Consider the following 72,089-nt stretch of genomic DNA (forward strand, 5'->3'; position numbering starts at 1 on the left):
CGCAGTTCGGCGCGAGACGACCGTTAGGCGTTGCGTGTTTCTACGCGGTCATAGTTTCCCACCGCTTCGCCGCCACGCCATCGCCTACAAGTAGCGGTCAGGGTTCAGTTTTAGCCTATCTTCATACTGTGCTGTCTTGGTGTTTCCCCATTATGGAGCAGGATATCTTTGAGGCCGGGATCTGATCGCTCCCTGGCAATGGAGGAGGAAGCTTGGGAAGTAACTCGGCGAAATCGATCTTCTCCAGCAGGAGGCGTTTTTCGTTGTTTAGCCACCAATGAGAGTGTCGGATTTGGTCAACAAAATAATTAATGGATTAGTGGCTGCTTGGTTTATTTGATCGGTGGGGTTTTCAATGCTTAAGTTTGTTGCCCAGTAATGCCTGACTCTAAGAAAGTAGGACCACATGACATCCCAGCTGGTGAAGGCTTGCTTATATGGGAGTTGCCTCCAGGATGGCTATGCATATTCATGACATATGACAGTCAGTTTATGCGGCATTCTGCAATAACGGAAAATACGGTCAAATCAACGTGATTTCAGGTCGGAGCTCTAGAAAGAGGTTCCCGGGTCAAGATTGGATGACCATTCCAAATCGATTTTCTGATCGGAGCTCGTTTTCCCGGGTGCGGTCTTTTTGAACGCTTTTCGTCGGAGTTTACGAGTTCCCAGTTGTTTCTCGTTACGTAAATTTATATCTCTCATTGTCACCGTTTGACGTCAGCTACCAGAAGTCATCAAATATTAAAGTGATTACAGTCATTAGTTGTGTCCATCAGTCCAAATAAAATAGTCCGCTGGGAGCGGAGAGACATGTTATCTTGTCCAATATATCCTAAATCTTAATGTGAAGCTCTGTGGCAGTCAGAGTTAAAATTAACGTCAAATAAACTGACCTACTGATGCTGAATTAAAGTCATAAGCCCCTTAAGTGTTATTTAAAAACTGTGATTTAACATATTTACAATGTTAACCTCAATTAGGACAAAAACATTTGTTTCATTAATTTTAACGATATACTTCATTATAAATTCAGTTACAAACAGCCATTTATTTATCAGGAAGCCAACGAGACAGGAGGGACTCTACTTAATTTGTACAATAGAAGCTCTTGTTTTGCAACTGTTTGGCTATTGATTACACCTAGTGTGCACACAGTCATTAGGTGTGCATGCAAGATGAAAAGAATGCAAATATAAAGTTATTGGCAAAGAACCATAATTATTTAACATGATTGCTTCTGAATCGCATTGACATATTCATTCTGCTATCCGTTGGCTTGACATTTGGTACTAGCTAGCTAACAACTTTTTCTGGTTTAATTACACACTGAAAAGTTCACTGAAACGCAGGTGCGTATTTATTTACATCTTACTTTGACTTTGTTAATGTTTCTTCCCAAATGCTTCGAAAACAATGTTTAGAGATAAACTTAGCTAGATAACCAAGCTCAACCCAACTCATTACTAAATCTAACTTCTAATGCACGTTCTCTATTTCCACAGTAACGTTAACGTAACACACTCGAGAATTTGTCTAGAACCAGACCCAATAGCTACTTACTGCTGTAGCTCAGTTAGGGCTGGTTGTTTAGCTAGCTAACATGGCATTAGCTAACCGCTGCTAGCGTATTTAACGTTATCTAGAGTGAAAGGTAAATTGATGCCACATAGCAGCAGATATAATGGCCTTAGCCAACTACTTAAAGACAATGCATCACTAGTAGTGGAGTGGCATGGAAGAGTTATCCCAGTGCCAGCTAGCTAGCTAACTATCTGCTTTCTCACAAGGTGTTCTTGCAGTCACCTAGATTTGTATAAAAGTGGAATTCATATGAAAGTGAAACATTGTGATTGGTGTAGGACACAGTTTTGTGAACAACTTCATTTAGGATGAGCCATTACTGTATCTTCCAGGTTGTGATCTCCAGTATTGGTAGTAACCATCATGGCAGGAGGCATCACAGAGACAGGGGAGCCTCTACTCCCCATATGTGAGTATCTGTTCAGACTGCGCAGTGACATGTCATTCTCTACTGTTTTCAAGGTCAGAGTTTCTGGTGTGCTTAATTTTTTTTATTTTACAATATTTCCCTCAAAATGTCACTCCATACTACAAATTTATACATACAAATAACAACTTCCCAAGGGACACACACACAAACATTGACTAATCTAATCTGTCCAGACCACGCGCTCAAGCACCCTCTACATCCCTAGTGCCTGTATTGTGTTGTTTGCCAAAGGCCTGAAATTGTATCAATTTGTTTTTCTCGGTTGCCCATGCTATTTCAATATTTCTAAGAATAAATCATTGGATTTTTCATTGTGTTACGATATGCGGATTGATTTGGATTTCATTTAGAGAAAGTTTCATTGAGTGAGAGAAGAGAATTGTCAGCCCATTGGGTATCTTACCCCCATATACGCATGTCTTGGTAGTAAGTTTACTTGTAATACTTTTGACAGTCAACTTTTCTATCTCCTCCCACAACTTCGAGACTTTATATAATTCCCAGAAAGCATGGATTAATGAGTCTATTAGTTTTACACTTAAGAACATGACTCTGCCAATGTGCTATTAGAATTTGTGAATTTAGTCTCTTGTATAATACATTCTTACATTAGTTTATATTGGATTAAGCGTAAATGTCCGTTAACTGTAATGTCATTGTTATGTCCAACCTTCTCTCCATCTTGTACCAACATCAGTTATTTTTTATATGTCTAAGTTCCAGTAGTTTTTTTCCAAGAGACTGTCAGTTAGATATGGTCAATGCCAGGTTTTATATCTTCCCTATCATATCAACATCCTTTTCTTACTCAAATAAGATTCCCTCAAGGTTGCTCTGATGTCCAAAAAATTTCAAATCGAAATTTCGGGAGTGTAACTTTTTAAAGTGTGCTGTACATTCTGGAAAGAGAGGTTGACCAAAGAATGGATAGCAACTACAAATGATCTAGGCTAAATTAGTTCAAGTAACCTGCATGAGTCCAAAGTCCACACACTATGTGACAAACTATTTAAAAATAGTGTTGGTGCACCTCACTCTCGTATAGATTACATTTTTTATCCGTTAAATGTTCATACATTTTGCCACTTGTACAATCGGACCCATAGCACTTTTCTAGATCACGCCTTTGTCCGCCTCCGCTTGACCTCTGTAAAAACATCCCAGGTCAAAGGAGCTGTAAATTCAACACCTCCATGCTATCAAATGAGGCATTCCCATACATTGGTCACATGGATAGACAACTACACACAGACAACAGACTCTCCTGTTTCTCTCACAATGGAGACGGTGCCAAAGCCACCCTAAGAGGTCATCTGATTGCATATGTTTCCTCTAAGAAAAAAGCAATGGAAGCACACAGGTTAGAGCTTGATGAAGGAGCTGGAAGTACATAAACAATCCCCAGACAGCGCCTCCTGGAGTCAACTTAGCAAGCAGTCAAAGCCAAACTAAACTTGGGACTATACTGAGAGAGAAAGAAAAAAATTAGTTTTCTTTACCTAACAGAAATATCATGAGTATAGCAATAGGCCTAGCAGATAGCTTGCATACCAATTTAAAAAGAGCAGTCAGAGCACAATCATGGCCATCCGAACAGAAGATGACGAGGTCACATATGATCCAAATAAGATAAATGTAACTTTTCATCATTTTGATTGCAAATTATATGCTTCTGAGAGAGAACATGCAGATGCAGAACTCCATTACTTCCTAGACTATCAGAGACCGACCAAGAAGACTTTCATCCCGAGGAGGTCTTAGAGGCAATTATCTCCATGCCACCTAACAAATCCCACAGGCCCAGACGGATTTCCCAGAGTTCTACAGGCTTTTGGCCACAGCTTAACTCTATTTTCATGCCAATGCTGGATAATTTTTCTGAAAACTGAGCTCTCCCAGACTATGTACACAGCCCGCATTACAGTGTTGCTCAAAGAAGACAAAGATCTTATCTCCTGCCTCGTCTTCCGGCCCATAAGCTTGTTGGACTTCACTACAAAATAATTACCAAATTGCTTGACGAGACTGAACACTCTTCTTCCCAAATAATAAAAGCGGACCAAACTGGATTTATTACGAGACGGGTACTCTTCTGATAACATTCGCTGTCTTTTTGATATTATAGATCAAGTAAATGCGACAGAAGACCCGTCCTGCTGGCTTCACTGGATGCTGAGAGCGTTCGACAGGATGGAGTGGAGCTTTCTGTTCTCAGTCTTAGAAAAGTTCAATATGGGCCTAAACTTTATTAAATGGATTGAAGTCCCTATATTCTCATCCAAATGCCATGGTGTCTACTATTGGTCTGAACTCTAAGAGATTCTCTTTGGGATGTGGTACAAGACAAGGATGCTCACTGTCCCTTCTGCTCTACTTGTTGGGCGGAGCCTTTGGCGGAGTTGATAAGAGCAATCAAGTATTATGGGTGTTTCGCAAGGTGGCCTTCAGCACAAGATTTCGCTCTATGCGGATGATGTCTTGCTCTACATATCCAACCCTGAGAAATCCCTCCCTTCCATTTAGACACCTTCAATTGCTCAGTACGACAAGTTTTCGGGATATAAAATCAATTTTGATAAACCCATTGTTTGCCCTCTCGCCAATCTTACACTCATGAAGACACTATGCCCGTTCCAATGGAAGACACAGAGTTTCAATACCTGGGATCTTTGTAACACCAGACTCTGAATTGCTCTTTTCAAGGAAAACTATCTCCCACTCCTGGATCGAATCAAGAATGACCTCCAACCTGATCTCCCCTCCCAATTAGCTTAGTCAGAAGAATCAATGTTATCCGTGATGAACATCCTCCTAGATTGAACTATTTATTTCAGATGCTTCCATGCTCCCAGTTTATTTTTTTCAAAACAACCAACCAAAGCATCACCAAATTTATATGTGGCAATAACAAACCTAAGATCAAGTTCTCCACTCTATGCCCTTCCCTGCCTTCAATTGTACTACTGGTCTGCCCAAATCAGCAACATGCCTAACATGGATCACAAACAGACAAGACTCAACGTGGATTCAGATAGAGGCCCAATCCGTGGTTCATTGCCCCCTAAGCGCAGTTCTATTCATTAATGACTTTAGTGAAGTGGGCAACATACCAAAACCTTTGATTTACAACACCCTACTAGAATGGAAGGACTGCAAGAAGTACTTGGCATTTCCTCCCAGATATGCCTCACTCGCCTATAGTATGCAACCCAGACTTGCCAAAGGCCCCGAGTGATGCCAACTTTCATCTTTGGCATACTCTAGATCAGGACCTTTTCATACCTGTTTCATGAGAACGCAACTACACTTGCGAAATCCTTTCAAGAGCTCTGCAGTCAATTCAATGTGCTAACTCCTTTTTTTTTTTAATCTTGAAATTAGACTGTAATTTCCTCATTCACTTCAAGGGGAGGTTTAGAGCTCAGCTCAATGAAGTTGAGATCCTTCTTGCTACAGCACAATTAATCAAAAGCGAAATCTCCAATATCTATAGACTCCTATCTGAGAATGTGGGTTCCTCCCTTTATTCCTTAGAAAATAATCTAGGAAAAGGACCTCTGATTATCAGTGATGAGTTATTTGTGGAGATCTTCGACAGGGTATGCTGCTCCTCTACTAATATAAAATGAAAAGAATTACAAATGTTTGTACAAATTGTATTACACCCCAGTGAGACTCCATAGAATCAATACAGACATTTCTCCAGATTGTAAAAGATGTACTCTGAAAGTGGAATTTATATGCATGTATTTTGGAGTTGTAGAGAGATCGCCAAAATCAGGTAATCTATACATACTGCTGCACAGAATAATATTAGATGTCCAGTTTGATATGACCCCTGTGTCTTCTTAATGTTCAGCAGGACTTTGTTCTTGATCCAGACAGAAAATGTGTTTAAGACTCTCACATACTTTGCTAGACAATGTATTCTCCTTCTGTGGGTTTCTAATTCCTCCCTACATTTTAAAATGTGGATTGACCAGATTGTTGATTTCTTCCTCTTGAAAAGCTCACTTATGACCTCCGCAAGAGACATCCCAGGTTCGATAGACTCTGGTCTCCACTACTCAACTGTATTTCAAATGGACAGAGTGAATGGGGTGATTTAAGGAAGGTGTGTGTGTGTATACAGTGAAAGGTGTGAAGCTAATTCTTTGCATGTTGTCTCAGCTAATGCTTGAAATAGCTAACACGATCACAGATAGTACTTGCAAATTTGTTTCTTTTATATTTTATTCTATAATTTATGTCTGCCACATCTGTGAATGTAGAATGTGTTTTGTTTGTTGATTTTGAAAAACAAGAACTTAATAAAACTTTAAATGATAAAATAGTGATGTGATGTAGAACAGACATTTTACGGGGAGCACGTACGCTGGTTACTCATCTAGTCAGGACACTGAAAGAGGAAGTAGGAATGCTTAGGCACTCAAAAAGGCTACCGCTATGGTGAACGTTGATGACAACCCAAGCAATAAATTCTGCTTAGCAAAGCTATTGTGAGGGCCTGTCTAGGTATGTCACAAGTTTCTGGGACTGATATCAGCATGGCTGTGTCAGCCTTCTGCTGGTTTAGGCTAGTTGTCTTGTGGTTAAAGTGCCCTTTCTAGATGGGAAAATATTAATGCTCTGAAGGAATGGATAGGGATAAGGGCTTTTTAGTGAGCGGACCTTCTGTTCACTGGTCTATCTGTATGTCACAGTGTCCACGTACGCTTTACTGCTACATGGGCCAGGGACTGTAATAGTCCACAGCTGAGGACAGGTGTTTGAATAAGATAAAGATCATGTCTTCAGTTGAGCAGTGCGTTGCAACTTGGCAATGTTAGGTCAGCATGTTTTTCATTACACCCGTGTAAACTGTCCCATGATTTCCAGGGTTCAAACTTCACTCCCTTGACCAGAGTGTGGTGTTATGTTAAGTGAAGGGGAGGAACAGGAGCTTCAGACGTACTGGCCTCTTGTAGACCCCCAAGACAACGACACCCTCTAATCGAGCACTCCCTTGGTCTTACTTCTTGTTCTGTGTCTTTGCGGTGGGCTTGGTGTACATGTTTAATCTGATCGTGGGCACGGGGGCACTGACGATGCCCAAGGCCTTTGCCCAAGCAGGTTGGGCGGTCAGCCTGGTGCTCATCTCCTTCCTGGGCGTTTATGAGGCGAGTTCTCATTGGCTCACTGCCTTTCCATTCATTTCCACAACTGTTGCCTTACGTCCACTTCCCCAGCTCTCACTTTAGTTTAAGCACACCGTAGCGCCAAGAGTAATTTACCATGTTTAATCCTTATCGTCCCACACCCTAAGGTCCTCCCAGCCACCTAAGTGGAGAGTTATTGCCCTCCCTATCAAATGGGATGCCACCGCTGAGGCGTGTCAGTAATCTAGCAGGGAACAATCGGGAGCAGGATGAGTTGCAGATGAGTTGATGCAGTGTGTCAGGCAGCAGGAGGCAGTTTATGATGCAGGATGTGTTTCATTCAGGTAGTGTATGGTGAGAGATGGAGTCAGTGGACACATGGAGGGATGCAGATCAGTGGCTAGTACAAGAGCTTTTGTGATGGGATTTAAACATGCTCTGTGCCTTTAACAGTTTCATGTTTTTTAATTGCTTTGTTTTTAGATGGTTGAGATCCTATTTTATCACCAGGATAGTGTGCAGTTAGGCAAGGTCACAGACTACTAACAAATGCAACACAGTGATATTCTAAGACAGTTGTTGAAAATAAAATAAAATAGCCATTTAGCAGACGCTTTTATCCAAAGCGACTTACAGTCATTGTGCATACATTTTTACGTATGGGTGGTCCCGGGATCAAACCCACTACCCTGGCGTTACAAGCGCCATGCTCTACCAAGTGAGCTGCAGAGGACCATACACTTGTACATTTTCCAAAAATTGTTATGCTCAGTATGGAATATGTTTAGACTCTACAGGGCTAGTTTCTGTCATCATATCTGTGATCTGAATATATTTTTCTGTCTGATTTTCATCAGTTACATGACCACTACGTTTGTGATCGAGGCCATGGCAGCGGCCAACGCTCAGCTGCGCTGGAAGAGGGAGGGAGCAGGAAGAGGTGAGTTAGCAGATATAAAGAACCAACAGGAGGAAGAGTGATAGGGGTCGACACTCATACATACTGCTCTTTTCCAGTGATCCCCACCCATCAAGTGAAGGCAGATTCTTTAGAGGACACTACCCTTCAACCTCAACACCTTACAGGAAGAATAACCTCAAGGCGCTCAATAGAGCATTAAAAGAATAATATGGGGAAAGGAGCGCTTGCCACTACCACAAATGTGTCCTCTACTAACTCACTTAGTGTCCTCTACTAACTCACTGGGGGACAATTTAGTTTTTAATCATTGTTACTCTAGTCATTTTAAATACTAAGTGAAACGTCATCTCGTGCAGAGATTGATGCAACTGGTGGAGTTCATTTTCTTTTTTTGCAGAAAAGTGGCAAGTCATTTTGCCTAATGCCCAAGGTTTCCACTGGAGGAGTTATGAGTGTAGGGACAATGAGTCTGGCTTTGACAGAGCCCCCAAACCCCATGGCCTTGATTCATAGCTCACTTAGCCTTCCTCCAACATTTCCTCCCACATAATGGGAAGAAGGAGGTACATAGTGGGAATGTTTACCCTTGAACATTCTTTATTTCTCTCCGCTCTAACAAAGCACATATTCAGCCGTTTCTTTACTGGGCAATATTTTCTGAGAAAGTCCCATAAAAGTGTATTAGTTTGAAATGGGGTGGATTGTGCATCTCTCGGATGTGTCAGGGAGAAATAGGATAGATCTGCTCTTTTGACTCAGCCATGGCCACATCTGTCACTTTGATGTTAGATGCTTTGTTTCTGTTGCTGGCATATCCTCTTCCAGTGAGCCACCCACTAGTCTCCCAGAGCAGCTGTAGCTGCTCTTGTTAATTCAACTGATAATGACATCCTCAATGTCGGTTGTAATTTAGCATTAATTAATATAAATCTGTAGTGAATTTGGTAGATGAAGAGTGATGGGAGGGCGTCAGATAGGCGCTCAGTATCTATTGTATATGAGAGGGAAAGCCCTCATCCTCCCCAGCATATCCCAGCTGTTCCAGACAATTTCCAGATGCTGCTCCCTCCACTTCGCATGTACAGCAAATAAAACACGGTGTTAATAGGTTGCAAACTGACTTGTTGGCACTGACAATAGGACTTGTAGATTAGGAGTGAAGTCAGTGTTGGGTGGAGGCAGGCTGCTTATCCTCTTTCGATCATCTTCAGGTCCAAGACAGCACTCCACCTCTGATTATTCGGATGATGATGTTCTCGTCCGGGGACGATCAGAGCCAGAGACGAGGCCCATTTTGTCAGTCCGTGAGTATAGTGTTTCACTCATCCCTCCTAAAGACAGATGCACCCTACTAAGGACGTGTTAAAAATGTGTTGAAAATAAGGTACACTACGTGGTCAAAAGTATGTGGACACCTGCTCGTCGAACATCTCATTCCAAAATCATGGGCATTAATATGGAGTTGGGTCCCTCCTTTACTGCTATAACAGCCTCCACTCTTCTGGGAAGGTTTTGCACTAGATCAGGGTTCTTCAATTCCGGTCCTGGAGGGCCAAACACCTCTGTTTTTCATCCTCTCCTTCTAATCAGGGGCTAATTAACTAATAGAAATAAAAAACAGAAGTGTTTCGGCCCTCCAGGACCGGAATTGAAGAACCCTGCACTAGATGTTGGAACATTGCTGCGGGGACTTGCTGCCATTCAGCCACAAGCATTAGTGAGGTCGGGCACGGATGTTGGGCGATTAGGCCTGACTCGCAGTCATTCCAATTAATCTCAAAGGTGTTCGATGGTGGTGAGGTCAGGGCTCTGTGCAGGCCAGTCAAGTTCTTCCACACCGATCTCGACAAACCATTTCTGTTTGGACCTCGCTTTGTGTACGGGGCATTGTCATGCTGAAACAGGAAAGGGCCTTCCCAAACTGTTGCCACAAAGTTGGAAGCGCAGAATCGTCTAGAATTTCATTGTATGCTGTAGTGTCAATATATGCCTTCACTGGAACTAAGGGGCCTAGCCCAAATCATGAAAAACAGCCCCAGACCATTATTTCTCCTGGCACTATGCATTTGAGCAGGTAGCATTCTCCTGGCATCCGCCAAACCCAGATTCGTCCGTCGGACTGCCAGATGGTGAAGCGTGATTCATCACTCCAGAGAATGCGTTTCTACTGCTCCAGAGTCCAATGTCGGCGAGCTTTACACCACTCCAGCCGGTGCATGGTGATGTTTGGCTGCTCGACCATGGAAACCCATTTCATGAAGCTCCCGACGAATAGTTATTGTGCTGACGTTGCTTCCAGAGGCAGTTTGTAACTCGGTAGTGAGTGTTACAACCGAGGACAGACGATTTTTACACGCTACATGCTTCAGCACTCGGCGGTCCCGTTCTGTGATCTTGTTTGACCTACCACTCCACGGCTGAGTCGTTGTTGCTCCTAGACGTTTCCACTTCACAATTACAGCACTTACAGTTGACCGGGCAGCTCTAGAAGGGCAGAAATTTGACGAACTGACTTGTTGGAAAGGTGGCATCCTATGACAGTGCCACGTTGAGAATGGCCCGTACTGAGCTCTTCAGTACGGGCCGTTCTACTGCCAATGTTTGTCAATGATGATTGCATGGCTGTGTGCTCCGATTCTATACACCTGTTAGCAACGAGTGTGGCTGAAATAGCAGAATCCACTCATTTGAAGGGGTGTCCACATACTTCTGGCCATGTCGTGTATCTGTGAAAACATTGAGTCTTGTGGAGGATTCGTGAATTCTACCTTTCGTGTCCCTGCTTTTTGAAGGTCTCAATTCTTAAACATATGCTGATGATGACATGATCAGATCAATCATAAATTGTATGTATCCTCCATATGTCATTGGTTAATGGCAATGTTTTATAGAAGGAATGACATCAGAATCACTCCGATTGGAATGACTCACCACTGCGTTCTCATGTCTATGCATTATCACAGAGCGAACAGGAGGACACGTTGATCACTTCGACATTGTGGAGAGGGTTGAGATGGGTCAAATGGCCTCCATGTTCTTCAACAAAGGTAAAAGCCCATCCTCATTCAGTACTTTGAGTGAGAGGATATGATGAACCCACACTCCATTATTGAATTAAGTGCTGCTGATACCACTGTGTGCAGGGTATGGTAAAACCTGTCCCCCTTGTGTAACAACTATGGAGGAGTCTTGAAGGTTGTGTGGGAGAATTTGGGGACAGTTTCTCAACCTTTAAATGGGAATCTTTTTTTGTTTATTTTAAATTGTATTAACCCATTCATTGTTAGATTCCAAAAGTGAGGCTGTTAGCTCTCTAATGGGGTGTAATTGTATGCTGAGTGTACAAAACAATAGAAACACCTTCCTAATAATGAGTTGCACCCACTTTTGCTCTACAAGGTGCCGAAAGCGTTCCACAGGGATGCTGGCCCATGTTGACTCCAATGTCTCATTCCATCTCATCCCACAGATGCTCAATTGGATTGAGATCTGGTGACTGGGTAGGCCACTGCAGTAAGCTGAATTCACTGTCATGTTCGTGGAACCATTCCTGGACAATCCTAGTCTTGTGCCATTGGGTATTATCCTGATCAATTTGCAGCTGGATACACTGCTGCCATGAAGGTATGCACCTGATTGGCAATAATGTTCAGATATCCTGTGTCATTCAAATGTTGCTTCATTTTTATCAAGGGGCCCAATGTGTGCCATGAAAACACAACCCACACCATTACACTACCACCACCAGCCTGCAATGTTGACACGCGGCATGATGGATGCATGTACTCGTGTTTTTCTCCATTCCCTAGTCCTCCCATCAGCAAGAACCGGGTCCCTCAGACCAGACAATGTTTTTGCAGTATCCAGTGTTTTTGTTCCTTAGCCCAATGCAACCGCAGTTTCTAGTTTTTTGCTGAAAGAAGTGGAACTCTGTAAGGTTGTCGGCTGCCATACCCCATTCGTGTCAAAGGTACGACGAGTTGTGCATTCTTTTATGGGTCTTTGGGCACCAATGTTGTACTGGACTGTCAGTTGACTAGCTTGTAGCCCATCTGTTGCTCTGCACAATTTGTGTCAGCCTCCCTCTGTCCTCTTTCATCAATGACCACGTTCGACCACTTGCCTGTTGTTGGCTGGATGTCCTTTGGGTGGTGGACCGTGCTTGATACACACGGGCAACTGTTGAGCGTGAAAAACCCAGAAGCATTGCAGTTCTTGATACAAACCGGTGCGCCTGGCACCTACTACCATACCCCCGTTCAAAGGCACTTAAATATTTTGTCTTGCCCATTCACCTCTGAATGGCACATATACACAATCCATGTCTCAATTGTCTCAAGGCTTAAAAATCCTTCTTTAACTTTAACATCTACACTGGTTGAAGTGGATTGAACAGGTGACATCAATAAGGGATCATGAGCTTTCACCTGGTCAGTCTATGTCATGGAAACAGCAGGTGTTCCTAATATTTGGTACACTCAGTGTATATGGCTAAATTGCCTTTGGTTGAATTTCCCAGGCCATCACACTGCTGCTGTTTTAATCTCCCAGCTGTGTGTGTGTGTGGGCCTCTAGCAAGCTGCACCATGTTAAAGCCTCAGCAGCCTGGAGTGATGAGCTAATTGAAAGCAGAATCATGTTCACCTTGAACCAGAAACAGAACAACCTTGCTGCTTTACATTTCTCACCTACGTCAGAGTAGAGACTCTGGCTGTGCTGGGCCCGCTCACTGCCCCCCCTCCACCTCCCCACCCTCTCCTCCTCTGCTGGCAGGCCAGCCTGTTTCTCAAGTAGTATTAACCAGGGAGGTGACTCAACAATCTGCAGCATACGTACCTGCAGCGCCAATACTTCAACAGCACGCTTTTTGTCATCTGAGGAAAAAAGACCAGAAAAAGGTCAAACCGTTCTGCTCCGCTCCATTGTGTGCAGATCTCTTCCTGTGTTGTGATCCGGCTCTGGCCACTAGGTGGTGCACTTGGCACACTCACACACACAAAATGATGCATTGACTCACACAAAGCCAGGCAGGCATGCAACATGCTGTTAGAGAAGCAGCGTGTTGTTCCCTTGTGGAACACTCCGGCTGCAGTCTCTCTTCTTCCCTGTGTCTCTCGGCTCCGTTGCTCAATTAAAGTTGATGTGTTAAAATACTCTTTGGTGATGACCTCGCCCGTGTGTGTGGTGTGTTGTCCTCGACTGCAGGTGAGGGTGAGGCGCCACGGAAGTATCGATCGTTGGCAGAGATAAGAGTCCCCCTATCTCTCTGTGTGATGTGGGAGTGCTGCCCAGTGACTGTAATCAGAAATGAATTAGATGGGTACTGGGCCCAGCGCGCATGAGAGAGGAGTGAGAGATGCAGCTCTTTGTCTCAGCTTAATGGCGCTCCAGCATAATGGAAGTCTTGTTTGTCTCTTTTCCCAGATCAGTTTATATGAACTCTTCTTTGTGTAATTACTGCTGGAGGTAATATAAGGTTAGTGGTGTGACTGATCAGGGAGTTTTACTGGTGAGGTAAAGCTGTCAGATATTAAAACAAAATCTATTTTGATGTTTTTTTCTTCAGGGATTGGATAGTGGAGTCCAACAGTGATGAATGTGTTGTTGGGGTTAATGGGCCAGTGTGGTGGTGTGAGTGCAGGTCAGGGTTGAGGCCAGTTTGGTTGTGTGAGTCAAGGGCTGAGGCCTGCGGTGGGGAAGGGCAGCTCACAGAGCCAATCAGCTGGCCACTTGAATCCTGACTGCCTCGGGATGGTTCTGGTTAATGATGGGACTGTTCGACCGCGCTGGGCATCACTGGCGGAAGGCACTTTTTCACATGCTGCACAGATGCACACAGCCTCTCCACAACACTATGGAGAGCTGTGTTCACAGTTTAAGATTCCCCTCAGACACACCAGGGCTGTAATTTTCTTTATTTTCCCTGAGACACACCAGGGCTGTAATTTTCTTTATTTTGGTGATGCCAGTTGATTTTTGCAAACGTGTTAGCTCTACTCCTACAATAAGTGGCTCAGTCCATTCAGCGTGGATGTGTGGGGAATACTTTTTCAATGTTTTTTTCTTCTCCTTCCCCACTTCATGTAATTAAAAAGCGTCTCTCCTGGCGGTTCAAGAAGCACTATGAAAGGGCATTCGACTTCCTCCTGAGCTAAAATGATCATCGCAGCAGCAGCGGCAGCAGAGTAAGCGGAATAAGGCCATGGGTATCGGCCCTGCTGGAACTGACAGGAATTTTGATGGGGGCTGGTTTATCAGCGCCGCAGCGAGGAGAGAGAGTGCAGTGTTACTGTAACCTTCCCCGTCCACGATTTGCAAGTTGATTAGAAGACCCGACTTTGGCTAATATCAAGGGGGACGAACAACAGAGGCTGGTCCGTGTGCTCCTGCACCCATCTCAGCCCATCGTCCCTCTAGGTATGGATGATGTGCAAACAGAGGGGAGAAGGTACAGGCTCTTTAACATGCACCACCCTATACCCTTGACTTATAGAGACCATGGAGAGGAATACTAATCCAGTCTCCTTTATTACAGACCCCAGCTTTAATGAGTACCAAACACAGATGCATACATTTTTAATACTTGAATTACTTTTCTTAAATGTCATACTTGTACGCTATACAAGGGGCACTGACAAAAGGAAAATGGGGAGCAGCGCTGCCACTAAGAAGATAAATGGACATGTTTATGTCAGCCCCCACCACCCCAATTACATAAGCATTACTAAAATAGTTTTCATGTCTCTTTTGTATATGAACATAAAGGATGTACTTTCCTTTTCAGAGGGCGCTGCTATTACTGCTCAACTCTATGATTACCCAGATCCAGATCAATATCCCAAGTTTTAGCCCAAAGAGTACATCTCACTCAATAAAAGCCCAATTTGGGTTTCAGAATCACACCTAAGGAAAGTAATTTCTGTTGCATCCAACAAACCGCCTTTAGCTCTCTGCTTCTAGCAGTCACATTCCTGCCTGATTAAGCTCCATGATAGCAGAGCGGAGCCCAATACAGCTGTGGCTTCCAGCATGGTTGGCATTCAACAAAATAGCTGTGGATGTTGGAAGGAAGCAACTTCCTAACATCCCTCCTTCCGCCAGCTAGAGAGGCTATCAGGGCATCTGTCAGTCTGCAACAGTGGGGTGATGGATAGTGACATGTCCGCTGGGGACTGACTGGAGCTTCTGGGTGAAGAGCCATTTGCAGCAGCAGTGTGTGAGCCTGTGGCCGTGGGTAATGGGGAGGTATTAGTGACAGAGCCTGGCAGGGCAGCATCCTCTTGGTCATGCTGGGTCCTCAACCAGCTATCGCTCACTGACGGGCAGCACAGGCAGCCCTGATTCCCCCTATCTGAGGCAAAAGCTCTAACAGGCTTGCTTTGCTTTCCATAGGGCCAGATGGAGACATGCAGGAATGGTAGAGAGTAGTGTACAGTGCGCTAACCTCTGTGAAAGTGGGGTTGCGTGGGGAGAGGAGGTGGAAATGTTTGAAGTGAAAATGGAATGTGTTGAATTGATGCAGAGAGAATGTGTTGAATTGATGCAGAGAGAATCAAGCACCCCCCCACACACACACTCAGACAACTTTCTGTTAAATTAGAGGCTATGATATTACTTACCAACCTGTGAGTTATACTTTCATACTGTAATCAGTGTGCAGATCAACACAGATAGGTCTCAGTATAGTGTAATCACACACACACACTGGCGTCTTCTTGAGTTATCAGTGTTTATTTTCCCCAGCCTGTGTTTTATGACCTGCATCAGATGGCCATGATGGCCCCTGGAAGAGAATAAACACAACCTGGCTACCAAAGTGCCCTTTGGTTCCCTCTCCCACAGTACTTTAGCTAGCTAGGAAAATGTTTGCTGTCATCGCCCTTTCCCACAGAATTTACCTGCTGTTAGACTCCCCATCTAACTCCTACATGGCTGCAGCAACTTACTGTAGCAACTGTAATGTAGCTTCATCATAATGTAGTCTACTGTAAGTGTCCATCCAACCCTGCCATAAAACAGGTGATAACTGTTTACAACTACGTGCTGGAGTCTGGACCTGGGCTTATCCAGCTAGTCCTCTTCAATATCCCTCTTCTAGTTTCTCTCAGCTCGGCTGTGTGATGGGCAGCAGAAGTTTGCCACTCACCTCTCTTTACTCTCAGATCAGATGAATCAATTTTAGCCCTGTAAAACTATAAACCCCTCACTTTTTATTTATTTTTAATGGACTCCATACTCTAATTTCCCTGTCAGTATGAATTGGTAATGAATTGGTTGCCAGGGGCCAGTAGGACGCAGGAGCTCCCACATGAGAACTCCAGTGTATGATGGATGCCTGGCACAACATGGCTAACGGTCTCCCGTTGTTGAAAGCTCTCAATCTCCGCTCAGTGCGCCAGCTTGGATGGGCCAGTAGAGTGAGCCGGAAGTGTGTGTGGGGGTGGGGGGTGGGGGGGGGGGTGTAACGAGGACAATTTTCATCATGAAGTGATTTGTTTCTTAATTAGTGTGATTAATATTCTTCCGGGAGGAGCGGAGAAATGTGCTGCTGCAGTTGTGGCTGCCATCCCGGAGGGAGAAGCGGGGGATGGAGGGAGGAGTGGAGGTGTAGAGACGGAGGAGATTGCCTCTGATGGAGACTGCACGTTTAGCTGTTGGAAGTTTGACACCAGTTGCATTGACCATATATCACAATCAGGCATCTTGACGGCTGTTAAAGATGAGGAATGTGTTAGCTAAGCTATCCCTGCATGTGGGGGAGGCAGATTCTCTCAGAGATATGATGAATTGATAACACAATCATATACACTATAAATATATAATTTAAATGTATGATGTTTATGTATAGATCCAGGTATAATTCTTCTAATCTTACCCTTTGGTTTTGTCTTTCAGTTGGTGTCAACATGTTCTACATCTGCATGGTAGTCTACCTGCATGGAGACCTGGCTATCCATGCTGCTGCTGTACCCATATCACTAATGGAAGTAGCCTGGTAAGACCGGCCAGCCAGCCCGCTGTGGATTCATTCCTATTCATTACATTCATGGATTTCTTATTTGGGGGTATTATTTCAAGCAACGTTATGACTACTGTGGGAGCAGCTCGCTCTCCTAAGTACTTGGAGCATTTACTTTTGGTAGGACAAAGCATATCCCTCTCAGTTCCATTTTTGTCCCTGCACTTTGGCTGTTCCTCACCTTCTGTCTCAGTAAAACTTTCCGAGAAGGGGGCGGTGGCCCCCCCGTCCCCCCACCACGGGCCTTGGGCATTTGTTTTTTGTTGACTGGCTCCCAGACAGGTTTTTATTACAAGTCCCCTCCACTGGCCCGGTGGGCTGGGTGAACATCACATATTCCATATTGTTCCAGTCTCAGACAGTATGACTTAGCCTGCAGATCTAAGGGGAGGCTCTTCTCTAGAGAAGTATTGTCCTAGTGAGACCACCCATAGCGCCAGGATCACAATTTAATTCGGTGTAGCTTTATGAAAGAAAGATTATTAACTTTTCTCATGGTGTACCAAAAAGTACAATTTCAACCAAAGACCCCAGCCCAAAAACTAAAGTGCTCTCCCATTTTGTCCGAATGACTTTACTGACTTTTTAAGGGTTCAGTGAGCTCTGGGAGTGCCATATAGGGGTATCTTATGAACATAATGTGGTGAGGATGAGATCCTTAAACATTTATAGAGATACTTAGCTTTTAAAGGTGAAGGTGAGGAATACATTTCAATGCAATATTACAATTTAACCACTTACCACATTAGAGGAAGTTCTGTTGAAATACCACCCTAATAGCATAAAAACATATGTTTATGTCACTCTCTGACTCAACGTGGTTGAAAAGCCTGTTGGTAACTTTCTAGCTAAAATGTGAGGAGGAACAGACACTTGAAAAGGAATGACAATATGGTACAGACCGGAGCTGAAAGGGTTTTGTGATTGCAAATGATAAGTATTTTTAAAGGAAGGAGGATCATCACTTCAACTCATTAAACTATTGAGCAGGTGATGATAACTTTTACTAATGCTTTATGATAATCTAAAAGATTAGAACAGGAACACAAAAGATAGATAATAAAGAAGAGAAGACCAAACAAGAGACCCACGATAATAACCGCAGTAGCAATGACCTCAGATAATCTAACCACTCAGAGGAGTAGCAACTGACTCACTGATAATTAACCGGTCAGAGGCAGTAGCAACTGACAAGTCTGCAAAAGCTTGAGTAATTTGCCCCGTATGTTGAATCTTTTATATTGGATTTTGAGTATGATAAAATGATATGTATTTTGGACTGATTTGATCTGATCAAGAAGGGATTTAATGACTCACCAGTCGTGGCGTAGTGGTAACCATTCATGCAGTGCTGGCAGGGAAATACAACGACACTGACTTGTGCTGGGGCCGTCACCAGGAAAGAGCCAAAGGTCTGGTGAGTAAAACGTCCTCCCCGTCCCTTACTCCCCAAAGGCCCCTGGAGGACCCATGGTGTACCACACCTCTCTCTGTCAGCAGCCCCTGCCATGTGACTGAGTCCCAATGTGCCAACCCCAGTCTGCGCGGTAGTGGTCAGCCCCAGTCGAGAGAGTCCCCTCCCCGCTCGGCTCCCCCCACGCCTCCCCTGACGCCGCGCAGCCCAGAGCAAGTGATGTGTGCCTTGAAGCTTAAGAATGTGAAACCCTGCGATTTCCACTTTTGCTTTAACCTTGCCGGCCGACAGTGATCGATGTGCTGATCTCCCCCTGTGTTATTTCTTTATTTACAGGTGAGAGGTTTTAAAGGGGAAGGGATATTTCACCTCTGTTCAGTCACGCCTGGCTCTGGGGACTCTAGTATGTTGAGCCAGGGGTGTGGTTTATTTTTTTAGTTTTGTAGTTTATGTTGGCAGGTGGTTAATCAGAGGGCAAGATAGCTGTTGGGATTGGGAAACATATTAAGAGCCAGTTTTCCCTGTGGGATTTGTTTGGGAGTTTGTGTTTTTGTACCTTTGGAGTCAGTATCGTATTTGTTGTTTTGTTGTAATCATTATTTAATAAATATGTTCACCATCCACGCTCTGGTCCTCTGTATGAGATGTGACAGAAGATCCCACTCAACACTGGTCAACAGGGTCAGGACAGCGCCAGAGGTATGCAAAAGGAACTCAACCTCGACGGGCCTGGCCCACGGAGTGAGAGACCCCAGAACATTTTTAGGGGGGCAGGACGGGGAGAGGAGGCTGAGACAGGGGTTTGCAGAGGAGGGCAGTTAAGGGGGAAGGTCACAGAGGAGAGGGAAAGTGTAGAGGCACGGCGAGAGGTATGGGGTGTGTAAGTGGAGGCCCGCCCGATAGCGTAGGCAGGGTGGTGTCCAGTAGGTCGTGTCCTCGCAGCACCGGGTGCGCGGGCCGCCAGCCCGGCCCGGCCGGCCTGCCCACGACCTATGGTGCGGATCGTCAGCCAGGCTGCTGTTCCGCACAAAAGTGGTGTGTGGCAGTCGGCAAGCCGGGCCACCGGTGCCTGGTCCGCACCGAGCCGCACACGCGGAGCGAGTAACAAGTTCAGTCAGCTCCGGCCAGCAGGGTCAAGGGGATTTGGGGGTTGGAGAGGGAGTGGGAATCATGCCGAGCGCGGATCCGCGCCAAGCGGAGGCCCACCCGGCCCCTCCCCTGTGGTGGAAAGTTGTTGGGCGGCCGGAGTGCGCTGGGGGGGATTGCTTCACGCCCCGGCTCTGGGGGACTAGTGATGTGGAGCAGGGTGTGAGTTTTCATTTGATTTTCGTCTAGTTTTGTATTATGTTGGAAGTGTGGTTTAATCAGAGGCAACGCGCATCAGCTGTTGCTTTTGTTGTCTGATTGGGAACCATACTTAACAGCCAGTTCACAGTGTTTGAGGGATTTGTTCTGTGGAGGTTTGTGTTTTGTACCTTGGGAGCCACGATGATGTGTTTGTTAGGAATATTATTTAATAAATATGTTACCTTCCACGCCGTGGTTGTATCGAATGACAGTTATTATTAACTCATTGCTTCTTATTACAGTAGATGTTGAGATGATGTGCTTGGTAATATGTTTTAAAAAATCGACATAAGACAGAAAGAACTGTTTTGGTGATTAAAAAGTTGTTCTGTATTAGTTTTCGTCTCTTCTGTTACAGGCATTTGGACTTTAGGGCTTAGTTGTATTTTTTCCAATTTTCTTCTCACGAACCCATTAGATTTCTTCCCGCGGTGGACTCCTCCTTAAATAAAGAATTGGCCTTTGATAAAACATTCATCAGCTTCTGTTAGCAGACAGGGAGTGGAGTGTTTCCTGCTCCTCAGCCCCTGTTTGTCTTTGAGTGCCAGGGTAAAAACGCGGGCCCCTAACTGCCCACCACTCCCATGGTCACTTTAAATAATTGATTGACTATTCCTTTTAAGCCCAGCTACTCTCCATACACCGCTCTGTCCTGCCCAATGGAATAACCTCCCCCTGCCCGCTTGGTATGCCCTCTGACACGCCCCCGCCCCCACCCCCAAAGACCAAGGTGCCCCCTTCGGGCCCTTAAGGATGGGTTATCTAGGCACAATGTCCTCAGCATCTAGAGTTTTGCATCTGGAGGATTATGCAGCCCAGTATTTTCCTTTTCTTTAGAACATCATACATTTCACTGGAAGGCTTCAAGCTCCAAGCTAAGTGATTGCTTATCACTAGCCAGTCTCTTTTGAACTGAGGAGTCAGAGGGTGCTTTAGTATTGACCCTATATAATATGCTTAATCAGACTTTGGAAAACATGTAACAGTTGTTAGAAAGGTTGACAATAAGGCATTGGGAAATGCTTAATTATTTTGTTTTGGTTTAGCTAAAGAATTGCGTTCATCCACCTCTGGCCTGCACCTCTGGGCTGCTGGCTCCCTATCTCTGCGGAAGCATAGTTCTCGCTCAGCCCAGTCAAAACTGTTCGCTGCTCTGGCACCCCAATGGTGGAACAAGCTCCCTCACGACGCCAGGACAGCGGAGTCACTCACCACCTTCCGGAGACATTTGAAATCCCACCTCTTCAAGGAATACCTGGGATAGGATAAAGTAATCCTTCTGCCCAAAAAAACAAAAAAAAACATTGTAAAGTGGTTATCCCACTGGCTATAAGGTGAATGCACCTATTTGTAAGTCGCTCTGGATAAGAGCGTCTGCTAAATGATGTAAATGTAATGTAAATGAATTCAAATGAGCCTATTCATATATTATGCCATTCCATTCTTTGAGTGTTTGAAAAAGGCATTACAAAAAGCAAACCATAATTAGAATTCCTAATTACTTTTTTTGTTTGTTATGCAATTAGTTTGACTTAGCTTTGATCCTCTAAGAGGGTGGAGGCATTAGGTAATCACATTGCGTTCAATATGTTATGTTAGCATTAGTTGTGCTCAGTTGTTGCATACCAATGGAATTGCTCAAAGCTAGTCTTTGAACTATGTTCAGGAGGTTCTCTGTGTTTCAGTGGATCATTACATTCTATCTGTTAATGGCCATTCTCTTCTGTCCTCATCAACCACATTTCTCTCCTCACGATCACGTCTTCTCAACCTCAAAATCAAGTAGTCTCTCCTGGCAACAGATTGTCAGCTAATCCTCCATTTGTACCTTGACTCTGCATTTATAGCTCCCAGTTCAATAGGTGTCATTGATAAGGGGCTCTAATCCCATGCTATGGTATGATCTCTGTTTCCCTAAGGGATTTTTTACTGTGGTAACTGCTCTGTACCTTACTTAATAATCTTAAATAATCAATAGTGTGTGGAATATGTATGTTGTGGTTTTGTGCTAAGCACTAATGTAAATATAATTCCTCAGTTGGGTGCATATCCAGGCTCTGCTCGCAGGCGGCCGCGACCGGGAGACTCATGGGCGGCATACACTGGCCCAGTCGTCCAGGGTAGGGGAGGGAATGGCCGGCAGGGATGAGCTCAGTTGATAGAGCATGGCTTGCAACGCCAGGGGTTGTGGGTTCGAATTCCGGGGGCCAGTATAAAAAATATGTATTCACTAACGAAGTCGTCCTGAATAAGAGCGTCTGCTAAATGACTAAAATGTAAAATGTAAATGTATTTGGTCTGCCTAGGCCACCGTACTGTACAGGGCACACTGGCTGCCACAGGGGAGTGGGATTGATGTCAGACACATTAGTCCAGCCACAGCGTTTTTAGGGTTTTGAAAAGGAAGAGAGGAAAGATTAAAGGGAAGCCGATTATGGGTAACAGTGCACAGCTGTAATCCCTGCGTGGGTGGCTGTTTGGAGAGAGAGCATGATATAGAGAACTCATGCTAATGTCAGACAGACAGACAGACAGAAGATGGAGTGGTCTCTCCAGGGGGCCTTCTGCTCCCTCATGAATGGACTGGTGTCCCATACAGACAGGCTTGAGAGCTTTTTTTCCCTCTGCCCTGTACTGTGTTGGTCTGAAAGTCACAACCCTGGGCGTTGTGTGTTTCTGACCACGGCCTCCTCATCATACCAGGTTTTTATAGATGCCACCCACAGATCAGTGGTCTGCCTGGCCAGACCGTTCTAATTTTCATCAACTGATCCACGAGCTAGTCTTATTCTAGATCTCATTGGTTCGATTTGAATGTCCCAGTCCCTTTATCAGAACAAGATACACTACATGACCAAAGGTATGTGGACACCTGCTTGTCGAACATCTCATTCTAAAATCATGAGCTACGGACTTCTGCACTCGGCGGTCCTGTTCTGTGAGCTTGTGTGGCCTACCACTTTGCTGCTGAGTCATTGTTGCTCCTAGACGTTTTCACTTCACAATAACAGCACTTACAGCTGAACGGGGCAGCTCTAGCAGGGCAGAAAGTTGACGAACTGACTTGTTGGAAAGGTGGCATCCTATGACGGTGCCACATTTGAAAGTCACTGAGCTCTTCAGTATGGGCCATTTTACTGCCAATGTTTTTCCATGGAGATTGTATGGCTGTTTGCTCGATTTTATACATGTGGCTGAAATAGCCGAATCCACTAATTTGAAGGGGTGTCCACATGCCTTTGTGTGTATATATAGTCTACCTCACATTGTGCTTGTGGATCTCTCATTTCGTTTGTCATTTTGCCTCAGACAGTTGCCCCACAGTGGTTGAGCATTGTTTGTTGTGCTTGGACAACAGATCGTGGGTTATTTTTAGTAGGTTACAGAACAGCTGTCCCGTTCAGAAAAGTAGTTCTGCTCCAGTAGCAGACCCACAAGGCTCTGGGGATCAGCACAGAGAAGGGGAGAGAGGTGAGGAAAAACACTGACGAAATCAAGGATCGTGTCTATTATTTAGAGGGACTATTATGATAATCGCTGTCAATAGATTTCTTCAGCTTATCTGAACAATTGTGAAGAAGCTATCATCTTCACAGCCTGTCTAACGCTGGGAGTTGCCAGGGACCTCACAAAAATGATCATGATACTTAGGTGCCGATATGATATGTATTGCAATTCGATAATGCTGCAGAGAGACGAGCGAGCATTAGAAAATGAGTTTTGATCAGTCATGGAAATAAGTGCTGAAAACACGTTGCCTCACTATTTAAAAAGAAGATGGAGAACAAGCTGTAGGATGAAAAAAATACCAGAGTTTTGATGCAGGTACAGCCGACTAGCTCTAGCTAACACTACCTAGCAACAAAATGTTTTATATATATCTCAATACTTGGAGTCAAAGGATCAATATAATATTGTCCAAAATAATGTTCCGATATGTAACTACCGATTCCCCCACATCACTAAGCCTGTCAAACCACTCTCTAGGATTGAGAGGTAGTGCTTACACCTAGGATGAACCTTGCACCTCATACATACATGCAGGAGGACATGAGTGAAACTCCATAACAATATTCATGGGTTGCACCAAATGGAATTCACAATTCTGGAGGTTAGCCTCACACCTTACCCTGAGGTTTGTGGACTATTTGTCAGGTTGACTTATCAGTCAATGGCCAGCTTTGTGAGTTCTTTTTGAAACTAAAAGTCACACCAGTTCATTCAGTGACTTTGTGACTGAAATGAAAAAGCTATTCCAGGTGATCAAAGTTTTTATCGTTCTTTAAACCTTCAATGGAGCTTTTCACACAACTGCTTTGGGCTGTACTGTATGTCAGTTCCTTTCACATTGCTTAGTCCCTTTCAGACGGAGCTCAGACTACATTGATTGTAAACACACAGGCTTTTGTCATAGCTAGATGGACTAATAACAGCATAATGATAGTCTAAAAGCTGCACGGTGGGTGGCCTGTTTGGTTCTGCTCTGACCTTTGGTTAGATCAATGCAGGTCACACAAAACGATATGTATCATGCTGTGGAGCATGGTAGCCATTTTCCTCATCCCGGTCTGCAAAAGCTCTTAACCCTTTACAATCTTTGGCATTGGCCTAAATGGATAGGGCTAAATTGAAATGTTTCTGACAGAAGAAATATGGAAAACATATCCATAACCATGGTAGCAATTGAAAGGGAACAGTTTGGAGATTATGGGAAAATTATTAGATCAAAGGTGAGGACACAACAGTTCACCTGATACAAGACTGAATGCAAATATTACACTGTGAATTCTATGTTCATTTTACTTTTATTGTACTTTTGTCGCATTTGTTGATAACGAAATCTGAAAATACTCTGATACATTCAGTAACATAAGAATGTTCCTGGAAAGTGTGGAGTAGGTGCAACATAAGACAAATAATTCCAAGTGTTTGAGTGAGAGGACTAACTGGTGTCTCAAGTGGCCAACGTCTCCAAAGTGTGCACAGTTTCTTAGTAGTTTCAATGCACTTTTATTACTCAAAGAAGAGTCTTCAACTATAAGGTGCTTTTTTGCTCTCTCCTGTCTGTCATTGAGGAACTAGAGCAAGCACACGTGCAGTGTTTTGTTTGGAACACAATCCTGCATCCCCGCCATCACACACAATTAATGTTGTTTTTGCAATCCAGAAACTGTCCATTTATAAATCAATCAGTGGTCAGGTGTGCATCATTTGAAAGCTTGTTATATTGCCAACATGACTAGCTGGTTATAAAATACAATATTACAGTGTTAGACTTTCACAATGAAATTCAGGAAACGGTTTATCATTTTGGTGCGTATCGAGAGGAGTTAGAGTGCATTCAGGTGCATGTGCTGTGGCCATTTTTCGTCACAATAGACAGAAATGGGCTCATTCTGTTCAGAACACCCCACTTCATGACGCCATGTCATCTTGTAATTGTACATCAAACATAGTGGTCATAAACGTTGATATTGCATATGCATGAGTTTGATCATATATAGAAATGTGAAGTACATTTGTACTCACTAGTATGACATCAAAGCGGTATTTATTATAATCAACAAACGTCTCATCTTCCAAAATACATAGTCCTCCAAATACATAGTCCTCTTAATTTTAATGGGGTGTGTGTGTGTGTGTTAAGTTCAGAACGGCTGTCAGTCAAACCCATACAGCGAGCGCAGAGCGAGAGCTCTGACGTCACATATAGCATGTTACTCTTCAGCCACTGTTCCAATTTAGGCGTTTATCAGTGCCCAAATCTGCCATTTACAACCTGCATATGGGTAGAGTGTAAAGGGCTACGGAGATCAATGGGGTGAGATTTGATCTGCTGATTCTCATGTCCAGTACCCAGGCTGTTTTCACTCTCCCTTAAAACTAAGATGCATTATCTTTAGACACACTAAGAGAAATCACAACCCACCAACTAGATTGGGCTTTTCCTCAGTCACGCATTTCCAGCGTATGGTTGTAGGTCATTGGTGGACCTTCCACCACATCATTGTGTGCTTGACCAATCTTAGCCGGTGACCTGCCCTTTACATTGGACCGCAGCTTTAATTGTAAGGGATTATGTTTTGCTGTGAAAGTGCAACAATGGGGTCTTTCTGGGGACTGGCTTAACCCCAGCAGAGAGATTTCCTGAGACCTCAATTAAACCTCTGTGTCCCTTGTTGGCTCCCTGGCGAGGTTACCTTTTGATTTTCAATTGCAATTTGCAACACCATTCTGACTTTATTGCATAAAAAGCCCTAGCTGGCCACACATACTGTTGGATAACCCAACTGTGATTTTAAATGTGGTTTTATGTTGAGAATGTTTTTTCTTGTGGTTGAGAGTGATGGGAAATCAATACTGTATATCAGATCAAAGTAGGTTCTGCTGACACTGCGTTTCTTTCCTGTTTGTCTTAATGCATATTAAAGGGTGTGTCTATTAGACCACTCAGAAGTGAGTGGATGCCCAGTGAATTGAAATATTCTCAGCAGGCGCCACCCCCCATGAAACGAGGCCACCATCAACCATCTGTTTAGATCCACTCCTTCGAACTAGTCAGACTCACTCACACACAGAGATAACAGACACAGATAAGCCCAGATAATACACATAGATACCGTATTTTACCCAAGGGTTTCTTTTCATGCCTCTGTCTGTGACGAGTGAAAAGCCAGTGAAGCTTTCTTTAGATGTTTGTGTGTTTAACTTTGGAGGAGGCAGAGAGAGAGCGAGGGTGCTGTAAGTGTAGCTGCAGCTCTCTGTTGTGGTGCGGCCATCCCAGAGCTGCAGTGGGAGATGACAGTGCAGATGGTTTTAATAGGAGATTATCTCAGCAGGGGGAAGTGTTTGAGCTGGGAACCACACAAGGAGTCCTCTCCACACCACAGCGGGGAAGAACCCAATCAGAGCTGCAGATCAGGACACTCAGCCATACTGGGAGACGACTGGAGGGACTGTTGGCAAGAGGGACTTAGAGGTCATGCAGGAGAGGAGGATAAAGGGTCTCTGAGTCAGGGAACAATAATGTAGACTGTGGGGGATCCAACTGATCATCCAGTCAAATACTGTTGAAAGACTATAGCCTAGGAAGAGTTTGTCCCATCTGTGTTTGCAAACTACAGCATACAATGCGCGGAGAAAGTATTCAGACCTTGACTTTTTCCACGTTGTTACAAAGAGTTACAGCCTTATTCTAAATGGATTAAAATTAAACAAATTTCTCAGCAATCTACACACAATACCCCATAATGACAAAGCAGAAAACAGGTTTTTAGATTTTTTTGCAAAATAATCAAGCAAATAAAAAACAGAAATACCTTATTTGCATAAGTAGTACAGACCCTTGCAGAGACTAGAAATTGAGATCGGGTGCATCCTGTTTCATTGACCATCCTTGATGTTTCTACAACTTGATTGGAGTCCACCTGTGGTAATTCAATTGATTGGACATGATTTGGAAAAAGGCGATTACACACCTGTCTATATGAAGGTCCCACAGTTGACAGTGCATGTCAAAGCAAAAACCAAAGCCATGAGGTCGAACGAATTGTCCCTAGAGGCGTCGAGACAGGATTGTGTGAGACACAGATCTGGGGAAGGGTACAAAACATTTCTGCAGCATTGAAGGTCCCAAGAACACAGCAGCCTCCATCATTCTTAAATGGAAGAAGTTTGGAACCACCAAGACTCTTCCTAAGAGCTGGCCGCCCGGCCAAACTGAGCAATCGGGGGAGAAGGGCCTTGGTCAGGAGGTGACCAAGAACCCGGGATGGTCGTTCTGACAGAGCTCTTAGAGTTCCTCTGTGGAGATAGGAGAACCTTCCAGAAGGACAACCATCTCTGCAGCACTCCACTAATCAGGCCTTTATGGTATAGTGGCCAGACAGAAGCCACTCCTCACTCAGTAAAAGGCACATGACAGCCCGCTTGGAGTTTCTGCCAAAAAGGCACCTAGAGACTCTCAGACAATGGGAAACAAGATTTTCTGGTCAGAGTAAACCAAGATTGAACTCTTTGGCCTGAATGCCAAGCGTCACGTCTGAGGGAACTTGGCACCATCCGTACGGTGAAGCATGGTGGTGGCAGCATCATGCTGTGGGGATGTTTTTCAGCGGCAGGGACTGGGGAGACTAGTCAGGATCAAGGCAAAGATAAACGGAGCAAAGTACAGAGAGAGATCCTTGATGAATACCTGCTCCAGAGTCGCTCAGGACCTCATGGGACTGGGGGCGGCAAAGGTTCACCTTCCAACAGGACAACGACCCCATTAGCACAGCGAAGACAACGCAGGAGTGGGCCCGGGACAAGTCTGAATGTCCTTGGAGGTGGCCTAGCTGGAGCCCGGACTTGAATCGGATCGGAACACATCTCTGGAGAGACCTGAAAATAGGGTGTGCGAATGCTCCCCATCCAACCTGACGAGAGCTTGAGAGGATCTGCAGAGAAGAATGGGAGAACTCCCAAATACAGGTGTGCCAAGCTTGTAGAACGTCAAACCCAGAAGACTCTAGGGCTGTAATCGCTGCCAAAGGTGGCTCAACAAAGTACTGAGTAAAGGTCTGAATACTTATGGAAATAGAGATTTTTATTTGTAATACATTTTGCAAACGTTTCCAAAAACCTGTTTTTGCTTTGTCATTATGGGGGTATTGTGTGAAGATTGATGAGGGGGAAAAAACAATTTAATCAATTTTAGAATAAGGCTGTAACAACAAAATGTGGGAAAAGTCAAAGGGGGTCTGAATACTTTGCGAATGCACTGTATTGCTTACACTCAAGCAGATTGTGCAGTTGTTAACCTGTTTTTTGGGAGGTGTGCTGGTGCTACTGTGACATTACCATAAAAAGAGTGTCAGTTAGCTGCACGAGAAAAACGGCTAACGCCATCAAATGTGCTTAAGGATCTCTTTGGCAGCTGGCACCCAGCAGAACTCAATGTGGCTTGTGTGCCTGTGATTTTTAACCGAGGTAAATATGGTTTAATCATTGCTTCACTCTGTCCATTTAGCTCAGTTTTTCCTCAGTCTTTTTGCTTATAGACTATGTAGACAATCATCATTTGAGAAGATATTTCACTCATTGGTTTTGAGAAAACAATACAAAGAAGGGAGTAGTGTAGCCCATTGCTTTCTATTACTTTTAATGGCATTGTCTGTGTCAATTGTTTATTCTTTCCTTCTTTTCTCAGAGGAGTAAGATAAAATAGATTTATTTGGCTGTCTAACACTGGCATTGTTAGTCCCTGCCTGCGTGTTTGAGGAGAAAATCCAAGCATGCTGAGTACAATATTGTTTTCTGTTTTGAAAAGCTGGTTATCTGGTACAAGGACATTGCAGAATGATGTAAGGGGTCTTCTCCGTGGTGGCTGAACGCTAGCGAACAGTGATTCTCATGAAATTAATCCCGCGGCCAAACGGGACACTTTTTTCAGTAGACTTTTACATTCAGACCCTGTGACCTTGGGCTGATTGCTTGTATGGCTGTGTGTTGGTGTATTTGTCTGGGCCTGCTGGTCAGGCTGACCGGACCAGACTCCTATTGAAAGAATGACCCAGCGAGGTCATCATGCTCCATGTCAGCTTCCTGGGGACCAGCCACTGGACGTTCAACTGTTTGCGCCCTTCTCCAAAGATGGGAAATAACACTGTGACATGGAGCATATTTTTGAAAGGTCCCCTTTGTTGATGTATTATTTATTTTATTCTTCATAAGGTCCATCGTCATAATTTAGTGAGACTGTGTTCTCTGTGCGATATGGCACCCCCTTCTCCCCATCCCCTACCAAAGTTATAACGATGGGGAGAGTGAAATAGCTGAGGTCCTATTAAACCACAGGCAAATTATTGTTTCTCATTTCCTTCCAGATATGTCCCCTGCCTGTCATAAATCTTCACTTTGCAGTGTTGCTCGTTATTTACACCTAGGTGTATAATGGTTTATTTTGAGGAGGCGGACTGCATATTAGAGATTTTAATCAGGCAAAACCAACTGGAAGGCAACTGCACCAGGTCCCCATATGAAGTCGTAATGGTTCAGTGTAGCAAATGAATGCTATTCTCATCATTGTTTACTTTGACAACTGACAATTCTTCCCAATTTACTGTGGCTACCCAAATAGAGGCTGCTGCCACAAATGTGCTCGCAACAGTTTTTCGGGAGGTCTGGTTAAGCTAAATCCATATTTCTGGGAAGTTGTGACTGATAAGTAGGGAATAGTTTTAAATGTTGGCTAAGAGTTTAGCTCATTGTTTGAGTCCTTAGGTATCCTCTCATAGTGAAGTGTTGAGATCCAGTGTGAAGGCAGATCTTTTGTTGATTGATTGTTCTGTTGAACTAAGAATGACCTTCACAGTTCACACCCAAGTTCAATATTTGTTTTCTCTGATGTTATGTCTGTTCAGTCATTGTTGTACGCCAACATTCTCTGATCGACTTCAAAGGCTTGAAACTCTGAACATTTTAGTTATAATTTTTTTATTTCACCTTTATTTAACAGGTAACAGCCAGTTGAGAACAAGTTCTCATTTACAACTGCGACCTGGCCAAGATAAAGCAAAAGCAGTGCGATAAAAACAACAACACAGAGTTACATTGGGTAAAACAAAACTTAAAGTAAAAAATACAACAGAAAATATATATAGCATGTGTGTGCAAAGTGTAGCAAGTTATGAGGTAAGGCAATAAATAGGCCATAGTGCAAAAATAGTTACAATTTCGTATTAACACTGGAATGATAGATGTGCAAAAGATGATGTGCAAATAGAGATACTGGGTGCCAAAATAACCAATATGGGGATGAGTTAGTTGGGTGGGCTAATTTCAGAATGGCTGTGTACAGGTGCAGTGATCGGTAAGCTGCTCTGACAACTGACGCTTAAAGTTAGTGAGGGAGATAAGAGTCTCAGCTTCAGAGATTTTTAAAGTTCGTTCCAGTCATTGGCAGCAGAGGACAGTGGAAGGAATAGCTGGCCAAAGGAGGTGTTGGCTTTGGGGATGACCAGTGAGATATACCTGCTGGAGCGCATACTACGGTGGGTGTTGCTATGGTGACCAGTGAGCTAAGGTAAGCTGGGGATTTGCCTAGCAGTGATTTATAGATGACCTGGAGCCAGTGGGGGTTTGGCGACGAATATGTAGTGAGGGCCAGCCAACAAGTGTGTACAGGTCACAATGGTGGGTAGTATATGGGGCTTTGGTGATAAAACGGATGGCACTGTGATAGACTACATCCAATTAGCTGAGTAGAGTGTTGGAGGCTATTTTCGTGTAAATGACATCGCCGAAGTCAAGGATCGGTAGGATAGTCAGTTTTACGAGGGCATGTTTGGCAGCATGAGTGAAGGGAGGCTTTGTTCGCGAAATAGGAAGCCGATTCTAGATTTAACTTTTGGATTGGAGATGCTTAATGTGAGTCTGGAAGGAGAGGTTTACAGTCTAACCAGACACCTAGGTATTTGTAGTTGTCCCATACTCTAGGTCAGACCCGCTGAGGTAGTGATTCTAGTCGGGTGGGCGGGTGCAAGCAGCGTTCGGTTGAAGAGCATGCATTTAGTTTTACTAGTGTTTAAGAGCAGTTGGAGGCTACGGAAGTAGTGTTGTATGGCGCTGAAGCTCGTTTGGAGGTTTGTTAACACAGTGTCCAATGACGGGCCAGTGGATACAAAATGGTGTCGTCCGCATAGAGGTGGATCCGAGCTTCACCAGCAGCAAGAGCAACATCATTGATATACACAGAGAATAGAGTCGGCCCGAGAATTGAACCCTGTGGCACCCCCCCATAGAGACGGCCAGAGGTCCAGACAACAGGCCCTCCGATTTGACACATTGAACTATATCTGAGAAGTAGTTGGTGAACCAGGTGAGGCAGTCATTAGAGAAACCAAGGCTATTTAGTCTGCCAATAAGAATGCGGTGGTTGACAGAGTCGAAAGCCTTGGCCAGGTCGATGAAGAGGGCTGCGCAGTACTGTCTTTTTATCGATCAGCGGTTATAATATCGTTTAGGACCTTGAGCGTGGCTGAGGTGCACCCATGACCAGCTCGGAAACCGGATTGCATAGCGGAGAAGGTACGGTGGGATTCGAAATGGTCGGTGATCTGTTTGTTAACTTGGCTTTCAAATACTTTCGAAAGGCAGGGCAGGATGGATATAGGTCTGTAACAGTTTGGATCTAGAGTGTCACCCCCTTTGAAGAGGGGGATGACCACGGCAGCTTTCCAATCTCTGGGGATCTCAGACGTTATGAAAGAGAGGTTGAACAGGCTAGAAATAGGGGTTGCGACAATTTGCTAATTTTAGAAAGAAAGGGTCCAGATTGTCTAGCCCAGCTGATTTTGTAGGGGTCCAGATTTTTCAGCTCTTTCAGAACAACAGCTGTCTGAATTTGTGTGAAGGAGAAGCAGGGGGCATGGGCAAGTTGCTTAGGGTGCAGAGCTGGTGGCCGGGGTAGTGGTAGCCAGGTGGAAAGCATGGCCAGGCGGAGCAAAATGCTTGTTGAAATCTCTCAATTATTGTAGATTTATCGGTGGTGACAGTGTTTCCTAGCCTCAGTGCAGTGGGCAGTTGGGAGGAGGTGCTCTCAATTTCCATAGACTTTGCAGTGTCCCAATACTTTTTGGAGTTAGTGCTACAGGATGCAAATTTCTGTTTGAATAAGCTAGCCTTTGCTTTCCTAACTGATTGTGTATATTGGTTCCTGACTTCCCTGAAAAGTTGCATATCGCGGGGGCTGTTCGATGCTAATGCAGTACGCCACAGGATGTTTTTGTGCTGGTCAAGGGCAATCAAGTCTGAGGAGAACCAAGGGCTATATCTGTTCTTAGTTCTGAATTTTTTGAATGAGGCATGCTTATTTAAGATTGAGAGGAAAGCACTTTTAAAGATCAACCAGGCATCCTCTACTGACGGAATTAGGTCAATATCCATCCAGGATACCCGGGCCAGGTCAATTAGAAAGGCCTGCTCGCTAAAGTGTTTTAGGGGAGCATTTGACATTGATGAGGGTGGTCGTTTGACCGCGGACCCATTCGGACGCAGGCAATAAGGCAGTGATCGCTGAGATCCTGGTTGAAGTCAGCGGAGGTGTATTTAGAGGGTACATTTGTTAGGATGATATCTATGAGGGTGCCCATGTTTACAGATTTAGGGTTGTACCTGGTAGGTTCGTTGATAATTTGTGTGAGATTGAGGCATCTAGATTAGATTGTAGGTTGGCCGGGTGTTAAGCATATCCCAGTTTAGGTCACCAAGCAGTACGAACTCTGAGGATAGATGGGGGCAATCAGTTCACATATGGTGTCCAGGGCACAGCTCGGGGCTGAGGGGGGTCTGTAGCAAGCGGCAACAGTGAGAGACTTATTTCTGGAAAGGTGGATTTTTAGAAGTAGAAGCTCAAACTGTTGGATAGTACGATAGAGGTCTGCAGGCTATCTCTACAGTAGATTCCAACCCCCACCCCTTTGGCAGTTTATCGAGATGGAAAATGTTGTAGTTGGGGATGGACATTTCAGAATTTTTTGGTGGCCTTCCTAAGCCAGGATTCAGACACTGCTAGGACATCAGGGTTGGCGCGAGTGTGCTAACGCAGTGAATAACTCAAACTTAGGAAGGATGCTTCGGATGTTAACGGCAAGAAACCAATGCTTTTACGGTTACGGAAGTCAACAAATGATAACGCCTGGGGAGTAGGAGTGATACTGGGGGCTACAGACTCCCGAGTGTGCCACTAGAGATCCTGGTTCGAATCCAGGCTCTGTCGTAGCGGACGCGACCGGGGAGACCCATGGGGTGGCGCACAATTGGCCCAGCGTCGTCCAGGGTAGGGGAGGGAATGGCCGGCAGGGATGTAGCTCAGTTGGTAGAGCATGGCGTTTGCAATGCCAGGGTTGTGGCCTGGGTTGTGGGTTCGATTCCCACGGGGGGCTAGTATGAAAAAAAATTAAGCAATAAATAAATAATGTATGCACTAACTAACTATAAATCGCTCTGGATAAGAGCATCTGCTAAATGACTAAAATGTAAAATATAAATGTACAGGGCCTGGGTTAACCTCTACATCACCAGAGGAGGAGTAGAATAAGGATACGGCTGAAGGCTTTAAGTACTGGTCTTCTAGTGTGTTGGGTACAGAGAAAAAAAAGGGGCAGGTTTCCGGTCGTTGTAGAATAGATTCAGGGCATTATGTACAGAAAAGGATATGAGTACATTGGAGGTAAACCTGGCGTTGGGTAACGATGAAAGAGAGCATCACTGGAGGCACCGATTGAGTCGGTCTCTCCGCGTGTGTGAGGGGTGGGACAAAGGAGCTATCTATGGCAGGTAAGAGGGGTTTTGAAGCTAGGATAAACGGAGTAATCCAGTCTTAATTGTCTGTTCTATTACAGGCGACGATAATGCAAAGAAAAAGGATGACCTTAAGTACAGTATAGAGTTGATCATCCTCATTACTTCATAGTCTCTTTCTTTCTGTTTCAGTGATGGTTTGGTGATATCACTGAAGTTACTAACGCTTCAACTTACTAACGCTCACCATTAGTAATCTATTACTCTTTATCTCTAATGTTTAAACTTGGTCCAATGTAAATGTGACACAGGAAAAAAATTCCATTACGAAATAAGCTTTTTTAGCCTATTAATTGATGGAAATACCAGTCGATGTACATACATTTGACTGGTCATGCTTATCGGTCAATAGGTTAATTTGCTTAATTTAGTGGAATTAAATTGAAAGTGCGTGCAGTATATTGGTTAGCATCTTATCACACGACATACAGCATAGCAGATACAGAGCCTTTGAGTGAAAAATCTGTCAGACAGCATAAGAGCTGCTGCTGCAGCATCTTGTTGGTGCTTTTCAAATCATGACGCCGTGATCTTCAGGGCTTCATCAGCGCTTCACCACACTACTTTGCAATGAGCTGGAGGCAGTACGCATTTTGAAAACATATACTTAATTGTTTGAAACATGAACGTTTTAATACATACTGTATTATGAGGCATGTCTTCAGCTTATTAGATCTCCTCTCTTTCAAAATGTCTAACGGCTATTTTCATCTCTGTCATATGGAAACCGCTTGCATGTGCAGTGCCCTTTGACAAGTGTTTTTACTAATTACATTATGGAACCAATATTCACACATAGCCTGCTGCCGTGTGACATTGCTGTGCTTATAATGTGAATAAATAATAGTTTATCAACATTCTATGGCTACAAAGCACAGGGAGGAAGGTGAGCCATGGTTGGCTTAAATGCAGTAGCTTAGTCTGTGTATTTTTAATTTTAATTTTGTTAATTTTTTGATGTTTTAAAAAAAAAATTGGGGGGGGATTTTACCCCTTTTTCTCCCCAATTTTGTGGTATCCAATTGGTAGTTACAGTCTTGTCCCATCGCTGCAACTCCCGTACGGACACAGGAGAGACGAAGGTCGAGAGTCATGCGTCCTCCGAAACACAACCAGGGCGCCTTGACACAGTGCCCGCTTAACCCGCACTCAATGTGTTGGAGGAAACACCGCACACCTGGCGACCGAGTCAGCGTGCACTGTGTCAAGAAGCAGCGGCCGTTCAGTTGGGTTGTGTAGAATACACGGACTACGCATTGCACACCACTGCACTTCGGGCCAACCATGGCTCACCTTCCTCCCTGCGCTTTGTAGCTCAAGAACACATCCACATTTCAGCAAGAGGAGGTGATATCGTGACGTAAATAAAACAGAGGCATTCTGCGCAGTACTCCTTAGACACTGTGGATCCAAAGGGGCTAAACAATGAGTCGCTAGTGCGCGATGGGACAAGATTTCACATCCCTGCCCGGCCAAACCCTCACCTACCTGGACGACGTTGGGTCAATTGTGCGCCGCCCCATGGGTCTCTCGTCGCGGCGGCTGCGTTAGCAGAGCCTGGACTCGAACCAGCATCTCTACAGTGGCACAGGAACCAGGATCTCTAGTGGCACAGCTTGAACCAGGATCTCTAGTGCCACACTTTGTAATTGCCGTTGGTAGACCTGGTAGCCAAGTGTCATGCTTCTTCTTCTGTGTGTAATGGAATTGGCTATGTTGCGCGCTGTTGACAGCGAAAACAAAAGCAAGGGGGGCAATGCTGTGAACTCGCAGATTTTGATCACTTTTGAGAATGTTCCAGTGTTTCAATACAATGGATTTGAGCGACCGGTACATGGGCTGTACTCCGTGGGAAAACACATGGGGCATTTGTCCTGGTTTCTATTAGTGCCAGTGAGTAGGCTTCGACGTTCAGGCTCCCCAGTACGGGTATAGGCCTGTTCAATGACACCCTTATCATACCTACTTTGCAGGAACCTAGCTTTGCGCTCAAAATCTATGTTTGGACTACAGTTAGGAATTGACCCACCAGTATGTTCTGCTTAAGGTGTACCGGGTGGTTACTGTATGCGCATAAAAGTGTATTCCTACTCAAGCGGTTGCTGGAAGTTAGTAGACTCCAACTTGTTTTCTTTATTTTTGTGGATTGTAAGATCCAAGAAGTCTATTTTCTCCCGACTTCTCTCTGCTGTGAATTTGAGATTGGGGTCAGATAAATTAATAAAATGAACTCTGAGAGGAGAGCGTCAGAACCATCCATACCAGTAGGATGTCGTCTTATGTATCTTTTCCAAAGGGTGCTTACATTCTGGAAATATGTTTTTTTCTGGACATCATAAATGAAGGTCTCCTCCCAGTGTCCCATAAAGACATTTGCATAGTTAGGGTGAATGCAGCGCCCATGGCTGTACCCTGAATCTGTTTGCAGAAACTGCCGCATATTGGAAGTAATTTATTGTGAGGGCTTTTTTCAATGAGAGACAGAATAAAGTTAGACTTGGAGGTAAGTAAGAGACCCTCCAGTCTAGTGTTGAGATAGCGATAGAGCGCTCATAGCTGCAGTCATGTTGAATATTAGTGTAAGGAGACTGAACGTCAAGTGTAACCAAGATGCCTTTGGTGTCGCATCTATAGTTATTGATGATCTTAAGGACATCCATGGTATCTCCTAAAAAGGCTGGCAATGCTGGCACAAATTTAGAGATGAAGAAATCAACACACTGAGATAGGGGATTCAATAGGGCTACTGTTATAGACAATGGGACGTAAAGGGGTTTTTTCCATACTTTTATGTATTTTCGGTAAGCCACAATAAACTGGACAGGCTGGGTGTGGCCTAGTGAGAAAGTCCTTCTAGTTTCTGTTATCCAACCCTCTGAAAGAGCATTATCAATGACACTATCAATATCCTTTTTTTATTCTCTGGGGTTGAACAGAGGGACATAGAACTTAGTGTCAGAGAGTTGAGCATAGACCTGACTATCATCTACCTAATTAACAGTAAAAGAAACGTCAGTCACCTGTCTGCATCCTGTACAATATATTTTTATTGCTCACTTTAATCCATCTCTGCCTTTTTTTTTGTTGGAGTGCTCCAACTTCATTTTACTCAATTAGTTATTTTGGAATTTTCTTGGTAAGCCCTTCTCATAGTTATTCCTAACATTGTTCAAAGTGCACATCAGAAGCTCGGTAAGAAGGGACGCAATCGTTGAATCTCGACTTGCATGTTCTTCTAAATCGTGATTTCTGTCATTCGAGCACTGTGGTAGACGCTTCTAATCAGGTTACACACCCATTGCATATGGGTTCAGTCAATTTCTCAAATGGGCATAGCATTTGAGACCTCAGTGGGCCACACCATTTAGTCTCAAATAGACTCACACAAGTAGTACACCGATAATCACCGCCAATCATGCTGTAAATGGTTCTTAAGTAGTTGAGCGATTGCCTACACATGATTCTATCAGACTGTCCTGAGACCGTATGCAGACCTAGGAATACGGAAGGATTGTGAAAGTCTTGGCCTGACAAACACTAGATTGGCCATGACAAGCCCAGCCAGTGTGATATATTAGTATCTGCAGTGAAATAAATAAAGATGTGTGCTGTATATATGTGCTTTAGTCTTCATAGTGGGCTACAGCCCTACAGCAGTGTGTAACGTTTTTAAATACCACAGGTCAAACTTTAGCTTTTCTGCCTAATGTCATTTTTACGACGTCTGCTTCAACTTCCTTCATTAGTGCTCTGTTATCACTCTGTCTCAGTAGGGAGATGAAGAGGAATTGGGCACAACTGCATTACTGTAGTGTTGTTGAGCAGTTCTGATGTGTTAAATAATCACAGAATCACAGGCAGGCAGCAGAGGACAGGTGGCAAAATCCCATCTACACTTCCTCAACCCCACCCATTTACACCTACCTCCCTCCTCCCTCCTCCATCTCCCATCCCCATCCTCATTTGCGTCATCCTTCCTCTCATTACAGTTATCTTTAATTGCGGAGACCAGATGGTTGTCTCTTGAGTCATCTACCTAATTAACAGTAAAAGTGTCTGCGTTGAGTGTATCTCACTTCAACCGAGGCGGGCTGTGTATGAGAAAGATGAGTGTTGAGGTTGTTCCTATTCTTTCACACATCTCACAGTGATTGTAGCTCATGAGTTAACCATTCGAAGCTTACTACTTCTGGACATCAGCTTGACCTTGTGAGTGTGAAGCTAATGGAATCAAGACATTTGTTCCTTATAGTCTTGTCAAAGTTGCAATTGCTAATTTTATTTTTCTTCTGTTTTTACTGCTTGAAGAGCATTGTAAGGTCATATTTAGTAAGCTCACTTCTGGTAATAGTTCTTGTGTTACGGGATGCGTCATTGAGTGTTTGTGGGACAGCTGGAACACGTGGCGGTCCAGTGGGAACCCGTATGTCAGAGCTACTTGGGTCCACACACCTCTGTATATAGATCTGTCAGATACACTGACCCATTCTATCTGACAGTTTCCAACCTGTCCATAGCCTCAGCCTGGCTCGCACGACTTCTGGAAGCCTCCTCCTAGGTGGCCTTTCACACAAGCCATGTCCACGGAGAGAGACACAGCGTTATTATTCATCTCTGGTGGTTTTAGTTCCCTCGTTTATTTTGGAAGTGTTTAGTTCAGTTTACGCTTGCTTGATAGTGAACTCCGGGCCTGCAGGGTCGGTGATGCATCCACAGTTGATGCAGAGGAGATCTGACAGTTATGAGTCTAGCTGTTCGTCACACAGGGGGGGATGGCAAGGCTGCTGCTACACAAGATAAGCTCTCCTTTATACCCAATACAGCCTCTGTCTCCCTGCTGTCCCTACACTCACTGAGAGGGAAAATAATGAATGAGCCCAGGCTAACATCCTTCAAGTAATTTATGTATTTTGTGTTTTATACAGCAGAATTGCATTTTTGTGGAGGGGGGATCAGAACAAGTTGTTTGATGCAGTTCTAGGAATGTATTCTTCTGAAGACTGCAGGAGTTGGGGCTCACACATCGCACCGAATGTGGATTAGCATCCGTCTGCCGATTTGTTCAGCACGCTGTGTTTTAGGGACCACCCGCTGGAGACGTCGGACTGCCTACATTTTTAGGATTCACATGTAAATCTTGGTTGACCGAAAGTCGTCTGTTCTTTCGACCAATCGATTGCTCAACATTTTTAAATGTGTATTCTTTCCATATATAGGCACCCTATGTGTTTTAATAAAATCAACTATCGTGCATTGAGCTTGTCTGATGCTTTAAGCTTACGGTTTGATTCCTCAAGAGGGCGCCAGAGATCTAGATGTAATTCAGAAGAAAAAAAACCTGACACATCTATACTCTTCCCGCTCCTGCTGTCTTTCGTGAGATTCAGCCATTACTCTCCCTGAAGTTGCCGGAATAGCAGTACGGCAACCTTTCTGTGGAATGCCAATTTATCTTACCATTTCTACCGATCTGCGTGCCAGTTATAGTTTTCATATGCACATTTTTGCGGAAGGTTTCATTTAATTTATAATAACGTCTTCATATCTCAATCATTCGTCTGGTTTATAAATTCTACCAAATCTCAATGAAAATTATACTTTTAGGTTGGTCACTTCTTTTGCCATTGCCAGCTATGAAAAATAGCCTATATAAAGCCAACAAATAAATAAATTGCAGCTGCACGTAGAAAATATCCTGATTAAAAAATAAAATAAATCCTATAAATCAGCATTGGCTTACAGTATGGTTTGTCTGCAATGAACTTGAAACATTGTATCAACTATTAACTTGGGTCCAGCCCAAAGCTTTGTAGCAGAACTTGCAACATTGTATAAAATATTTGGGCCCTCAGTTTCCTGTGCTTAGTGAGGTCGGGACAGACAGCTGTAGGATATTTGCGAAAGGGATAAGAAGCAGTGCTTGCCTTGGGCAGGAGCTCACCGGAGCCGAGGTACCAGACCTCAAATCTTCTACTGCTTGGAGCTCCTGTTCCTCTTATAGAATATTAGCTCCAAAAGTATTGTGAGCTCCTCCACCTAAATATAAAAACAGTACCCAAAATGAGTACTGGAACCTATTTCAGTCCAAGTCAAGCACTGATAAGAAGCCTATTTTATGACGTTCCACTGGATCAGAGCATCATTATCCCTTTCAGAGTGGTTATCAAAAGGAGAGAGCTGGAAAGATTTTTCAAATACATTGAGGAATATTGTAATTCTCAGTGGATGTAAAAACAGACTTTGTTTGCGCTTGCTGTTTGAGGTGAAGAAAACATTACTTTGAGAAGCTCCACAGGTCATTAGTGGTGGTGCATTATAATGCCAATCAGAAATGCTATCAGATCCCCAAATGGGCACATTTATATGCCTACATTTGGCACGCAGGCCAGGTAGCCTTCATAGGCCTACTTCCATGCGTGCACGTCCCCTTACCCAACATTGACAGGAGCGCTCCGAAAAAAAGACCGTGACTAAATTGACAGAACTCTGTAAATGGAATTAAATAATCCAAAACTTGTTTCTCAAGCAATTGTAGCGTAGGTTGTGCACTCTGCAAACAATGTCTCCACTCCGACAATGAGAATAGGAAGACTGGAATCATGCGTTGAAGCATTAAACGAAAGACCGTAACCAAAGTAACAAAACATTGTAGATTAGAAATTATAGGGAATGAACGGTAAATGTACTACTGGTGATATACAGTGCATTTTCCAGAAAAGTATTCAGACCCTTCCCTCTTTCCACCTTTTATGTTAGACTTATTTTAAAATGGATTAAATCTAATTTTTCCCTCATCAATCTGCGCACAATACCATAATGACTAAAGCAAAAACAGTTATCAGCCCCAGAAATTTTTGCAAAGATAAAATAAAAATAGATACTTATTTACATAAGTATTCAGACACTTTGCTATGAGAGGCGAAATTGAGCTCAGGTGCATCCTGTTTCCATTGATCATCCTTGAGATGTTTCCTACAACTTGATTGGAGTCCACCTGGGGTAAATTCAATTGATTGGACATGATTTGGAAAGGCACACACCTGTCTATGTGAGGTCCCACAGTTGATAGTGCATGTCAGAGCAAAAACCAAGCTATGAGGTCGAGGAATGTCCGTAGAGCTCAGAGACAGGATTGTGTCGAGGCACAGATCTGGGAAGGGGTACCAAAACATTTCTGCATTGAAGGTCCCCAAGAACACATGGTGGTCTCCATCATTCTTAAAAATGGGAGAAGTTTGGAACCGGACCAAGACCTTCCGTAGAGCTGGCCTTGCCGGCCAAACCTGAGCAGTGGGGGAGAAGGGCCTTGATCAGGGAGGTGACCAAGAACCCGATGGTCACTCTGACAGAGCTCCAGAGTTCCTCTGTGTAGATGGGAGAGAACCTTCCCAGAAGGACATAATCTCCCCACCCCCAATCAGGCCTTTATGGTAGAGTGGCCCAGGACGGAAGCCACTCCTCAGTAAAAGGCACAGCCCCAGCTTGGAGTTTGCCAAAAGGTACCTAAAGGACTCTGACCATGAGAAACAAGATTCTGTGGGGATGTTTTTACAGTGGCAGGGACCGGGAGACTAGTCAGATCGAGGGAAAGATGAACGAGCAAAGTACAGAGAGATCCTTGATGTTAAACCACGCTCCAGAGCGCTCAGGACCTCAGACTGGGGCGAAGGTTACCTTTCAACAGGACAACAACCCTAAGCACACAGCCAAAATAACGCAGGAGAGTCACTTCGGCACAAGTCTCTGAATGTCCTTGGAGAGAGCGGTGGCCCAGCCAGAGGGAAAGCCCAGACTTGAACCTGATTGAACATCTCTGGAGGACCTGGAAAATAGGTGTGCAGCAAACGCATCCAACCTGACAGAGCTTGAGAGGATCTGCAGAGAAGAATGGGAGAAAATTCCCAAATACAGGTGTGCCAAGAAGACTCGAGGCTATAATCGCAGCCAAAGGTGCTTCCAACAAAGTACTGAGTAAAGGGTCTGAATACTTATGTAAATGATATATTTCAGTTTTTTATTTGTAATAAATTGTGCAAACATCTCTAAAAACCTGTTTTTGCTTTATTTATGGGTATTGTGTAGATTGATGAGGGGGGAGAAAACAATTTAATCCACTTTAGAATAAGGCTGTAACGTAACAAAATGTTGAAAAAAGTTAAGGGGTCTGAATAATTCTCCGAATGCACGTATGTAATGGGGAATACAGGATGTACGCGCCCCACCTACCATCAACCAATCATGTCAATGCAGCGCTTTACAGAGCCCTTCGCATTGTTAAACAATTTGGGAGGCGCATGGCGATGTGGTACAGAGCCTGATTTGGCCTCTGCATGCCTCTGGAGGCTCTGCAATTGTGTCACACACTCCATATGGAGCCTCCTACATTTTCAAATTAAGCATACGTTGGCTTTTAGTCTTGGCCTCGGCAATGGATTAGTTCACTGAGATGGGCGCATATAAATAAATAAATAAATAAATAAATAAATAAATAAATAAATAAATAAATATATATATATATATATATATATATATATATATATATATTGTTACTGCTCTACTAAAACAATCTCGGTCGACCAACAGCCTAACGACCGAACAGTCAACTAATTGTGGTCAGAGGTGCTAAGCACTCTCGGCCAGCAAAAGCTATTGACGGTCCGAGCCCTTAGTTTCAGTTTTGAAGATTGTGTGTGTGCACGTCTACGGTGACACCAATAGGAAACGTGCTTCTGATTGAAAACTTTAGGCTCACCTCAATCAAATTGTTGTAACTGAATATCTACAGTAAAAAAATTGTATTTATGTTCGTCAAGAATGCAGGTAATGAACTGTCATTTTCTAATCAGAAGAAAAAAGAATGTTCATTATGAATTTTTTTTAACTTGATACATTTTAATTCAAACATTCCTCTCGCTGCAAATACCGAATGGTGTTTATGATGTATGCCTCTTAACACTGAAATAAGCCCCCTGGTCCATGCAGTAGAAATATCCTAATCCTCCTACTCTATGTTAGTACCCTACTACCCTTGTTGAATATGTGATCATACAAGAGCTTGAGACACATTTCGTGACAGTCTGTAGTGTTCCTCTGCACACATATTATAATAGAGAGGCCTAATGTTTGTATCCCTAAATCAGTTAATTCAATTTGTCTCAATAAATTGACTGGAGGCAAAATATAGCCTTGTTTCTTAATTGCTTTCATATTTTCCCATTAGAGCCAGGGCTGGTATTGGTTGTTTAGGAAACGGCAAGGCAATCTATTCTATTTCCAAGCATCAATTTATTTGTTAATGAATGTAGTTTTTTTAAATTATGGCTGCTTGATAGTAATGCATTTTGGTGATTAATGATGCCGGAGGTAGACCTCTCATCCTGACAGACACAAAGTGCCAGAACGGTTGAGAGGACATGTTGCTGCTGCCCCATAGGCCCTCCTCTTTCCTTCTCATAAATTGCCCCTCCTTTTAATCTCACTCTCTTCGCCTCCATCTCATTTCTCTCCTTGTTCCACTTGCTCTCACCATGTTCAATTAATCAATTGACTTATCACCATCAGTATGGGTTTATACATCTCTCATGGGCTTTTATGGCCTATTTTATATATACAATGTATAGGTTACCCACCAAAACCCTTGGCAGTCAGGTTATCATACATATTTCTTGTTATACATGTTCTTCCTCTGATATTAACACATTCTCTAACCCTACCACCAGGAAATACTGGATTTTCATCTGTTTTGCGTTGTACCAGCCAAACCATTGTCCACTTTTGAGCCATCTTTTGGGCCTGTTTTTGTGCCCGTGTCTGGCTGCTATCGACTTCCTCTGTTCGCCATTCTTCTCAGCTAATGTCATTGACTGAGCATTAATGTGAGGAACTGCAGATTTTGTCTCATCCGTACCGCAGACCGATTGATAGATGCACTTTTGGCTTTATCTCAGTTTGAAGTTGGGAACAAATTATGTTTTTATTTTTTTCATTCACAATACATCCCTATTGAGGCTCATCATCAGTGTCACTTATGAGTGTGAGGCAAAGCGACAGCCCAGCGATGGACAGCCTTGGCAGAGCCCGCCAGATCACTGAGATCAGTGGGTCCGTGCTGTCGGTAGTGGATTAGGAGTTTCTGTGTTCGCCACCATACCTTCACACTCCTCCTGTTGCTGTAGAATGTCCCTCCACTGAGTACCAGTGGCCAGCTGGAGAGAGACGCTGTGGCACCCATCAGTCACTGCAGGGCTGCAACCACAGACCTGTCTCACTGGCTCTGAATAATGGTTCCAGTCGTACAGTCACTCAGAACAGACAAACCCTTTCCCTCTCTGAAACCACAGGAAACACCACCAGAACAAGCCTTTGTTTTAGAGTATAGAGGGTGATGGTTCTTAGAGAAGAAAAGGAGTCCTGAATATTAGCAATAAATATGGTTTGAGTAGGGTTACATTTGGTTAAAGGCAAATCAACGGACCTGGTGTTTTAGTCAAATATGTGTTTAGTCTGTAGCAGTCGTCCATCTAGTTAGCCTATCCATTCGCTTGTGCACATACTGATTTTTCCATGCAAGATGACGATACTCCTGTCAAGCAGTTCCCCATAAATTAAAGACAACAAACACATACTAAAAAGATTGCTTACCTCGCTCCACTGTACCTGTATAAATAAGTAGAACTGGCATCCATCCAACCTCTCTTGTTTTCCCTTTTCTTTCGAAGGAAGTTGAAAGGAAACCAGTGACCTCGGTTGAATTGTTATTTCATGCATTTTATCGTTTATCCTCATTAGTCAGAAATGAGCCGGAATGGAAGCTCTATCTCCCCGCCCACCCATGTAGGTTTTTCCACGTGAAATCTGTCCGGAATGAAGATTAACATCTCAAACAAATGGCTGGGGATCTGGGACTGTGGGGATTAGAGAATAGTAATCCTTGTTCTGCTGTTTGATGGTGGGTGGATACAGTGTTCCAGGCTGCATGACCACATGGCATTCTCATGACCACGACCGTAGAGAATTCACCTGAGTGGTCTCTGGCTTCGGGTTTTCATCCATTAACCATCTCCGCCTCCACTCAAACAACAGCAATAACACAATGGCCAGAACGGTAAGCAATGTAAGAGCAAGATGCCGAAGCAGCTTTGTGGCAGTAGCAGTCATGTGATGCAGTACTCTATGATTTTTGAATCCAGGTCCCAGTAACTGACTTATCCTAGAGCACCAAGACAGCTGTGTTGTGGTAGTATCTGTCTGACCCCTCCAGAATGGGGTAACCAATATGGGGATTAATTACTCAAATGGAAGCATGGATCAGAGATGTGTTATGGGCCAACTGTAATGGCTGAAGTGTCGATGAAACGTGACCTTGGAGAAATGCTCACATATGCAGTGATTAACCAGACCAACGGATTGACCCAAAGATGGAATGATGACGCAAGCTAAAGCTAATCAAAGGCTGTTGCATACACATGACTCGCACATAAATCTCTCAAGCATAAAATAGTGATTACTTGTTGACATTGATTGTCAGCCACTTTTTCCACCATGATTTTAGGAGAGAGATGATGGACACTGGCAGATTAAACAACCCAATGATTGGGTTTTTAAGTTTGATTGATTGATATCAATTAATTTGTAGTTCCCACAACAGTACATTTCATGATCACACACCATCTCTCAGCTCTATAACCAAACTGGAGAGGGCGCTAGAGCCATACTGTTGCACTTTCAACAAAAGCACCAAACCCAGAAAGTCTTCTTCTCCAGCACTCTGGTGACTCTAGTCCCATGGTGATTGAACTGACTGAGGTGGGTGAGTCATTCCCAGCCCCAGTGAATGAGCTCAGCTCCCGCCATGCACAGGAGGTGGCCTGCTCAACTGGGGAGCTCATTACTGTAGCAATATGGCCTGGTGGAGGTACTTACGTGAAGAGAGAGAGAAATAGAAAGAGAGATGGAGAATGTGGGGGAGGAGGTGGAGGAGATCTCCAGGCCCTCTGGTCCTGACATTGGGACATGATGAGAAACGGATGGTGTCCTTTGAGTGTGTTCTCATTTTCTGGGTCACCATCAATGTTTCCCTAAAAAAAATTAGGCACCTGAGCAAACTTCAGTTCTGCTGAGCACAAACTTGAACGTTGTGGAAATTATACTGTGAACACTGGCTGTACCCGCTTTTAAGTTAACAGTGGCCAAGTAGACTACTGTGGCTATTTGATCATAATGTAGGCCTACCAGAGTGGAGAAAATGCATCCCATAACATTTTAACATGGAAATAACTATTGAAAGCTGTTCTGATACAGCCTACAGTAGCAGCCAATGTGTGGTGTTCAGTGTAAACCTACATTCCATGAGACTTTTAAAAACATGCAGGGCCTGACATGAACCTGTTTAGCCACTTGTCTCTCAGACAAGGAGGTGACTGAAAATGTTGTTGTATTGTGTTTGATGCAAGAAACCACATTACAAAAGAACATGTATTATTGTCCCCACACCATTTATTATAACAAAGAAACAGACAAAACTGTATGCTACTTTCACTATTGGCTTCTTAGATTATTCAATCATGTCTTAAAATACAACACTGCCCCTTTAAGACATAAAAAGCTCTTACCTGACTCATCTTTTCAAAGATGGCTAGAAATGTACACGTTTGGGGTAAACAAACTAGTAAAGTTGAGTGATGTTCAACTTCTATGCGTCTCTGCGCAGGGCTGGCAATTCTGGGCGACAGTCCCGGGAGCTGCGTGCAGGAACATTGGTCACCATCTAAATTAAGGGTCTGTGTATAGTGCCAGAGTTGTGTTTAAAACACAATTTACTGTATGTTCACCTGGCAATAAAACCTATATGATAATTAATTATTATGGCAAAAACAGAACTACTACATGTTCTCATGTCATTGTTATCAGATAAGATCTTGTCCCTAGGGGGTCTGTTGGTTGTCTCTTCTCCAGAAGTGCTCTAATGGTCTGTGGAGAGAGAGTACCTTTCAGCTGGGGTAATAGAATACATCCGTGTTTGAATCCGTGGTCAGCCTGGTCACCTTTTGCAGTTTTCATCTCTGACTTATTGTTTATTGCGTTTCACTGAAGTGTGTGATTGTGGCAGGTTTGGTATTGCTCACCGTTATCTGATATTGAGGCAAGAAATGGCTGACGCTTAAGAATGTCATTGTCGTCAAAAGTGAAACACTCCTAGTCATGATTGAGGGTGTCACTGCCGGAACAAAATCATCAGCACACAGCAAAGAGAGGGAAGGAAAATAATGTTTTCTCCACGTCAGGGTTTGTTCTCATTATTGATACATTTATTGCATACGCTTGAAAGGTAATCACATTCTGGGTCAGGAAAGAACATGGATAGACAAAAATATCAATGAAGAGTGAGATGGAAAAGAATCAGTAGAGCATCTTGAACGTAGAATTAAATGCATCGAAACCAAGTGCCAGTCAATCTTCCTAAGACATGGAGCTCTAGCTATATTGCCTTTGTTTTCCCCCCTCATATGGCAGGGAGTGCTTAGCTTCCTGTGTCTTCTTGACAGTCCTAAATAAGTCCACCTGAGTGCTTGGCTGGCCCGTGAGGCACTGAATCCATCTGTCCGGCCCTATTAATAGCAGAACCGCCTTTTCAAATGAAAGATCACTGAACACAGACTGTATCAGGGCTAGGGATTTGAAAGGACATGTTTTCAGTGTCATTGGTTCTGAGGATGATATAATAGCTGGTCCAAAATGGACTTGAATTGAACACAATCCCAACTGCTTTATTAGTGATGTTGTCCTCAAGTCTGTCAGAAGCAATGAATGAATCAGCCCTTTGATTAGTGAGGACTGATATTATCCCCGGCCATGTTAATATGTCCTGCACAACAATTTTCAAAGTTGTATACGCTAGCTATACTACCAACCATCACAAAATGGTGTTATATGCTGGCAGTCAGTATAAGCCCTAGTTGGTTTCAAGTATCATCTGTCAATCTAAAGCCTGGTCTATAGACTCTATAGACAGGAGAGGAGATTTGTGTGTGTTTGCCTGCCAGTGCAGTCAGCTATGGCGACATGACTCACCGACCACATGCAGACTACCTCCAGATGGCCCTCTCCATTTCCTATAGCTCTAAAAACGTCAGTCTACGGCTGAATTTGCAGCGTATAATTTAATGAGCTTTCTTTTGGCCTTTTCACCTACTTGTCCCTGTCTCCAGGCTCCTTCTCCCTCCTGTAGTAAGATGGTGCAGAGTGTGTAGTTCTAGGTTCTGAGGAGAGTGACTAGGAAAGTGTTATCTCCTCTGCAGCAGTGCCTCTTGTCGCTCAGTCTGTTCCTCTGTCTCGGCTCTCTCTGCGCCCTGCCTGTGCCCTCCTGCTCCTAAGGACCTGCCAACTCTGGGTCTGAGCTCACCCTACAGCACATGGCACCTGATGCCCTCCCCTCGCCCACACTCTCTCTGTTCCTCTCCTCCCCATACCTGTACACCAGCCAGACCTCTCTTGCCTCCAGCCCTGGCCCCTCTGCCAGCCTTTCCTTCCGGACCTGGCATTGGCATCGTTTGCCAGTGTGATGTCAGCCCATTCCCCATCCCATTTGTCATTATCATAAAAAAACCTTGTTGACAAAATGGTTTCTTCCATTCTGCTCTCTCTGTCGAGGAGATTTAACGGCTCTCTCCAACTTTCTGTAAGTCACTAATTGCCTTCACCGACAAAGCCTTATCAAGACACAGCACAGAGCTGTTTTTGCTGTGTGTATTCTTTATCCATTTGAATTGTTTTGTGTTTTTGTGTTGCTCCCTCTGGCTGTTGTGCTGTGGTTGAGTGCAGTCCTGAGGCCTTATTGTTTGGATGCTGTGGTGGTGGGAGGTTGTAATTGGTTAGAGGAGGGGTCTTGATTCACGTGTGGTGCTTGGTGCCGCTGACTGCACAAGAAGGGTGAAATTCATCAGTCACTCCACAAACACTATGCCTCCCCTCTCTCTCTCTCAAAAAATAACAAAAAACAAGATCAGCTTTAAAACGATAACTTTGTTTATTTTCTCTTTCATGAGATACAGACAGTTGTTTGCATCATCCCTCAATGTTTTCTTTACTTTTTGTTTGCTTTAAAAATGCATTTATTTCATAGAGACCCACTCAGCTCTCCCCCTCCAGCCACATGCACACTACTGCCTTAACACCAGAGTCTCATCCACAGAACTATCTCCTCTTCTATAGAGACCATATGTTGCCTCCAGCTATGGAGCAATGAAGAGGTCACGTTGTAAAAGGTCACATTCATGGAGAATCTCTGTTTATATGGGTAGTCGGTCCAGTAGACTGACTCTCTCCAATGTAAACCCTTGAGGGCTCTATTCCTGACAGGCACATATCCGCCACCTCTGAGATGGCAGCTACCATGTCTTCTCAGGCCGAGAGTGGTAGCAGTCCATCACTTGGTGGCAGATGGATGGGAGGTATCATCAGGCCTGTGACTGGATGTTGTCTGGCTGGAGGATGAAGTATGGCACGTTAGACTGCCTCAGACCACAGGTACAGAGACGGGACCCAGACACCGCCGACCATTCAGCGCTGAAGATATGTCTCGCTGTCACTCAACCGTTAACGACTTAACTTTCTTTAGGACACTCCACACTTTCCATAATGCCTCCTCCATTACACCTTAATGAGTATTGCAAATTTATGTCCGTCGCTTCCAAGATGTAGTACATTTTCGGGAATTCTGCACTGATTTGTAGCGCACCCGAGGGATTAAGCACTATTCAGCACTTTCATCTCTGACACGTGATTCACAATTCTCTCCATAATTCTGGAAATAATAAGGTCTTAAATGAGTCGGTTCTGCCCTTCCCTGTCGGCTGGTCTCACTCTGTTGCGTCCTGGGCATTTGCATTCAGCCAGCACTGTACCCCTTCCCTGTCCCCAGTGGATGGCCTCCATGTGCAGGTAGAGTCTGTCTACATTCTCTGTCCTGTCTCACACTTATGTCGCTGTAGCCAACACTGATCTCTGTGTCCTGCCCTCACAACCCATGGGTCCACCCTGTAAATACAGCACATGAGGGAAGGGGAGAGAGTGGGTGGGTGCAGGTAGGGGGAGGGTCATGGGAGGGGTCAGAGGTCCTGGAGAGTGAGACTGGAGCAGATCAGTTTTCTGAGTGGAACATTTCTCCTCCATCTGTCTTTCTGTCCCCCACTTTGGTCTCCTGATTGAGCTCTCACCCCCAGGCCCTGTTAGAGATGATTGTGTCTGACTGTGTGTGTTCTACCCTGCGGGCTCCTCTTCAGATGACATGCCACTGAAGTGACAGGCCGAGATCACACGTCAGCCTCAACCTCCGCATCAGACATGGGATTGTCAGGGGAGAAGGGGAGCGAGACAGAGGGGAATAAAGAGGGGGCTGATTCACTGATGATTGCAACTCTCGATTAGACCCATCTTTGTTATTAGGCAATCAGTACTATGATGGCTTCAAAGAATTTCAACTTGAATTTTTTATTTTGGGGTTTGGCATCTTGGTGTATATTGGGTGGAAAGGGAATAAACAGCCTCATTTACTTGCCTGTTCTCATCAGACAGTTTTATCTCTATTTTCATCTTGGAAAAATCTAATTGTACCATTTGCCATTAATTTTCCATGCTGTGGACTTAAAAAAGCATAAATGTGGAAGTATAAACACAAAACCCATACACACACTTGTTTGTGGAAATGTTGTATATAGGGATTACAATGTGTTTTAAGATGATCCCCCTCTCTCCCTCTCTACAGAGCATCTTCACTGTGATGTTGGGCCCTTTCGTCTTCTTCGATGCACAGAAGACCAAATACCTCCAGATCCTCACCTCACTCATGCGTTGGATCGGTAAGAGTAACCTATCTTACGATATCAACTCACCAATACCGGTCAGGGCCTTTTAATTAAGTTATACAAACACCATAGGCTGATAAAGGTTGCTCTGGACAGACGACACATCTTCAAATAGTCACATTAACTGTGGATCTGAATTTATTTTGTAAGTAGAGCAATTCAAGCTGTGAAATTCCCAGAACTTTATCCAATCGGTAAGTCTGTCATGCGGTATTTATTTAGGGAGCGCTGTAATGTGCATTATCTCTTCCAAGTTTGTCTGCATGATGGAGGGTGTGTCTTTCCTTCCTTTAAATATCACACTCCATTATCCCCGGTTCACGGTCTCACGCCCTTCTCCCAGATTGCTCTTTGCCACTGTTGCAAATGTTTGAGAAAAAAACCCACACTTTATTCCACCTGGCTGAAGGTCTGAACCTTGGTGGGAGCAGTGTTTGCTCCTGCTCCCTCCCTCTCCCTCTTTCATTCCCCTCTCTTCCTCCCATCCCCACTCCCTTACCCCTCCTTCCTCTCCCAACCTCCCTCTTTACCTCCCTCTTCTCCTCTCTCCTCTCTGTGGCTCCTGGGTCCGTCGATCATACGGCAGTCCCGCTCCGTGTACTGATTCCCATCTCCTCTCATCTCTCAGCCTGATAAGCCTGACAGGCTGTCCCAGGCCTGATTGGACCGTCACTCACAGGGTGACGGACAAAAAATAAAAGCCATCCTGGACCTGCTGTTAAAATAACAACACCACTGAATCATGGCTCTCCCGCCACCCCTGTATGGGCACTATGCAGTGCGCACACAACAACACACATGACAGATACACACACACACACACACACACACACACACAGCGTGCATGCACACACACACACACACACACATAGTTGCGTGCACAAAACACACACACACTGTCCATTATCTGGCTATCTTCAATGCACCCTGGGATTCTGGCCACACCTCTCTCACTCCCTCCTCTATCCCCACCCTCCCCTGGCTCTACCTGTTATTGATTGGCTGTGTCACTTTGCAGGCCTCTCTACAGCACCAGCTAATGATTCAAAATGGCCGCAGTGGCAGCTCTTTGTTTCGACTGCACCGGTGCCACTTGCCATGCACGGAGGATAGATGGCCTGCCTTCAAAGCATAGGGCACTGAAAGCTGAGGGGGGTTTAAGCAGCCATCAAACACAGGGCTGGAGACCGTTTAAATCCTATAAGAAAAACATTATGGGCCGAAGTTTAGGAGGAACAGACGTCTGAAGAAAAATGTATGGGCTAGGACAGCACGCTTCAGTCCTAAATCTTGTGTCAACAATGTTATTTTTTTAGTTTGGTTAACTTTCTAATGTTTAGCTCGCATGTCTCAGAGGAAATGTAAATTGGGCACCAGAATTTACACAGGAGACCTAATTGATCAATTTAAGTACTGCTTTTATTTCTTTAATGAAAGGCAAGTGGCTGTCTTAAAGACGTATTCAACTGATGTTGCCCTCTCAAATTGGGTGGTTGAAGAGTTTTCTGGCCATTTGTGGTGCTGTGATCAGGCCAGGGACAGCATAGCCCATCTGGCCTCTCCACCCCTTTCTCTACAGTTTCTCTAGTCTCATTTTGACACAGACACAGCATCTGGCTGTACTAGATTTGCTGCTAAACACTTAGGGGCTTGTTTGTGAGGGGGCTATACCAGCCTCCCAACCCTGAAAGAGAGTTCACTGACAAAGGTCTCGAGGTAATTGGATGTGCAATAAAAAATTAAACCGGCAAATTGACTAATTGAACTCAATTGCGTACACGCATAAATAGACTGAGCAAAAACTAAACGCAACATGCAACAATTTCAAAGATTTCACTGAGTTACAGTTCATATAAGAAATCAGTCAATTGAAATCAATTCACTAGGCCCTAATCTATGGATTACTCATGACTGGGAATACAGATATGCATCTGTTTGTCACGAGACCCTTTAAAAAGGTAGGTGGATCAAAAAATCAGTCAGTATCTATTGTGACCACCATTTGGGTCAATATCTACCATAAGGTGCCTTTGAGACTTCCCCATTTCCCCAAAAGCTGAGATTTTCCATTGAACTTCATATTCATTGTATTAAGTATATGTTATGCTGTTAGAAATGCATATTGGTCAAGCTCCCACACTTTTATAAATTAACTGCAAGCAGACAATTTACATGCAAACAGCAAAATATGTCCACCTGTCATGGATAATTTAAAGCAGAATAAATACATTGTAATTACATAGTGATTATAAAACGTACATTTTCAGAAAACTATTTAGTCACTTTCTCAACAATATATTTTAGTTTATGGGAAAAGTATTTGGATAATAATGAAATTATGGCAAACTATTTGTTTTCTCTATAAAATCTCGCGAGAGAGTTGCACTTTCTTTCCTCTAAATAAAAATCTAACAAAAAGATATCTGGTCAAACTTTCAAACAATACTATTTGGCCCTCATTTGTTTATAAAGGAATCACACAAAGATTTTGCAACTTGTGAAAATAATTTGTTTATTTTCATAGAACATGAAAATAACAGGGTGGACAGTGACCAGTGACAGGGGTGGACCCTGGGCATGACAGTGGACACGTTGTGAAATGTCATTGAATGGCCCCTCATAAATGCAAGGAACAATGCAAGAAAAATGTGGTAAAAAAATGCCTTTTCCCATGTAGGGGGAAATTACAAGTTGAACAGACTGTTTTTGATCCACTCTACCTGCATGCAGCCACTGAATAAAGATGCCCAAAATGAGACATTAATGTGGCCTTCTAGCGTTAAACTCTGTACATCATTCTGCAAAGTGAAAGTCAAACATTCAACTGTAGAACAAGAAGAAAAATGTTTTTTAAGTGGAGAACAGTTGATTTGAAAAAAACAGAATATTACAGAAAGATCACTTGGACGCATCTCCAAACAGTCTCTCCTTTCTGCAGAGACATGGCCCAGTTCTGCAGTTGCTGTTCCACATACTTCCATACAGACACTTCCAATCTGTACAGAGCGCTTGTTCAGAGCCGTGGTTCTGTATTAGGCAAAGTACCTGCCAGTCATGGTACCAACAGATGTCGTCCCGAAGACTTGGCCATTTGAACTTGTTTATGCCATGGCGTGCATACACTTAACTTTCACACTGTGCCCTTCTGCATCCATGATGATACCTGAGTATGCTTCATTGTCATAATTAACGAACGCACCACTCTCCAATGTGCTTTACCTCAATCATTTCTGGTCTCCTAGGATTATCTATGTCTTTCCACATGCTGGGGACTTGTCAGATGAAACAGAACATTAGCTAGAGTGACCTCTTGAAGGTTAAAGTAGGGGGCAGTCCAAAACATCTTCCTCCCCCTTTTACAGACATGAAATGTCTCTGTATTTCATTTGGCGTGATCAGACTGATAGCTTGGTGGATTCCTAGTGCCTTTTATGGCAGCTATTGCAGGTACCTCAGGCTTTGATTCAATATCCCTCTCTGGGATGAAGAAGAACAGCTCGATAGATGTGTCAGGGGTGTTCAGCTTGTTATACGAAGCTCTGGGGCATCAGGAATGTCTCCTCCATGGGCTACAATCCGGTCTGCTGACCTCTTGAGGGCCCCCACCCACACCGTCTGGTGCCCCTTCCCATGATTAAAAGCCTCAAAGAAATTCCACGTTATTTCTTTGAAGCCATACTTGTAGGGTTCCGTTGAGAGGCAGAAGAAATGTCCCTTTTGTCGATACTGCGTTGCAGGCCCATCGCTGAAAAAAAATGAAGTGTGCTGACTTGAGGGTGCTCAGTTCTCTCACTACCTTCAGAACTGGGATCAAGGTGGGCCCAGATGGCCACAGGGTCGTGGTTCTTCTGGAGGGTGATATGGAGCAGAAGGTGTGTGGCGCTTGTTCACCAGTGGTGTAGAGCACCCCAGTGTGCAGACTGGCCTGCTTGTGTGAGCCTCCACAGATTGTCTTTCTTCGCTGTACTTACATGAGTAATTTTCGCTAAAATCTATATGCAAGAGGTACTCATTGTGCTTCAGACTCCTCCTGAGCTCCCTGTAGGCATCAAACTGCCATTTAATGTTGAAGACATGGCTCCTAAAATGGAGAACCCTCTCCTGGAAATCTGTGTTAAGCTCATGCTCTGTTGTTGTTATCTCCCTTTTCACTGTTATTGTTGACACCTTCTCATCCTTCTTGATCTTCTCTGTCATCCACTGAGATAAACGAATGTTCTCTTCCCCATGGGGTTTTCAGCATCGGGTGACAAGTTAGGAGGCATTCACTGCACTCACCATAAGCACAGACCTTGGCTTTCGGGTCACACATGGTTGCTTGAGACATTTCCTCAATATTTATTGAGGACAGTAACCCTTGGCTCTGCAAAGGCATTGGCAATGAATTGCAAGTTCTCATGTTTTTTGCAGAGACATGTGTCACGGTCAGAGGAAGAAGGGGTTACCACCCAAAAGGGTCTGAGACGGCAAAAGGAGGTGTATGACATTTGGCCAATGTGCTCAGAGAGAAACCTCCTATGCAAGTTCTTCATTGTATCAGTAAGCAACCTCTTGCATTTAGCAAGTTTAGCAAGCAAAGGATTTTTTTTTGCAAGTTAGTTATCAATATGTCATTTTATGGGGACATAAACAGTTGATAATTGTCCTTCAAATAAATCTAAACTTTCTAATAAGTCTCATCAGCTAAACTTCCAATGATCTAACCTGGAGGGGCCCTGGCTCATGCTGATTTTCAGGAGTTCCAGCAGGGGAGTTGGGTGGTGTCTCTGACTGTAGCAAAGCACTGGCCCTGTTTCTGGCTCTGGCTTGACTTTTTGCCTCTCTCCATTTCTTTATTTTTTGCCCCCTCTTCTCTCTCTCACTGAGCTCATTGACACCCTTCTTCTTTCCAGTTCTCTGTCTTTTTCCATTTGACCCTTTCTTTCTCAAGGTACTTTCTTCTTCTGTCTGGGTCAGCATCACGACGTTCCGATATCTCCTTGCTATCTCAGCTCCTTTTGATCTCATTCCTTGAAAAAGACGATTCAAAATGTTCCCTTACACACTTTAATTGGCAGTCCCGGTAAACTAGGCTTGCATTATCAAACTAGGTTTGCTGATACCGATATCGCCAAAAATTGTCCATATTGTCCATTCTTACTATGTATAGCATGTACTGTTATAAAATGTGTGTAATAGCTGTTGTAATAGTGTAACATTATCAGTATGTGGCCTAAACTATGCACATGTCCTTCCTGTCATGAACCAGGTCCACCCTGTCATGGAAGGCTTGCTGACAGGGTGGACAATGACAGGGTGGATATTTTTGGCTAATGTTAGCATTTAATGAGCACATGGTGGACCTTCACTAGCAACATACTACAGTTAGCAAGCTGACTGTGTACTGTTTTACAAATATATTTCAAAGTTCTGATAGGTTTTTCTATCAATTGATATTTCACTATGACAGAGTGGACATGTTAAGCTTGACAACATCCAACTACACACATAATATGATGAAAATTATGAAACATAAGTGTAAATACTTACTCTGCAACTAGACACTGCTTCAGCCTTCATTGAAGAAAGACAAAATGCTCGTAGTGATGTCACTGAAAACATCAGTGGGTTTCTTAAAGGGGCAGTTACCCCATAATGACAGGGTGGACAGCAATTTCAGGGACACATGCAAAATGTTCAATATGATTATGAAAATACAATATACATGATCAAAATTACTTGTTTTATCAAATAACTTGTTGTGGACAGTAAAATATGTAAATTTTCTTTGGATTTAGTATAATTTAACCACTTATTACACACACTGTAGTTAGCAGAGCAGTGTGTGGGACATGCCAAAATCACGTACATCCAATGAAAAAAATTTAATAAAATGAAGGAAACACTTTTTTAGAGACTTATCATTCTACTGATATGTGTGCAAATGTTTGGCCACTTATAATAAGACCTCAGACTTTCATTATTCTGCCTACATTTTCATGATGACTGAGTGAGTCTGATGAGGACACCAAAGGCACCTCATAGTGATATTGACTCATTTGCCTCATGCAGCGCGACACATCTCCTTCGCATAGAGTTGATCAGGTTGTTGATTGTGGCCTGTGGAATGTTGTCCCACTCCTCTTCAATGGCTGTGTGAAGTTGCTGGATATGGGTGGGGAACTGGAACACGCTGTCGTGACGGCGATCCAGAACATCCCCAAACATGCTCAAAGGGTGACATGTCAGGTGATTATGCAGGCCATGAAAGAACTGGGACATTTTCAGCTTCCAGTAAATGTGTACAGATCCTTGCGACATGGGGCTGTGCATTATCATGCTGAAACATGAGGTGATGGCGGCGGATGAATGGCACGACAATGGGTCTCAGGATCTCATCATGGTATCTCTGTGCATTCAAATTGCCGTCGATAAAATGTGATTGTGTTTGTTGTCCGTAGCTTATGCCAGCCTCTACCAAAACCCCATCGCCACCATGGGGCACTCTGTTCACAACGTTGACATCAGCAAACCGCTCGCCCACATGGCGCCATACACGATGTCTGCCATCTGCCCGGTACAGTTAAAACCAAGATTCATCCTTGAAGATCACAATTCTCCAGCATGCCAATGGCCATCGAGGTTGAGCATTTGCCCACTGAAGGCGGTTATGGCGCTGAACTGCAGTCAGGTCAAGACCCTGGTGAGGACGCACGAGCACCCAGATGAACTTCCTCAGACGGTTTCTGACAGTTTGTGCAGAAATTCCCACAGTTTCATCAGCTGTCTTGGTGGCTGGTCTCAGACGATCCCGCAGGTGAAGAAGCCAGATGTGGAGGTCCTGGACTAGCATGTTTACACATGGTCGGCGGATCTAAGGCCGGGTTGGATGTACTGCCAAATTCTCTAAAATGACGTTGGAGGCGGTTTATGGTAGAGTAATTAGTCGGATCAATTCTCTGTCAACAGATCTGGTAGATTTCCTGCAGTCAGCACGCCAGTTTGTGCTCCTTCTAAACTTTGAGACATCTGTGGCATTGTGTTGTGTGACAAAACTGCACATTGTAGTGGCCTTTTATTGTCCCCAGCACAAGGTGCATCTATGTAATGATCAAGCTGTTTAATCAGCTTCTTGATATGCCACACCTGTCAGGTGGATGGATTATCTTGGCAAATGAGAAATGCTCACTAACAGGGATGTAAACAAATTTGTGCTCATCATTTTAGAGTAATAGCTTTTTGTGCATATGGAACATTTTTGGGATCTTTTATTTCAGCTCAGGAAACATGGGACCAACACTTTACATTTACATTTACATTTTAGTCATTTAGCAGACGCTCTTATCCAGAGCGACTTACAGGAGCAATTAGGGTTAAGTGCCTTGCTCAAGGGCACATTAACGTCATTTAGCAGACGCTCTTAGCCAGAGCGACTCACAAATTGGTGCGTTCACCCTATAGCCAGTGGGATAACCACTTTACAATTGGGGGGGTAGAAGGATTCCTTTATCCTATCCCAGGTATTCCTTAAAGAGTTGGGGGTTTCAAATGTCTCCGGAAGGTGGTGAGTGACTCCGCCTGTCCTGGCGTCGTGAGGGAGCTTGTTCCACCATTGGAGTGCCAGGGCAGAGAACAGTTTTGACTGGGCTGAGCGGGAACTATGCTTCCGCAGAGGAAGGGAGCCAGCAGGCCAGAGGTGGATAGAGCGCAATGCCCTCGTTTGGGTGTAGGGACTGATCAGAGCCTGAAGGTACAGAGTGCCGTTCCCTCACTGCTCCATAGGCAAGCACCATGGTCTTGTAGCGGATGCGAGCTTCAACTGGAAGCCAGTGGAGTGTGCGGAGGAGGGGGTGACGTGGAGAGAACTTGGGAAGGTTGAACACCAGACGGGCTGCGGCATTCTGGATGAGTTGTAGGGGTTTAATGGCACAGGCAGGAGGCCAGCCAACAGCGAGTTGCAGTAGTCCAGACGGGAGATGACAAGTGCCTGGATTAGGACCTGTGCCGCTTCCTGTGTAAGGCAGGGTCGTACTCTCCGAATGTTGTAGAGCATGAACCTGCAGGAGCGGGTCACCGCCTTGATGTTGGCGAGAGAACGACAGGGTGTTGTCCAGGGTCACGCCTAGGCTCTTCGCACTCTGGGAGGAGGACACAGCGGAGTTGTCAACCGTGATGCGAGATCATGGAACGGGCAGTCCTTCCCCGGGAGGAAGAGCAGCTCCGTCTTGCCAGGGTTCAGCTTGAGGTGGTGATCCGTCATCCATACTGATATGTCTGCCAGACATGCAGAGATGCGATTCGCCACCTGGTTATCAGAAGGGGGAAAGGAGAAGATTAGTTGTGTATCGTCAGCGTAGCAATGATAGGAGAGACCATGTGAGGATATGACAGAGCCAAGTGACTTGGTGTATAGGGAGAAAAGGAGAGGGCCTAGAACTGAGCCTTGGGGGACACCAGTGGTGAGAGCACGTGGTGCGGAGACAGCTTCTCGCCACGCCACTTGGTAGGAGCGACCGGTCAGGTAGGACGCAATCCAGGAGTGAGCCGCGCCGGAGATGCCCAGCTCGGAGAGGGTGGAGAGGAGGATCTGATGGTTCACAGTGTCAAAGGCAGCAGACAGGTCTAGAAGGACAAGAGCAGAGGAGAGAGAGTTAGCTTTAGCAGTGCGGAGAGTCTCCGTGACACAGAGAAGAGCAGTCTCAGTTGAATGACCAGTCCTGAAACCTGATTGGTTTGGATCAAGAAGGTCATTCTGAGAGAGATAGCAAGAGAGTTGGCTAAAGACGGCACGCTCAATAGTTTTGGAAAGAAAAGAAAGAAGGGATACTGGTCTGTAGTTGTTGACATCAGTGGGGGTCGAGTGTTGGTTTTTTGAGAAGGGGGAGCAACTCTCGCTCTCTTGAAGACGGAAGGGACATGGCCAGCGGTCAAGGATGAGTTGATCAGCGAGGTGAGGTAGGGGAGAAGGTCACCGGAGATGGTCTGGAGAAGGGAGGAGGGGATGGGGTCAAGCGGGCAGGTTGTTGGGCGGCCTGCAGTCACAAGTCGCAGGATTTTATCTGGAGAGAGAGGGGAGAAAGAAGTCAGAAGCATAGGGTAGGGCAGTGTGAGCAGGACCAGCAGTGTCATTAGACTTAACAAACGAGGATCGGATGTCGTCAACCTTCTTTTCAAAGTGGTTGACGAAGTCATCCACAGAGAGAGAGGAGGGGGGGGGGAGGATTCAGGAGGGAGGAAAATGTGGCAAAGAGCTTCCTAGGGTTAGAGGCAGATGCTTGGAATTTAGAGTGGTAGAAGGTGGCCTTAGCAGCAGAAACAGATGAAGAAAATGTAGAGAGGAGGGAGTGAAAAGATGCCAGGTCGGCAGGGAGTTTAGTTTTCTTCCATTTCCGCTCCGCTGCCCGGAGCTCTGTTCTGTGAGCTCGCAGTGAGTCATCAAGCCACGGAGCTGGAGGGGAGGACCGAGCCGGCCGGGAGGATAGGGGACACAGAGAGTCAAAGGATGCAGAAAGGGAGGAGAGGAGGGTTGAGGAGGCAGAATCAGGAGATTGGAGGAAGAAGGATTGAGCAGAGGGAAGAGATGATAGGATGGAAGAGGAGAGAGTAGTGGGAGAGAGAGAGCGAAGGTTGCGGCGGCGCATTACCATCTGTGTAGGGGCAGAGTGAGTAGTGTGGGAGGAGAGCGAGAGAGAAAAGGAAACAAAGTAGTGGTCGGAGACATGGAGGGGAGTTGCAGTGAGATTAGTAGAGGAGCAGCATCTAGTGAAGATGAGGTCAAGCGTGTTGCCTGCCTTGTGAGTAGGGGGGGACGGTGAGAGGGTGAGGTCAAAAGAGGAGAGGAGGGGAAAGAAGGAGGCAGAGAGAAATGAGTCAAATGTGGACATAGGGAGGTTGAAATCCCCCAAAACTGTGAGGGGTGAGCCATCCTCAGGAAAGGAACTTATCAAGGCGTCAAGCTCATTGATGAACTCTCCAAGGGAACCTGGAGGGCGATAGATGACAAGGATATTAAGCTTAAATGGGCTAGTGACTGTGACAGCATGGAATTCAAATGAGGAGATAGACAGATGGGTTAGGGGAAAAATTGAGAATGTCCACTTGGGAGAGATGAGGATTCCTGTACCACCACCCCTCTGACCAGATGCTCTCGGGTATGCGAGAACACATGGTCAGACGAGGAGAGAGCAGTAGGAGTAGCAGTGTTTTCAGTGGTGATCCATGTTTCCGTCAGCGCCAGGAAGTCGAGGGACTGGAGGTTGGCATAGGCTGGGATGAAGTCAGCTTTGTTGGCAGCAGAACGGCAGTTCCAGAGGCTGCCTGCGACCTGGAACTCCAGGTGAGGGGTGCGTGCAGGGACCACCAGGTTAGAGAGGCAGCAGCCGCGCGGTGTGGTGCGTTTGTGTAGCCTGTGCAGAGAGGAGAGAACAGGGATAGGCAGAGGCATAGTTGACAGGCTGTAGCAAATGGCTACAAAAATGCAGAGGAGATCGGAATGAAATGAGCTAAGCATCTGGGAGAGGAGAGAGCAGGGCACTTCTACCTCAGAAACTAAAATTGTTTCACTGAACCACCCGAACAAAAACTCTCCCAACTTCCACCTTTAGAAATCAGAATTGTTGTGAACCACAGCGGTTCAATGTTTAAAGGAATAGACTCAACCCACTTTTATTCAGCTAGCTAACTATGACACCATAGCTAACTAGCATGCTAGCATCCAATAACACACAGTTTAACACACAGTTTAGCACCAACACTTGGTCACAACAAACCACCACTAGTGTGTTAACTAGCTAACTAGCATGCTAGCATCCAGTAACACACAGTTTAGCACAAACACTTGGTACAACAAACCACCAATAGTGTGATAACACACTAAACAGATCATTCGTGTCTGTGTCAAGTTCCTTTCATGACGCAGCAATGATTCAACGTTGGCTAGCTAGGACAAGTATATTGTATTTAGCTACTACAGTACAGTTAGCTGGTCGTGTTGGGTAGCTAGCATTGGCCACTGTGTTGACTTTGTTTGAAGAACGGCTAGCTAGCTAGCTTCGTGCTACACCCGGCACACAATGGCTACTGTGTTGACTCTGACTCTGTTCGAAAAAACGGCTAGTTAGCTCGCTCAGTGCTACAGCGGCACGGCCGAAGACACTGCCAACCTGCAGTAACTACCCACAACAACCCACGATACCTAGCTGTGACGCCGTAGCTAACTAGCAAGCTAGCATCCATTAACACACAATTTAGCACCAATACTTGGTTACAACAAACTGCCAAGAGTGTGTTAGCACACTAAACCTGCAGTAACTACCCACAACAACCCACGATACCTAGCTATGACGCCGTAGCTAACTAGCAAGCTAGCATCCATTAACACACAATTTAGCACCAATACTTGGTTACAACAAACTGCCAAGAGTGTGTTAGCACACTAAACAGATAATTCATGTCCGTGTCTAGTTCCTTTCATAACGCATAACGCAGCAAAAATTAAACGTTGGGTAGCAGCACATTAACATTGGAAACAGCTCTCCACCGTTGCTAATCGTTACCAGTAGCTACCCGCTAGCTAGCTAGCCTCGTGGCTTCGATACTAACCTACAATTACCTACGGAAACCTACAATAACAACAATACTAACCTATGATAAATACAATACCTAACTACAACTAACTACCTACCTACGATCTAATACATGGTTAAGCTTTACTCAACACCATATGAGAAGCTTACCTCCTGCTTACCTCCAGCTAGAGAAAAACACAACCTCTCCCGACAGCAGCCAGGCTGTTGCGTTTATATTTTTGTTCAGTGTATATATTTGTTTTTGATGGCATGATGCTCTGGCCATAAACTTAAAGAGAGCGAGTGGGTTCAGCACAGAAAGGATACCACTTGTCAGCCAGAATGTATTCTGGGACTTTTTCTCCATGACTGTTATTGGGTCATTCATACAATCATTAGCTGTCCTTCTCTCGAAGTTACAGCCTCTGGCACCAGTTCAATGTTTGAGGTAACCTATGTTTTCCATTCCTCTAACATTTCCCATTTAAAAGTGATGTTGATTATGTATGTTGTCATTTCGAGGGCCTTGTGGTAAAAGAGGTGTTTGCACGGGGGGGGGAGGGTGTATTATGCTCTCAAGGCATTGTCTTTCCTGTTAACGATACAGTATGTAATGGTTGCCCAGCAGCAAGAAAATGGGACTTGGGAGTGATTCTTTTAAGCTGTTATCCATTTTATCTGACTCCTCTCCTCACTCTGATTTAGCGCCACTCTTTTCACCCACTGAAGCTCCTGAATTGGACACGTTAAATGATTAATAAGAATAAGAATAATTGTTGGACTTGAGTGCGTGCGTTGTAGCATAGCTTATGACTTGGCAAAGGTTGTGACTTAGCAAAGCTTTGGTCTCAAGGGAGGAATGTAATACCAACTTAACGATATAATGAAACTAATAGTAAACCTCTTATTTCTGTCACGATGATGGGATTCATGATGTATTGTGAATACGTCTCTGGATTAGGCCCGTGGTTTTACACCTTCATGTACCAGGTATCTACTAATCATCCTATGATTCCTTATCTGCACCTTAAAGCCCCCTAATAAGCATGAACAACAGATCCTCATTAATATTAATGAAGTGTCACTAACACTGTGTAAGTACAGTTCTTTTTTTTATGAGACTGTTTATAAGGAGACTGAGAATGTCTTAAGATGTGTTTGTGAAACTCGTAACAAGTTCTACAGGGTTTTTTGTTTTCAGTCAGAAATGATTTTGATAATGACACTGATGTAGTACAGTATGATACGTTTTTAGACAGCAATTATGTTAATGTTCTTGTCACTCTGAAACAATGCCCCAATATCGAACCACATTATTCAAATTCTTCACTGGGTTCTCACCTATTGATAATACACATATTTTAATAAACACTTAGTACTACTGAGCTTTGTCCGTTTCTCTCTAGTGCCAACCAGTATGCAGTTATCCCTAAAATATAACTGCATTATAGCATATACTGTCTTACAAAACTGACATTGCATGTTAAGGTCACATGCATCTTCCACTTTTACATTAACCTGCATTTGCCGGATTATAATTAATTTTCACCTATCAGATCCTCTTTTCTTCTAAGATGTCAGATATTGATACCTGCATAGGTATGTCCCCCGTTCAGCCGCTTCCATCTCCATTCTTGTCTCATGGCCCTTCTCTTTCATACTCATTACTCACCCTAGACAAGGGTCCAGGTGGCCAGGCTCCCCTGCCTGCCTCTCCACTCACCCATGATGCTCTATGGGGGAGTTCAGGGTGGGGCAGGGTGATGGTGGTGGGGGATGAGGAGTGCTAAGTAGAGTGCAGAGTGGGGAATGTTAGGGGAGATGTGTTGTGTTGGAGCCCTGCTCACTTCCTGTGGCTTTGTCAGTGTCACTCAGCTGAACCCCCCTGTCCAGCCAAGCTCACTACACACATGACTTACATAGTGGACACAGATGGTGTCATTTGTTGGCTTTTAGTCCAAATTTGTATCCCCTCTTGTAACTCCGTCTCCTGTCCCGGTTGTGATCCCATCACTCTGCTTGTAGCTGCTTCCGTCCATGGTACCACTTTGCTAGACCCATTAGAAGCTATTTGTGTAGCCCTGCGTCCAGCCCCATTTGGGTTTCCCATTTGTATTCCTGTTTATTATTCCTCCTACTCTATACTCGATTCACTGACCCCCTCTTTTAATGTCTAACATCTGCCTATCACAGTTATGTTGCCCTGATGACCTCATAGGGTCTTAGTTTAATTACTATATCGCTCACATACTGCACCCAGTCTCTATGAACTCTTGTAGGTGCTCACGCTGTTTGTTCGAACCCATCTCCATTGGGTGAGTTATGTGAATAGATAAAGCTTGCTGCCTTGTTACCTTGTCCCCATCCTCTCCAGCAGCACCCGTGAAGAGAAAGAGGGATCATTATCTGCACTCGACAGCAGACCTCCAGTGAAAGCCTGTGACGGGGAGAAGGGTTAAGAGCCGGCACTTTAATTGATATTGAGTTGTGTGAGTGGTCAATAATGGACGGAAAGGCACCTGGCTCGGTAAACGAGTATTAATCACCCCTCTTCTGTCTCCACAGGGATGGATGGATAGATGATTTATTACCCTTACAGCCATGGCATATGGATCCTACTGTATGCTGGGAAAGGATAAATCATGCATTCTGAGAACACTGTCCTCCCACTGTCACATTTGTTTTTGTAGACATGGTGAACTACACCACCACCCCAGCCAGCCCTGTGTGGAGTAACCTCCGGCTCAATAAGAAAATAGGCTGTGAAATGAACTAGGGCTGTTACTCCCTCTGGAGAAATGAATAGCTTAAACCACAGGCCCCAGACCGCAATGATCAGTGGATCCCTATCCAGTCCATCCCATTGTCTTGGTTTAGGGAGTAACCAGGGAGCGTTACAGCTACATATTGCCATTTCAAGCAGAGAGAGATGGTAATATTTGTTTTTGAAGGTCAAGGAGGGAACTCTACTAGTGGCTGGTTGAGCGGAACCTAAGAGTTTGCCCAGAGAGGCTAATGTATAGTGCGTCGCACGGGGAACGTTGAAATATGGTTGGGCGTTCATTAACTTTCCAACACCAGCACAGTTCAGAAGTTAAAGGAAAACTCCAGATTGGAATGCATCATTCCTTTTCTTGTCACAACAGACATTACTTATAGTCAACACTGACCACGGAATTGTTCAGAGAGAAAATCTGTCTTAGTTTGACACTTTTATCTCTTTCAGAAACAAAACATAAACACAGCTCAGATCCTAGGTCCACTTTACTCACATCTCTGCTGAGTTTTGATATGTAGAGAAATTAATGTGGCCAGCTTTTTGGGCACCTGTTCCTGTTTACTATTGATGCCCAGTGTTTCATTTTGTAATGAGAACTTTGATTTGATAGTGAACAAAATGTATAGGACTTGATTAGGGAAAAACTTGTAGGATGTCTTCTGCTGTGGTGTTGCCCAGGATCAATTGGAGCTCAATACCCTGATAACTAAGCCCTTAATCATGACTGTTGACTTCCGTCCCTCGCTCACCTCACCGTGTTGTCGTCGTCACCTCCATTTCCTTGAGGGAGGAATGAGAATGTAAGACACAGTGCTTCTAGAATGTTGTTACCGGTTTCCACTTTTAACCGCAGTCTGGTGTTGTAGTTTACGCTCTTTCTCAGGGTTTCGTCATTGAGCGACAGGAATACTAGAGGTCAAATGCAAAACTTGCTTTGAACATTTTACATTTGTCTCATTTGAAATAAATGTCAGACCAGAACATGATTTGATATTGAAGCCAGAGAAGCAGACAAGAATTTGCTTTATTCATATTTTGGTGTCTGCACAGTTGTCTGCCTTGTAGTCCCGTGTAGCTCAGTTGGTAGAGCATGGCGCTTGCAACGCCAGGGTTGTGGGTTTGATTCCCACGGGGGACCAGTATGAAAAAATTTATGCACTAACTGTAAGTCGCTCTGGATAAGAGCGTCTGCTAAATGACTAAAATGTGAATGTTGTACTTCCATTGCATCATGAACCAAGCTTTCTATGCTCAATAAATTATTTGAAGCGGTCAGAAGAAAAAATACATATTTATATTCTGCACTCACTGAATGTTTAATTACTGTTGGATTGGTGTTTTAGCTAACCTGGTGCAACCACCCACTGAATTTACTTAAACATTTGACTCCTCTTCTATTAGTTTGTTATACAATTAAAAAAATGTCAGCAGTAGCACAGAAGAGGTTGTTGGTTTTAAAACGTCTGCGGTTGAGAAGTTGAAGGAAAAAGGCAGCCTCAAGCAGATGTGTTTTAGAGATCCCAGTGTTTGGAGCGTGGCTTAGCTCAGCCTTGTGGTAAGCAAGGCAGGTGCCTTTTATTTCTTATCTTTGGCCTAATGTGCAATTTGCAGCAGCACGGCTGAGTGATTGGACTAATTGATGTTTTCTTGAACACTAGATAATGTCATGGAGTTTGACTCGACTCTGCCCTGTGGAGTTGAGCTGCTGTATGGGGTGCTAAATGGCAGCCCTGCTGCAGTGCTGCGCAACCTGATCGCGGGGCTTGCCTTGAAGTAGCCAGGCAAGCAGGCCATTATCACCAGCTATCACACATGCAGTGGCTGTCCTGTCCCCCGCTTCTGATAACCAAGACTATGATAGGATTATAGGATATCACCCAAAGAAATCTGGAGTAAAAGATTCTGCAAACCTAGAAATCGGGCAAACTGCCAAAGCTGCTCAATACCACTGAGACTTAACCAACTGGTCTCATCATGGAGTGCATCGCTTAAAGAGCAATTACACCACTTTTCAAACTCATTTTCAATGTCTACATATGTGAAAACTATAAGTTTAAAAGTTCTACCCGATGACATAAAAAGTTAAAATGTTTTAAACACTATGACATTTGCAGTGATGTGGGGAGCAAGAAAATACCCTCCCTTGGGCTAGAAACTTGTTGCAGGTTTTGAAAATCACTGTTTAAAAAAACAGTTTAATCCTACCCTGTGATGTCACAGAGAAGGACCTTTCTTCCTTCTTGTTTTAACCACCGATCATAGAAACACTGTGATTTCACATATTATGTAGTCACTGGTTTGGTGCTGGAGGTAATGAATGTGAGGTTGTCATGTGAATTTCTATCTCTAATTCAACCTAAGCTTGAATCATTACCAGAGGTTGTAAGGCTCTGGTTTTAATCATCAATGATTCAAGGTCCACAACCAACAAGTATTATCTGTATATTTATTAATGGAAAGCTCTGCCGCCAAAAACACAAACATACGATTGTATACCTCCTGAACTTGACTCCACCCACCTTTAGGTGGCTTTTCTAAACAGTTTCCGCCTTCCCCTTCACCCTTGAATGTTTAGTACCGCCCCCTCTGTTAGTGGGTTGACACTACATGATAATTCTAACATTTATACTGTATTTGGGGTGAAATCCTTTAGTCATTATTCTTAAAATACAAATTAATCTAACAGAGGTTGAAAAGTGGTGGAATTGCCCTTTAATTAATGATGGGATGATTGTTGCAAAGGAGTGCTGCTGGAGTTGGACTTGGATTGTTATCTGTTAGGGAATGGGAGGTAGCAAGAGGCCAATTTGTATACCTGTGGAGAGTAATGTTCCTTTCTATTGTCAAGGCCTGTGCTAGAATAATATCCCGTATGTCTTTTAATGTCAGAAAGATGAAAGCACATGAAAAGCCCTTGACCTGTCAACTGTTATTATGGACTCTTCTTCCCACATCAATTGCAAAAACCTTTGTACAGGGAGCGTACTACTCACAAAATCAGAACAGTGGTGTGCTTCAAAGCTCCTCACCTGAAGTTATTCTGTGCTCCTTAATGAAGTCAAGGAAACCCGTCCCAGAGGAGTGGCTGAAGAGGAGTCCCTCTTCCACAGATACTGTAGTCTACAGCTCCTTGGGGGGTTGAGAGTGCCAGCAACCTTGGCTTAACAGCAAACGGTTTGTTTGCTACCACTGGAGATACAACTGTAAGTGCCTCCTCTGGGGGGCTTTTAAGTTGAAGCATTCCCCACAAGGTCATTGCCATCCCCATCGAAGTGCTATAAATCACCGGTAGCAGTTATGTGGATGTGATATGTGACTGTTTGACACCTGCTCAATGCACTCAGTCCCTCCTCGACGCCGTGTGACGAGTGAAACCCGCAGGCAGTCGTATAGGGCAGAGCGTGTCAATGTAAAAGTCCAGGTAATCACCATATCATCAGAGATATCATCTCTACAGGGAAAATGGCTCATCCCATCTGAATGAATTCGTTTTTGTCACCAGAGTGTCCGTCGATGGAGAGGCAAGAAGGAGTGTGTCTATTGTTGATTGAGGATTACCAGGAGGATGAAACAAGAGCTTCAGAGTAGACTCCATCAGGAAGTCAATGACACTGCCCTTTAGAGAGAGGAGAGCAATATGGCTGCACACACAAAAACTGCCATGTATACTGATTATAATTCATTACAGCGGTTGTAGAATATGTCATTTGCTGTGAACTTATGATGCAATTACTTATTAAATGCTGGCTCTATGCTATTACCAATGGCTGGTAATCTTGTAATCTGGCTAACTGCGTTGGATTTTCTCTCCAGACACAGTGTCCCCGTGCGTCTAAAGCACTCATAGTGAAGAAAGACTTGCTCCTATTCTTCGCCGTTGGACAGATAAAACAGTGAGATTCATAGCTAAGGCTGCACCAAGTACTATAAAACCCACATGGTTGCCCTATCTCGTGTAGCATGATCCAGTTGAAAAGGAATGATGAATGAGTACATTATCAAAATGTACTTTGTTCTACTTAGTGTCCAGTTCTTTCATCTGATTGACTTTCAATCTCTTTCAAAGATAAGAGGAGTTAGTTCAGTGCCTTAAGTAAGACAAATGAGGCCTTGTCTTTAACGAGCACTAAAGCATGATAGTCGGGATCAGAGCCATAAGAGAGAAATTTCCTGTCACTCCAACTTTAGGGGATAGAACTACAGTAGAAGGGTTGACTATTCTTTGTTATTTACGGACCGTTGTTTACCTTTTGAAGCTCACTTGTTCTCTATCACAGACGTGTGTTTGTCAAGCAGCTGCCATTGTAATTATTTAAGTTGTGACCTGGCTATGGCTTCCCGATCTATAACCCAGAAGGTAGCACCAGTTATTTGGGTGGGTTCCATTCAGCCGCTCCAGTATACCTGCTTAAAATAGAGCCGTGTCAAAGATTGCTGCCAATGTCATTCCACTCTAATACCACCTGATGCCTGCTGACCTGAAACTCAAGGTGAAAACGTCTTAAAAATATCTTTCCCCAAAACTCTCCCTGCCCTTCACACTGTCTGATCAGCCTGTGTTGATACCCGCGGAGCCGCCATGCCCTTTCGCCATTCACTATCAATTTGAGGCGCGACGCCGAGCCTCCTTGTCCCAACCTTTGCTCTTTTCCCACCACACGGCAGCACAGGCTAAGTTCTCTGTCAGCTTTTTAAAGGGTGGCCCTTCCCTCATAAAGGCGCCAGTCACCAACCGTGTCACCGGGGGTTTTACAGTTCAAACCCTGCCGAGAGGAGCGCACTAGGCTGCGGCGTCAGAGGCAGATATATCAAGACTTTAACATAAATACCAGTGCCATTTTCCTCCAGGCTTCCATGGGCCTCACCGAGGGGATACGAGGGGAGAGTGATGAATCACTGGGCTTGTTGCACCACGACAAACTCACATTTTAGCCCTGCTGGCAGAGAAAATAAGTGTTGCTCTGGTGAAGGTTAAGCATCTGTACCCTAGCCCTGTGTGGTGTCCTGTCCTATAAGACTCTCTTAATTAAACACCCCCAGCCCATGTTCCTTCCTGTATAGCCTGTTACCGTTAATGTCAGGGAGTAGAAGAGAAGCTCCTCCTGCTGTCCTTCCTCTGTCAAGGCCAGAGTGACGGCTCCTTTTGATGGCTGTTTCATACATAGAGGATGTACATTAGTTCTCGGGGAGAGAGCGAAAGAGGAGAGGGAGAGTACAGCAGGCAGACTGTCATATAGCACATTGTGTTTGATGCCTGAAGTGAGAGGGACAGCTGATAACTATCCCCACTGACAGTCATGTCCAGTCAGATAAAGATACAAAGACAACGTCACTACAGTAGATACTGTACTCTTAGAGCTGAGTCCCATGTTAGCACGTTGAGTGTTGACAGCATCTGCATTGTTTTTCCATATGCTTTGACGTGATGTCTTTTGGGGATTCTACTCGTTGTGAAGGTGTTATTTTCTCTTATCTGCTGATGTCCTTGAGTGCTTGTCCACTGTCCTGTCCACTGTCCTGCCCACTGTCCCATTCTCTTCATGGACTGTGTTAAAACAGGATTCTGCTCTGGCCTGCTTCTCCTGTCTTGAGCCAACGTTGACACTGGATCTAGGCCAGATATCCATTCAATATTGACTATCTGAGCCTAAATCCTCAACAGATCTGGGGCTTTGGCCACTGCTGGGCATCTTTATCTGAGTGTCCACCCCAAACTAAGTCCACACAAATCAGAAGGAAAAACTTGTTTTAAGATGAGTAAGTAATCACATGAGTAATTCTTAGCATTTAGCCTGTTAGTGAACACCTCCTGTCTTATTTCTGTATTTAGCCTGTTAGTGAACACCTCCTGTCTTATTTCTGCATTTAGCCTGTTAGTGAACACCTCCTGTCTTATTTCTGCATTTAGCCTGTTAGTGAACACCTCCTGTCTTATTTCTGCATTTAGCCTGTTAGTGAACACCTCCTGTTTTATTTCTGCTTGTTCTCCCCAAAGGAATAATCCCACTACTTGTTAGCTATCCTACTACCTCTGGTCGATCCCCCATCCCCTCCTATGTACATTTTGTCCTTGTAATTGAAGTGAATCATTTCATCCCCCTGACATACATTAAAGTGCCACGGCAGAAGCACACAGTACCTGATTAATAGCGGCAGATTAAACCTTTCCCCCCTTGCTAGTTCTGGAATAATTCGCCTGTGCCCTGAAGAGTGTAAAAAAAACTAAAACAGTGGAGGAGTGGAGCAGAGGACTACACTCCTGTCACGACCTCACCCGATGCTAATGAGAGAACTCAAAGGAGGTGGAGTCTCCCGGTGTCAACCCTCTCCCCCGTCTCCTCCCTATACCCCCTCCCGCCGCCCCAGTAGCTGCAGATTAATTGGTCATCAGCTGGCCCCTCACTCAGGCCCTATCTAAAGAACCAATCCATCCTCCCCCCTGACACTGATGGGTTGCCTCTCCTGGCAATTGGGCCCAGATGGATGCTGAGATACTGCTGGCAAGTACAAGAGAGCTTTGCCTCTACTCTAACCTGCACAGCTACACAGGGGTGTGTGGGTGTGTTTTGAAGTGGGATACTAGTGGTGCGGTGGAGGGGGGTGAGGAGTGACGCAATGTGCATGCTGAACGTCACCCAGTGGGGTGGACAGGCAGGACTCTGAGCCTTTAACAGGACTGGCATCCATGCTTAAAGCTTTCATTTA

General features: G+C 44.4%; 2 protein-coding genes across 2 annotated transcripts in view; both read left to right on the plus strand.

Annotated features, from left to right (window-relative positions):
- The first annotated feature begins 1,947 nt into the window (after positions 1 to 1,947).
- Positions 1,948 to 20,605, plus strand: LOC123486026 (transmembrane protein 104-like). Its single transcript, XM_045217189.1, has 8 exons — positions 1,948 to 1,977; positions 7,033 to 7,163; positions 8,001 to 8,129; positions 9,293 to 9,378; positions 11,038 to 11,121; positions 16,970 to 17,069; positions 18,549 to 18,723; positions 20,483 to 20,605. Exons 1-8 carry the CDS (start codon positions 1,948 to 1,950, stop codon positions 20,603 to 20,605), a joined length of 858 nt encoding a protein of 285 aa, XP_045073124.1.
- A 23,619-nt stretch (positions 20,606 to 44,224) lies between these two features.
- Positions 44,225 to 72,089, plus strand: part of LOC123486027 (transmembrane protein 104-like) — a 30,139-nt gene continuing 2,274 nt past the window's right edge. The window contains exons 1-2 of the mRNA XM_045217190.1: positions 44,225 to 44,311; positions 50,960 to 51,053. Coding sequence (XP_045073125.1) covers positions 44,225 to 44,311; positions 50,960 to 51,053 — 181 coding nt within the window. The remainder of the gene's footprint in view (positions 44,312 to 50,959; positions 51,054 to 72,089) is intronic.

The sequence above is a fragment of the Coregonus clupeaformis genome, unplaced genomic scaffold (assembly GCF_020615455.1).
Source record: "Coregonus clupeaformis isolate EN_2021a unplaced genomic scaffold, ASM2061545v1 scaf0961, whole genome shotgun sequence".
In the NCBI taxonomy this organism is placed as follows: Eukaryota; Metazoa; Chordata; class Actinopteri; order Salmoniformes; family Salmonidae; genus Coregonus; species Coregonus clupeaformis.

What these genes read in the sequence shown, in the direction of transcription:
- LOC123486026 (XM_045217189.1), top strand. Translation starts at nt 1,948, where the DNA reads ATGGCAGGAGGCATCACAGAGACAGGGGAG. An exon ending in GCATCACAGAGACAGGGGAG is followed by an intron (nt 1,978 to 7,032) that starts CCTCTACTCCCC and finishes TGGTCTTACTTC; the next exon opens with TTGTTCTGTGTCTTTGCGGT. An exon ending in AAGAACCAACAGGAGGAAGA is followed by an intron (nt 8,130 to 9,292) that starts GTGATAGGGGTC and finishes TTCAGGTCCAAG; the next exon opens with ACAGCACTCCACCTCTGATT.